Below are 70290 nucleotides of genomic sequence, written 5' to 3'. Positions count from 1 at the left end.
GAGTTCCAGAAAAACATCTACTTCTGCTTTATTGACTATGCCAAAGCTTTTGACTGTGTGGGTCACAGTAAACTGTGGAAAATTCTGAAAGAGATGGGAATACCAGACCACCTAACCTGCCTCTTGAGAAATCTGTATGCAGGCCAGGAAGCAACAGTTAGAACTGGACATGGAACAACAGACTGGTTCCAAATAGGAAAAGGAGTACGTCAAGGCTGTATATTGTCACCCTGCTTGTTTAACTTCTATGCAGAGTACATCATGAGAAACGCCGGACTGGAAGAAACACAAGCTGGAATCAAGATTGCCGGGAGAAATATCAATAACCTCAGATATGCAGATGACACCACCCTTATGGCAGAAAGTGAAGAGGAGCTAAAAAGCCTCTTGATGAAAGTAAAAGAGGAGAGTGAAAAAGCTGGCTTAAAGCTCAACATTCAGAAAACGAAGATCATGACATCCGGTCCCCATCACTCCATGGGAAATAGATGGAGAAACAGTGGAAACAGTGTCAGACTTTATTTTGGGGGGCTCCAAAATCACTGCAGATGGTGATTGCAGCCATGAAATTAAAAGACGCTTACTCCTTGGAAGAAAAGTTATGACCAACCTAGATAGCATATTCAAAAGCAGAGACATTACTTTGCCCACTAAGGTCCGTCTAGTCAAGGCTACCGTTTTTCCAGTGGTCATGTATGGATGTGAGAGTTGGACTGTGAAGAAGGCTGAGCGCTGAAGAATTGATGCTTTTGAACTGCGGTGTTGGACAAGACTCTTGAGAGTCCCTTGGACTGCAAGGAGATCCAACCAGTCCATTCTGAAGGAGATCAACCCTGGGATTTCTTTGGAAGGAATGATGCTAAAGCTGAAGCTCCAGTACTTTGGCCACCTCATGTGAAGAGTTGACTCATTGGAAAAGACTTTGATGCTGGGAGGGATTGGGGGCAGGAGGAGAAGGGGACGACCGAGGATGAGATGGCTGGATGGCATCACGGACTCGATGGACGCGAGTCTGAGTGAACTCCGGGAGTTGGTGATGGACAGGGAGGCCTGGCGTGCTGCGATTCATGGGGTCGCAAAGAGTCGGACACGACTGAGCGACTGAACTGACTGAAGAGAGAACTGGATCCAGAAATGCGAAGAGGCCTGCCTGGGGTGGGAAGGGGTGAGTGGGAGGATAGTATCTAAGCAGGATCTCCAGCGATGACTAAGGCGTGTAATAAGCAAGGCAGCTGACCACGCAAGAAATGAAGCCTCTGACAGCAGGACACTGGTGGGAAAATGGCTAGTGGCAGCCTCTCACAAGACAGGCCGACGACGACAAGTCCGTCACGGGGCGCCTCCTGTGTCTGGCCCAGGTAAGGGCCTCTCTGGTTGAACCGGATCCTGCGCCCCAGGCAAGCCTTCCCTCTCCCACAAACTTTCCACGCAGAGCTCGAGAGAGCGTTCATGAGCGAGTCTGCCACGAAGTCGACAGCAAACGTACGTGACGGGTTTCATAATCTTATGTGACTTTCCTAGAGAAACAGCAGCACCCCCGGAACCAATTGCTGTAGTTTCCGGGAACTCGAGCCTACCAACAGACCCACGGCATTTTCTGCACGCTGTTTCGGGGGGTCACGTACAGCAACGCTCCGTGCAGCTATAGCTAAGGCTAACGTTTCTGCTTTTCTACAGACAGACCAGGGGAAAGCGCGAACGCAGTCCCCCACTACCACAAATTATGCAGTCGAGTTTCCCACATTTGGGGAAATCGCAGGGGTCAGCACATCCGGAGTGCAATGGATAAGCCTCGCCCTGGGAAAACCACCTTCGTGATCATGGTATCTCCCCTGCCAGGTAAGTATGAGTTGCCTGCCGGCCGCCCCACCGCAACCTCATACGCCCTGCACTGTACACACACGCTCACTTTCCTCCCCGCATCCCCGAGCCTTCTTGGACCTTCCACACAGCGGATCCACGCACTTTCAAGCAAAAACTCCTCAGTTCTCTGCCACGCCACGGGAGACCATATCGTGTTTAAGCGCCAGATGACGGACCAGCAGCCCCTGCGCTCGGATATCTACATACGACACGCCCCATCCGTGACGTCACGGGAACCCGCGCTTCCCTCCAGCCCACGCCCCGCCCTAGTCCCCGCCTCCCTCCTCCCACGCCGTCCGGCCCAGCCAACCCGGCGGAGGGCGCCCTCTGGGGGACGTGACGTCCGCCTCCCGCTCCTGGGCGCGCGCGGCTGCCTGCCTCTTTTGTCCTGCCCAGCCGCGGTCTGGCGGTCGGCTGAAGCCTGTGCACCTTTTTTCAAATAACAGCGTTCAGTGGGGAGAACGGAACATTTAGCAGTCCAGGGGAAACCGGTTCCTTTCAAATCCAGTTGCCTTTGTGATGTAGTATTGTGTGTATGTCTAGTAAAACGCACTAAGCGTCGCGACTGGCCGTGAACTTCTGTTCTTCAGAATTCAATGTCACTGATTGAGAATTTCACTTATGTTTGGTTCAAACATTTTTTATTAGTATTCCTAAATACCTTAGTTTATTCAGTAATCGATGTCTCAGTATCTTATTTTCTTTTTTGAAACTGCCTAGTTAATTAACTTCCATCAGTTAAGTCTCAGCACAACTCTAGGACTTTACCAAATATCTGGAAAGATCATTTGAAGCAGACATCTCTAAACTATAATTTTTTTTAAGAGCTTACCCAAAGCTCTTGTCTCATTTACATTTACTTTAAGCTTTCATCATATCAAGTTATTTTCCTCGCAAAAGATATAACAGGGTCTTATTTATTAAACCTAGGTACAATAAAGTTCAAAATTGGGAAAGGAGTATGTCAAGGCTGCAAAATATTGTCTCCCTGCTTATTTAACTTATATGCAGAGTACATCATGCAAAGTGCCAGGCTGGATGCCTCCCAAGATGGAGTCAAGATTGCCCAGAGAAACATCAACAACCTCAGATATGCAGATGATACCACTCTGATGGCAGAAAGCAAAGAGGAACTAAAGAGCCTCTTGATGAAAGGGAAAGAGGAGAGTGAAAAAGTTGGCTTAAAGCTCAACATTCCCAAAACTAAGATCATGGCATCTGGTCCCATCACTTCATGGTAAATAGCTGGGGAAAAAGTGGAAACCATGGCAGATTTTATTTTCCTGTGCTCCGAAATCACTGCAGACGGTGACTGAGAGCCAGAAGAATCGACGGTTTCGATTTGTGGGTGCTGGGTAAGACCCTTGAGAGTCCTTTGGACAGCAAGGAAATCCAACCAGTCAATCCTAAAGGAAATCAACTCTGAGATTAACAAAACTATGCAGATGACAACACCCTTATGGCAGAAAGCGAAGAAGCGCTGAAGAGCCGCTTGATGAAAGTGAAAGAGGAGGGTGAAAAAGTTGGCTTAAAACTCAACATTCAGAAAACTAAGATCATGGCACCTGGTCCCATCACTTCATGGGAAATAGATGGGGAAACGGTGGAAACAGTGACAGACTTTATTTTTGGGGGAGGGGGGTTCCAAAATCCCTGCAGATGGTGACTGCAGCCATGACATTAAAAGATGCTTAGTCCTTGGAAGGAAAGTTATGACCAACCTAGATAGCATATTGAAAAGCAGAGATATTACTTTGCCAACAAAGGTCCGACTAGTCAAGGCTATGGTTTTTCCAGTGGTCATGTATGGATGTGAGAGTTGGACCATCAAGAAAGCTGAGCGCCAAAGAAACGATGCGTTTGAACTGTGGTGTTGGAGGAGACTCTTGAGAGTCCCTTGGACTGCAAGGAGATCCAACCAGTCCATCCTGAAGGAGACCAGCCCTGGGTGTTCTTTGGAAGGACTGATGCTGAGGCTGAAACTCCAATACGCTGGCCACCTCGTGCGAAGAGTTGACTCATTGGAAAAGACCTTGATGCTGGGAGGGATTGGGGGCAGGAGGAGAAGAGGACGACAGAGGATGAGATGGCTGGATGGCATCTCTGACTCAATGCACGTGAGTTTGGGTGAACTCTGGGAGTTGGCGATGGACAGGGAGGCCTGGCGTGCTGGGATTCATGGGGTCGAAAAGAGTCGGACATGACTGAATGACTGAACTGAACTGAATTGAATATTTGTTCACATTGCTCAGAGGACTAATATTCCACGTATTTTAATTCTTTTTGATCCATGGGACGGTCACCAAACCTAACTTATTTTTCCTTTTGTTCCCAACAGATGGGGCAGGGACGATAGGTTGAACTTTTTCTGGTGTCATCCAACAATATTCATCCCATATGTGGTAAAATTGTTCAAATTACCTGATGGGTTGGCCCTTCTTACTGGCCATTGAGTTCTCATTTTATTTTTTTTATCTAAAAGGTATAGGCTTTGGTTACTTTTGTAAGGCTTGCATTTACCTCAGATGTTACCCCATGCCCTTGATCAATTTGGTTAAAATCCAGGCTACACCAAGTAAGAAGCAACAGGTTGTGTGTTACCAAGGAAGCAAACGACTCTTTTTGCTATATCAAAAATGAGCAAAGGGAGCTAAAGTCCCTTCTGCATAGGGGAGACACCCACCAAGGAAGTCCGTCCATTACTGATAAAGGCATGGCCCCAGAAACCTAAGTAGAAGTATTATGGAAGTTTGTATATAAGTGGGCCCAGGACAGGAACACATTATCCTGAGTTTGCAGTCCAGGTAGGGTCATCGTGCCAATCAGGAACAGCAGAATTATTCACAGCAGCTCCACCCTGATTCTGTGGTTGCTCATGGAAAACGAAACGGGTCTTCAGTGGTTCCTTCGGGTCAGGAAGGAAGGTCCCTTTCCCTCTGCTGCTGTCTTGAGCCGGGTGTGGTGAATCTAGGGAGTAATACCCGCAACCTGAACTGCAGTGGGAGTGGATAGCACAATAGTGTATGGCCCTTTCCAGGTGGGGGATAATGTCTGCCGATTCCTATCCTTTACCCATACTAAGTCTCCTGGTGAGTATGGGTGTACAGTAGTACCTAAGGAAAAGGGAATTCTTTCTTTCTGAACATAAGGGGTGATGTCATGGATTACCTTCCCCAACTGTTCCAGTTGCCCCAATGTCAGGAAGCATTTAACAGGAGGCTTCCTGTGTGCTGTTTTGGATCTGTCAGGAATTCTCTGTTCCTTATTAGTTCTTGAATATTCAGGAATTAAGAGGAGAGGCAAGCCTCTCCCAGGACTGAGGAATCCAGGCATTTCCTTCATTAGTTTTTCTATAGGGTGATAAGTACCCTCTTCCTTCCTATGAACCATATGGTAAAAGTGATTATTTACAACCCTCTCTCTTTCATTTGGATGACCTCATCTTTTCTTGATAACTTGTAAGTTTTGATTTTATCTCTGCTGAAAATAGTGATCCTGTAAGACAGTATAAATACCTACACAATGTTGAATAAAACAACTTTGCTCCATCAGCGCTCTGGTCCCCGTGTCTTTCTTTCTCTCTCTCTCCCTCGCTCTTTTTTTCAGGCTGATCCCCTGGAGCGCAGAGGCTCTCTGAGTTCACTTTCCTGCCCGGGCTTCTAAGACCCTCTCGAGAAGGCACTCTGCACCTTCACCCAATCGAGAAGGCACCTGAGGCCTCCGTGAACAGAGCAAGCTCCGTGCCAGGGACTTTACTGGCTTTCTGCGTAAACCAAGGAATATCAGCCTCTTTCTCTCACCTTTACTTTCTTATTGGTCGACTTCGAACCACCAGGTTCTGGTCCATTAAAGGACCTCAACACCACAACACCTCCATCCCTCCTCTTTGTAATGAATTTCCCTTTGCTTCTCGAATAAGTAGGGGGGGGGGGCCCTCCCGAACATTATCTCATAAGGGGAATACCTGTGCAACCGGGGCAGCAGGGGCGGGGGCGGGTGTCATGCTGATGCTCTTTAACATTAATGGCAACAAGTCCATCCAGGGGGGGTGCCAGTTTCTTGCACCCATTTTGCCAAAGTCACCTTGATGGTCCGGTTCATTCTCTCAACCATTCTTGAGCTTTGTAGCCTTTATGCTGTATATAGTTTCCATTTAATATTTACTGCTTTGCAGACCAGTTGGAGTAATTCAGCCACAAATGCGGGCTCATTATCTGATTCTATACTCAGAGGAAATCCAAACCTAGAAATAATGCCTCTCAGCAAGAATCAGGCCACTTCGTTTGCTTTTTCAGTCTTGGTGGGGTAAGCTTCTACCCATCCCATAAAAGTACATACCATCATCAGCAAATATCTGTATCCTCGGCATGGATTTACCTCAGTGAAGTCTACTTCTAGGTGTTTAAATTAAACCCTTTAATTATAGGGTCCCCTATAATTGTATTCTGGGAGGCGCGGGACTCCTTGGGAGACGGGTTATTCTTGGCATATTGGTAGCTTGCATCTGCACACAAAGCTATTGGAGTTTGCCTTTGGTCATGGAAATATTAAGCCATCCTTACAACAAGCCCCAGTAAATTTCCCTTATTTACATGTAGGATGCGCAAGGTCTGTGAGATTAAAATAAAAGCTCTAACTAACTTCACGAAACAGGCCCTCCTGGACAACGCAAAGGCAATCCAAGCTTTACATGAAGAACCAATACAAATGAGAAAGACAGTGATTCAAAATCGGATGGCTTTAGACATACTTACAGCCGCCCACGGAGGGACACGTGCTATAATTAATTAAACTTGAATGTTGTTCCATATATCCCTGATTTATCTGACAATATATCAGCCATTCTAGACGACATGAAAAACCAGGTAAAAGCTACGTCTAATGATAATCTTCCTTTTTAGACATCGGTAATTTCTTGAATCAAAGTTGATTGGTGGAGAATCTTTTCGTAATTATTTTGTTAATCATTGTATTATTAATTTGGGGGTCTTGTATTCTCCAGTGTATAATTCGATGTGTAACCTCCAGACTGACAGTCCTGCCGCAGTTACATAGTCCCCGTGTGCAATACTTACCCATGATTGATGCCCACCATTAAAGATAAGATGAGCATCAAAAGGGAGGAATGTTCGGGCCAGTGTGAGGAAAGCAGGAGAGACTTACTTCATCTTGAAGCCTGTTATCCATCTTAAAGACTGGATGTGAACTGTGCCTGAACCCTGCCTGAAAGAGTGAGGAAACCGTTGCTAGTGAAAACCAGGTCTCCTGGAGACTTCCCTCCCTACAGATGACAAACGGAGACTGTAGTCGAGGTCAGGCTGCCCCTGTTCGATTAACCATGGAGATATCCGCCCCCCTCGATGTATAACCATTGTTCCCCCTGTTTAACCTTGTTTGTTCTCCTAACACCTACTTGTTGTAAAACTCAATCACACACAACAAAGAGGTGGCTAACATGTAACCAGTCATGTAGTGGGGGGTATAAAACTGGGCTTCTCAGAAACATCAGGGTCCTTGCTGGGAACTAATTGCCCTTGGACCCACTGGCGTAGTAAACTGTACTCCAATGTCTTGAGTGTCCCCTGAGGTGTGTTTTGCGACTCCGGATTCCACAACAGTGTTAAACAAGGGCTTAAAAGGAGAACAACAATAGCCGTTAAAGGGCCTAGATAGGGAAGGAACCAGGTTAACTTTGGAAGGGCTTCCTTAACTGTTGACCTGACAGGGGAGCAGAGGTTGCCCCTGCAAAGAAGCCATTATAATTGAGCCTATATTTTTGTTAATGTCAGCATTAAAGTTCGTTCTACTTGAGTGTGTATATCTTTGTAGGTTCAGTCACTCAGTCGTGTCCGACTCTTTGCAGCCCAATGGACTGTAGCACACCAGGCCTCCCTGTCCATCGCCAACTCCCAGAGTTCACCCAAACTCACGTGCATTGAGTCAGAGATGCCATCCAGCCATCTCATCCTCTGTCGTCCTCTTCTCCTCCTGCCCCCAATCCCTCCCAGCATCAAGGTCTTTTCCAATGAGTCAACTCTTCGCACGAGGTGGCCAGCGTATTGGAGTTTCAGCCTCAGCATCAGTCCTTCCAAAGAACACCCAGGGCTGGTCTCCTTCAGGATGGACTGGTTGGATCTCCTTGCAGTCCAAGGGACTCTCAAGAGTCTCCTCCAACACCACAGTTCAAACGCATCGTTTCTTTGGCGCTCAGCTTTCTTGATGGTCCAACTCTCACATCCATACATGACCACTGGAAAAACCATAGCCTTGACTAGTCGGACCTTTGTTGGCAAAGTAATATCTCTGCTTTTCAATATGCTATCTAGGTTGGTCATAACTTTCCTTCCAAGGACTAAGCATCTTTTAATGTCATGGCTGCAGTCACCATCTGCAGGGATTTTGGAACCCCCCTCCCCCAAAAATAAAGTCTGTCACTGTTTCCACCGTTTCCCCATCTATTTCCCATGAAGTGATGGGACCAGGTGCCATGATCTTAGTTTTCTGAATGTTGAGTTTTAAGCCAACTTTTTCACCCTCCTCTTTCACTTTCATCAAGCGGCTCTTCAGCGCTTCTTCGCTTTCTGCCATAAGGGTGTTGTCATCTGCATAGTTTTGTTAATCTCAGAGTTGATTTCCTTTAGGATTGACTGGTTGGATTTCCTTGCTGTCCAAAGGACTCTCAAGGGTCTTACCCAGCACCCACAAATCGAAACCGTCGATTCTTCTGGCTCTCAGTCACCGTCTGCAGTGATTTCGGAGCACAGGAAAATAAAATCTGCCATGGTTTCCACTTTTTCCCCAGCTATTTACCATGAAGTGATGGGACCAGATGCCATGATCTTAGTTTTGGGAATGTTGAGCTTTAAGCCAACTTTTTCACTCTCCTCTTTCCCTTTCATCAAGAGGCTCTTTAGTTCCTCTTTGCTTTCTGCCATCAGAGTGGTATCATCTGCATATCTGAGGTTGTTGATGTTTCTCTGGGCAATCTTGACTCCATCTTGGGAGGCATCCAGCCTGGCACTTTGCATGATGTACTCTGCATATAAGTTAAATAAGCAGGGAGACAATATTTTGCAGCCTTGACATACTCCTTTCCCAATTTTGAACTTTATTGTACCTAGGTTTAATAAATAAGACCCTGTTATATCTTTTGCGAGGAAAATAACTTGATATGATGAAAGCTTAAAGTAAATGTAAATGAGACAAGAGCTTTGGGTAAGCTCTTAAAAAAAATTATAGTTTAGAGATGTCTGCTTCAAATGATCTTTCCAGATATTTGGTAAAGTCCTAGAGTTGTGCTGAGACTTAACTGATGGAAGTTAATTAACTAGGCAGTTTCAAAAAAGAAAATAAGATACTGAGACATCGATTACTGAATAAACTAAGGTATTTAGGAATACTAATAAAAAATGTTTGAACCAAACATAAGTGAAATTCTCAATCAGTGACATTGAATTCTGAAGAACAGAAGTTCACGGCCAGTCGCGACGCTTAGTGCGTTTTACTAGACATACACACAATACTACATCACAAAGGCAACTGGATTTGAAAGGAACCGGTTTCCCCTGGACTGCTAAATGTTCCGTTCTCCCCACTGAACGCTGTTATTTGAAAAAAGGTGCACAGGCTTCAGCCGACCGCCAGACCGCGGCTGGGCAGGACAAAAGAGGCAGGCAGCCGCGCGCGCCCAGGAGCGGGAGGCGGACGTCACGTCCCCCAGAGGGCGCCCTCCGCCGGGTTGGCTGGGCCGGACGGCGTGGGAGGAGGGAGGCGGGGACTAGGGCGGGGCGTGGGCTGGAGGGAAGCGCGGGTTCCCGTGACGTCACGGATGGGGCGTGTCGTATGTAGATATCCGAGCGCAGGGGCTGCTGGTCCGTCATCTGGCGCTTAAACACGATATGGTCTCCCGTGGCGTGGCAGAGAACTGAGGAGTTTTTGCTTGAAAGTGCGTGGATCCGCTGTGTGGAAGGTCCAAGAAGGCTCGGGGATGCGGGGAGGAAAGTGAGCGTGTGTGTACAGTGCAGGGCGTATGAGGTTGCGGTGGGGCGGCCGGCAGGCAACTCATACTTACCTGGCAGGGGAGATACCATGATCACGAAGGTGGTTTTCCCAGGGCGAGGCTTATCCATTGCACTCCGGATGTGCTGACCCCTGCGATTTCCCCAAATGTGGGAAACTCGACTGCATAATTTGTGGTAGTGGGGGACTGCGTTCGCGCTTTCCCCTGGTCTGTCTGTAGAAAAGCAGAAACGTTAGCCTTAGCTATAGCTGCACGGAGCGTTGCTGTACGTGACCCCCCGAAACAGCGTGCAGAAAATGCCGTGGGTCTGTTGGTAGGCTCGAGTTCCCGGAAACTACAGCAATTGGTTCCGGGGGTGCTGCTGTTTCTCTAGGAAAGTCACATAAGATTATGAAACCCGTCACGTACGTTTGCTGTCGACTTCGTGGCAGACTCGCTCATGAACGCTCTCTCGAGCTCTGCGTGGAAAGTTTGTGGGAGAGGGAAGGCTTGCCTGGGGCGCAGGATCCGGTTCAACCAGAGAGGCCCTTACCTGGGCCAGACACAGGAGGCGCCCCGTGACGGACTTGTCGTCGTCGGCCTGTCTTGTGAGAGGCTGCCACTAGCCATTTTCCCACCAGTGTCCTGCTGTCAGAGGCTTCATTTCTTGCGTGGTCAGCTGCCTTGCTTATTACACGCCTTAGTCATCGCTGGAGATCCTGCTTAGATACTATCCTCCCACTCACCCCTTCCCACCCCAGGCAGGCCTCTTCGCATTTCTGGATCCAGTTCTCTCTTCAGTCAGTTCAGTCGCTCAGTCGTGTCCGACTCTTTGCGACCCCATGAATCGCAGCACGCCAGGCCTCCCTGTCCATCACCAACTCCCGGAGTTCACTCAGACTCGCGTCCATCGAGTCCGTGATGCCATCCAGCCATCTCATCCTCGGTCGTCCCCTTCTCCTCCTGCCCCCAATCCCTCCCAGCATCAAAGTCTTTTCCAATGAGTCAACTCTTCACATGAGGTGGCCAAAGTACTGGAGCTTCAGCTTTAGCATCATTCCTTCCAAAGAAATCCCAGGGTTGATCTCCTTCAGAATGGACTGGTTGGATCTCCTTGCAGTCCAAGGGACTCTCAAGAGTCTTGTCCAACACCGCAGTTCAAAAGCATCAATTCTTCAGCGCTCAGCCTTCTTCACAGTCCAACTCTCACATCCATACATGACCACTGGAAAAACGGTAGCCTTGACTAGACGGACCTTAGTGGGCAAAGTAATGTCTCTGCTTTTGAATATGCTATCTAGGTTGGTCATAACTTTTCTTCCAAGGAGTAAGCGTCTTTTAATTTCATGGCTGCAATCACCATCTGCAGTGATTTTGGAGCCCCCCAAAATAAAGTCTGACACTGTTTCCACTGTTTCTCCATCTATTTCCCATGGAGTGATGGGGACCGGATGTCATGATCTTCGTTTTCTGAATGTTGAGCTTTAAGCCAGCTTTTTCACTCTCCTCTTTTACTTTCATCAAGAGGCTTTTTAGCTCCTCTTCACTTTCTGCCATAAGGGTGGTGTCATCTGCATATCTGAGGTTATTGATATTTCTCCCGGCAATCTTGATTCCAGCTTGTGTTTCTTCCAGTCCGGCGTTTCTCATGATGTACTCTGCATAGAAGTTAAACAAGCAGGGTGACAATATACAGCCTTGACGTACTCCTTTTCCTATTTGGAACCAGTCTGTTGTTCCATGTCCAGTTCTAACTGTTGCTTCCTGGCCTGCATACAGATTTCTCAAGAGGCAGGTTAGGTGGTCTGGTATTCCCATCTCTTTCAGAATTTTCCACAGTTTACTGTGACCCACACAGTCAAAAGCTTTGGCATAGTCAATAAAGCAGAAGTAGATGTTTTTCTGGAACTCTCTTGCTTTTTCGATGATCCAGCGGATGTTGGCAATTTGATCTCTGGTTCCTCTGCCTTTCCTAAAACCAGCTTGAACATCAGGAAGTTCACGGTTCACGTATTACTGAAGCCTAGCTTGGAGAATTTTGAGCATTACTTTACTAGCGTGTGAGATGAGTGCAATTGTGCGGTAGTTTGAGCATTCTTTGGCGTTGCCTTTCTTTGGGATTGGAATGAAAACTGACCTTTTCCAGTCCTGTGGCCACTGCTGAGTTTTCCAAATTTGCTGGCATAAACTGCCTTTTCTCTCTAGGCCTTCTCCTGTTACCTTCCCAGTCAGAAAGCAGTACCTCTGTTTCAGCCTCGATTGTGCACCTGACACGCTTCAGTAGTTGGCAAACTAGGAAACCTCCTTAACATCCCTTCTCCTTAAATGGCAGTAGAAATCGTACCTAACGTTTTTTTGTTTTGTTTTGTTTTGTTTTTTTCTTTTCTTTCGGTCAAAAGTAGTTTTCCTTTTCTTCCTGTGTGAAAACATTGAGCTACAGATTAGAAGAAAACCCCAGGCCGAGTTGTCGGCCGTTTTGTGGGCTATTCGACAACCCCTTTCTCAGGATGTGTTGTGCTCACCTCTGATTCACAAAGTCCTCCTGGCAAATAGAAACCACTGGGCCAAACAGAAAAGGCAGGCCCATGGCGGGAAGGGCTGTCCTCCCCCTCGTGGCTGCCTCGGGGATGGCACTCGTAGATCCGCTCAGCCCCAAGAAGCCTCTGAGATCGGAGGAGGTGCTGGGAGTGGGCCTGGGAGTGGGGTGATGCTTAAGGGTAGGTCCAAAGAAAACTAACCGGAAAGCACACAGGATGCAGATGGAGGATCTAGGTCATTGAAAGCGAAAGTAGAACATCCTACTCTGTCTCCCCAACAGCGGGAGATTTCTTTGCTCAAATATGAAATATCTGCACCAAGACCAAGGTTAATTTTTAGTGGCTTACTGATGAGAAAACCGGTTTTAGGATTTTTTTTACCAGATTTCCTCACCCTCAAGGTTGTGCACGCTGTTAGGCTCTGGACCCCTGATGGAGGAGTTTCTGACCCAAAGAAGCCGATCAGTAAATAATACCGTGAGGAAGACCGGCTTGGATATTGGTTTCCAGGCCTGTCAGACACACCGGAGGTTATTAGGAAGACACTGGGAGTGGGTCTGCAGTTAGGAACGCAGCTTCTGGGGGGTGCGGGGTGGGGCCTCCTTTTCAGTCATGTTGCCACCACTGGCCTTCCGGTTTGACCTTGGGCCGACTCCCATTTGCTAGGCCAATTTTGCAAGTGTCATATGAAAATAATAGTCATAAAGTACTTCATAAAGTTGTTGTGTAGATCTAATGGGATAATCAAAAATACACCGGTGGCTTATATTACGTATGTCCTGATAGGAAACAATCAAAGATGAGCTTGTAACTCTTCAATAAATTGTCTTTGTGAATGCAACATCCATTCAAAGTGAATTCGTATTAAAGAATTTTAAAAATGTAAATGGAATTTGTAAAGCATAAGCCCACAAAAGGGACTTGCTTGTAGCAGCTTTGTTCGTAATAGTCCCCAAATTGAAAACATTTCAAATGTCCATCATGAGGTGAATAGATATATAGGATTGTGACATAGTCATTCAAAGGAATAGTACTCCTCACTAAAGTGGTACAAATACCTGATACATGGCAACAGTATGGATAACTCTCAAACGCATCATGCTGAGTGAGGGCAAAAGTACATACCCTGGGGTTCCATTTATGTGAATTTCGAGAACTGAAAAATCGATCCACAGAGACAGGCCCGAGATCACTGATGACCTGCGTCAGGGAGCGGCGGTAGGGGGACTGACTGCAAAGGGGCACAGAGGACCGGCTGGAGTTCCGGAGATATTCTTTTTCCTTGAACAGGATAGTGGTTCCATGGGTATGTTCGTTTGTCAAAAGCCATCAAACTTGAAATGGATGCGTTGTATTATTTTCAAATTATACCTTAAGACATTTGATTTTTAAAAGTAATGAGAAGAATCATTCCCAAATTTAATGTCTTAATTAAATTATTATTATAAGCCTTAGGGAATCCTTTCAGAAAAGCATCTCTCGTGTAAACAATTTAATTGAAAGTTCAACAATTTCTTTATTTTTCTTCCATTAAATTTATGCACTATTAAGTTGAATGCTTAAAAATAAAAATAGAATCTATAAGAGCTCTATTTTATAAAAGTATGGTGGTGGTTTAGTCACTAAGTCGTGTCCGACTCTTGTGACCCCACGGACTGTAGCCTGCCAGGCTCCTCTGTCCATGGGATTCTCCAGGCAAGAATACTGGAGAGGGTTGCCATTTCCTTCTCCAGGGGATCTTCCCGACCCAGGAATCAAACCCGGGTGTCCTGCATTGCAGGCAGATTCGTTACCAACTGAGCTATGATGTATTTTTTCCCTCTCTGTTGATATACCGAAATGACTCCGTCAATATGTAACTACCTTAACAGAAGTTAGTTTTGAATTTAAGATGTCTCAAAATTTTACATATTTGTATTTTCTGCAGCATTTGAATTTTATAAACTAAGCATATATATGTTTTGCGAAAACTTAGAAGAACAGTAGTTAATTCCGGGGGTTGGGACTACGGGTGGCAGCTTATTTTCTTACATACATATATTTAGACAGAGTGCCTGAAGAACTGTGGGCGGAGGTTCGTAGGAGGCAGTGATCAAAACCATTGCCAAGACAAAGAAATGCAGAAAGGCAAAATGGTTGTCTGAGGAGGCCTTACAAACAGCTGAGAAAAGAAAGGAAGCGAAAGGCAAAGGAGAAAAGGAAAGATATACCCATCTGAATGCAGAGTTCCAAAGAATAGCAAGGAGAGATAAGAAAGCCTTCCTCAGTGAACAATGCAAAGAAATAGAGGGAAAGAAACAATAGAATAGGAAAGACTAGAGATCTCTTCAAGAAAATTAGAGCTACCAAGGGAAACTTTCATGCGAGGACGGACACAATAAAGGACAGAAACGGTCCTGTATTCTGGCAAGAATACACGGAAGAACTATACAAAAGAGTTCTTCATGACCCAGATAACCACGACGGTGTGATCACTGACCTAGAGCCGGACATCCTGGAGTGTGAAGTCAAGTGGGCCTTAGGAAGCATCACTACGAACTAAGCTAGTGGAGGTGATGGAATTCCAGCTGAGCTATTTCAAATCCTAAAAAATGATGCTGTGAAAGTGCTACACTCATCCTGCCGGCAAATTTGGAACACTCAGCAGTGGCCAACAAAGTTCTGTCTAGTCAAAGCTATGGTTTTTCCAGTAGTCGTTTATGGGTGTGAGAGTTGGACCATCAAGAAAGCAGAGCGCCAAAGAATTGAAGCTTTTGAACTGTGGTGTTGGAGAAGACTCTTGAGAGTCCCTTGGACTGCAAGGAGACCCAACCAGTCAATCGTAAAGGAAATCAGCCCCAACTATTCTTTGGAAGGACTGGTGCTGAAGCTGAAGCTCCAATACTTTGGCCACCCGATGCAAAGAACTGACTCGCTGGAAAAGCCCCTGACGCTGGGAAAGATTGAAGGCGGGAGGAGAAGAGGACGGCAGAGGACGAGATGGTTGGATGGTTGGATCACCGACGGGATGGACTTGAGTTTGAGCAGGCTCCAGGAGTTGGTGATGGACACGGAAGCCTGGGGTGCTGCAGCCCATGGGGTCGCAAAGAGTTGGACACGACTGAGCGACCGAACTGAATGCCTGTTACGTGACTCCTCTTGGGTGTTTTTTCAAAAGAAATACACGGACTTAAATTTCTTGTCAAGCATTTTTACGGTTTGTGTTCCTCTTTGACTGGTAGGATATCCTGTGGAGCCAGGAAGGCTTCAGTTCAAATTCCTGCTTTCAAATCCCACTCACTGACTGACTAACTTGACAAGTTACTTAACCTTTCTATGTCTCAGGTTCCTCATATGTGAAATGAGGATGATGACATGATGCAAGCCTTTTGAAAGGATTAAGTGAGTAAACCCATTTAAGACTTGTAGACCATGCCTGGGCACTTTGCATGTCTTCATTGGGTGTAAGCTCTTGCATTTTGGGAGCAACACTGCATAAAGATTGGGTGTGATTTTATTTGTTACTGACACTTTTCAGTGACTATGAACCTTCCTAGAGAGACGAAAGCAGTGACCTCCTGGGCTGAGAGCGTCTGCCCGTCTACTAGCTCACGTGATCAGCCCATCAAAGGGGGAATAATGGGCCGATTGCTTGCTTCGAGAATGCCCGCCGCCCCCAAATTTATGGTTTTACAGTGGAAAACATTCCTACACATGACACAAGACCCAGAATTTTATGAGTGGTACATATAATTACACAAACATTTAATTTGGAAACACAAGCAGTGAGCTTTACTCATATAATGTGTACTTATATATTATATACAGGTACATATGCCCCAAAATTTGTTATGGGAAAAAGCAGACCCTGATCCCATCCCACATTTCTTTTCTTCAAAGAACAAACGCTTTAAGATCAGGAAACCGACTGGCTGTTTATCTCCTTATCTCTAAATAAATACTGATGCTCCGATTTTCCAGTTTCCCACCCCAGATGCTGCAGACCGGCCTGAAAAGGGGAAAGTGGAGTGTGTGTGGTTCCCTGCCTGACAGTCATCTCCAAGGCAGCCGCCAGGACTTCCACTCACTTGCAGGCCCACACAGCCCACCTCACGACTCCGCACGGAACCGCAAACGGAACTTTGCCAGAACAATTGCCAGGCCAGCAGCTTTGCGATTTGGGGTGAACTGGGTTCCCGGACACTTCAGTAAAGGGTGGCAGCTGCGCCAGCGTCAGGCGCTGTGAGTCGCCCCAACCCAGGGACCGCCCCGCCAGGGTACCCGCTCGCTCCTCTCCCTGCCAGTCCCTGTCTCCCTTCGGGTTCATCCTCTGTTCTCTCCTGCTCTTGACCTTCCGGCGATCTTTCCGCCGGCCTCACACCTTTCTTTGGAGGAGGAAATGGCAACCCACTCCAGTATTCTTGCCTGGAGAATCCCATGGACAGGGGAGCCTGGCGGGCTACAGTCCATGGGGTTGCAAAGAGTCGGACACGACTGAGCACAGAGCACGCGCGCACCCCTTTCTTTTTCCATCCTCCAAAGACAGCTGCGTCATTGAGTCCTTTGTAACCGCTGAAAAGTCCCAAATTACAAGCGTCGGAGAGATGCTCCTTAGGGAGCACCTAAACTAGCTATTCAGGTCCATCACGGGCCTCATCCGTGTTTTTCTCCCGAGCAGTAGAGGACACAAGTGGGGTGTCTTCTCGGTGGAGCAGAGTCCCGGCAGGACGAAGCGGGCCCGGCCGGGGGTGCGGACTCCGAGCGGCTCGTCTCCCCTTCGGCTCCGGAGCATCCTGGCCGGGCGGCCGTGGGTCAGGGACCTGGGGTCTCCTCAGACGCGGGAATCCGCGACCCGCGCTCCTCTTTCGGGCTGAGCTTGGGACCAAAGGACGGGATTTCAGTGAGTGAAGGTTCGAATCTTGGCGGAACAGCGGCTTTGCGTGCCCAGCGGAGACTTAGGAGCGAGAAACTCTGAATAAAATCAAAATAAACTGGGATAGGGTCAATAACAATTCAGAATAATAGAGAACCTGACTAAAACACGCTTCTTCCCATTCAGGTCTGGAACCCTGGACCGGAAAGCTGCCATCCTGGCTGGTCAGCGACGTCGCAGGCCCTCCCCGGCACCATTTACTCACAGGGACAAGGCGTGCGGTGCGAAGTCCCCTCGCGGGGCAGGACTCCGAGGGCTCAGCCTCTGCCTTTCATTCCGGAGGCCCAGGGGGCCCGACAAGGGGGCGGCACTGGCTGGGCCGCTGCGCCCCTGGCCGGGGCTTGGAGGGCAGAGATGGGCAGAGCCGCCCGGGTCCAGCGAGGACGCCCCAGGTCGGTCCCACACCTGTCCGCCGTGTCCGTGTGAACCACGCCGCTGACGGTCGCGGGAGACCTCCGGCGGGTCCTATTAGGGGAGTAAAAAGTGTTCTTCTTCTAACTAGACAGAAAGGTCCCACCGAGATTTGAACTCGGATCGCTGGATTCAGAGTCCAGAGTGCTCACCATTACACCATGGAACCCCCTTGGGAGCCACCTGGCTTCCATCGCCAGAGAACGGGATACGCTTCTTTAGCCTCCATACGTCCCACCCATAAGCTCAGGGCAGTTCTTCTAAGGCCCTGAGGAGACTCCAATACGGTTGACTCCCGTGGGTGCTCATCCCTCTCGCTTTCTCTCTGCTCCTCTCCTTTGATCGGCTCAGCTCACTCTCACCTCAGAAAATGAGGTGAAATCCACTTTGGGTTTTGTGCCAGGGAGGACCCCCTTAGCTCTCCATCACCAACCGCATAGTCTGCCTAGGTTAACCAGAGTGTCCCACCCTGAGGTAAAATTTCTGCAAATAAGAGTGTTATTTTCCTTTTCTTTGCCTTCACCCTTTTCCCATAGCCCAGAGGGGGCAGACGGTTGTCAGGGCAGGAGGTGGGGTTTCCTGGGTCCCTTAGTTTTCTCACAGCACTGGTTACACTCCTAAGCGGCCACCACCTGTTACGTGTAACATACAAAGTGTGTCAGCGGCGGAGTGGGAATGGAGGCAGGAGAACTCTTCTTCTTATATTTCTGATTTGGAGAGGGGTAAGTTATTCTCACAACAAGTGTCTATTTGTTAGATTTACCATGTAAGTAAGAATAACTATTTACATAGAACAGTCAGACAAACCAGCTATACTCACCTAAAAGTGAAGTCAATGTCGCTCAGTCGTGTCCAACTCTTTGCGACCCCACAGACTGTAGCCCGCCAGGCTCCACTGTCCAAGAGATTCTCCAGGCAAGAATACTGGAGTGGGTGGCCATTCCCTTCTCCAGGGGATCTTCTGAAATCAGAGATTTAACCCGGGTCTGTTGCGTTGCAGGCAGATTCTTTACCTGCTGGCCCCCCAGGAAAGCCCCATACTCACCTGGGGTGACTGAAGATCAACCGCATGTGGTGGAGGACACGAGACAGGGCTCTGACACTTAGGCAGTCACAGACTCTTTGGTCAGGTCGGTCAAGTCAGTTTCTCCCCCATTTCTTAACATATCAAACCCAGAAACTGCAGTTTAAAAAAAGACGTGCAAATATCAAGGTACCCAAGAGCACTGATTGCTGAATCATAGAGGATGCACATCCGAGTTGTCTTAAGTATAGACAGGATTTATGAACACAAAATACCACCAGACTAAATATTTACATGTAGAATAGATATAAATCCTATCATGGCTCAGAGTAATAATCTTTACTTCTGCATAGTATCCTAAAACTGTTTCTTCCCTAATCCGATACACAGAACAGAAAAAGACAGCACCTGTTTTTAGCCGGCCAAAAAACAGTCAGAAAGAAGCCCAGTGTTGCCTGGAGATGTATTTTGTCCCCAGAGACTGGACAGAGGTTGACTCAAGGAGGAAGGAGGCAAAGGGGAGGCGGGAGGCTCTTGTTATGAGGAGGAAGTTCACAGCTCCAGGGTGAGAAGATGAAACTTCTTGGAAACTCAAGATGTTGAGTGGTAAAGAACAGCACAAAGGGCTCCACCAGGAGAACTTGAAGAAGGGTCAAGGTTTATGGGTACAAGGACCTGAAACGGACTCTGACTGATACAGGAAGAAAAGAAATCCCTGGGTTTTCTCGTTACCACCACGTTGGCGCTGCTTAGAGCCCTGCAGCCATTAGCTCGGCTGTCTGTGCATGCGTCCTGGGGAACCATCGGGTTGGAAGGACTTTTCAAAATGTGGGAGGAAAGAGCCAAAAGCTGAAGATAGCCCGATATCACCAGTCTTCTTAGCTCTACCATCGCCAGATTTTAGTTTGGAAGAATTTGAGGTTATTGAGGGGCAGCGGCAGATGGCAGAAATCAGACTCGGTGGAAATCTAGGTTGGCTCCAGTTGAAACAGCTTGAACCGGGTCCCTGCGACTCACCTTCTGCACCAATTACGAGAGCGATGACATCGAAATGAGTGGGTAGAAATGAGAAGACCCAGAGTTCCCATCTTTCCTGCCCTGCTCCTCTCCATCTGCACTCTGCCTTGACCCCTCAAGGCATGCCAGGTACTTCCTCCAAGACCTATTTAGGGACAGGCCTTGGATATTCTGAAGCGCCTTTACATGGAGCACAAAGATGAAGAAGAAGAAGATGATGATGATGATGATGATGATGATGATGATGATGTGTCTTTTGCCAAATGGATGAGCAGCTTCTGGGGTCACGGCTGGATAGAGGAGGACGAGCGAGGACTCCGGGCCCACCGTGGATCACAAGACGCCAGTTACAGGAAAAGCTCCCTGCCCTGCCCACTTCCTGTGCTTCCCGGAATGATGTCATCTGCCAGCCATCCTAGAAGGTATTCTTATGAGGACCAGGGATTTCGATGTGCGGGATCACAGACAGTGCTCAGGGGATGGGTCATTCAAGGAGCCATTGGAATCAAAAGGAAGATCCCATTCCAAAATTCAGTCATTTTCAGACTCCTTTGAACAGCAACTTGCTTTAGAACCAAACGTTCCATCTCTTTGGGACCTGAGAGCAGAAAGGAGAGAAATGAGAGAGAACGCCAGTTTCCGGAAGTGAGGTCTTGCAAGAAAGTGGAGGAAAAAAGGAGCTCTAGGAAGGAAGAGCGTGGAGAAGCATACCTGCCCACCCTGTCTGAAAAAGCGCTCAAATAACCCTTTGCTTCCACACCACGGCTACCGATGCTGCTGTGTTTTTTGAGCCCCAATTCAACAGACCCAGGAACGTTACCTGTAAGAGAGTCTGCAGATGCTGAGTGACTCAGGTGGGTGGTTGATTCAGCTGCTCCCCAAGACAGCTTGCATCATACCCCACCTGCTTTTCAGAGGTGCTCTGCTCCTCTGCTCTGTTGCCTTTTTAGGGGAATAGAAAGAATAAAAGGTATTTTAATAGAATAAAGTTATTCTTGAAAATGTAAAGAGAGAGATTTAAAGAGCCACCCACACATCTTCACCAAGCCTTCTTCCACTAAGTAAAAGTCACTGGTGTGACTCAAAAAAAAAAAAAAAAAAAAAAAAAAAGAAAGAAAGAAAAGAAAGAAAAGAAATCCCTGGAAAGTATGTTGAGAGATCACAGAATGGCCAGGAAACCCGGAGAACCGGGCTCTCACAAGGGGCAAGGACAGAATCAGGTGAGGTTAGAACTGGGATGGGTGGAGATGTGTTTTCTTCCCATTTCCTCCAGCCTGCACATCAGTCCCTGACCTGCAAGCAGAGAACTGGCAATGAAGGGTGGCCGAGCTACAGCAGAGCAAACTGCAAGAGCAATCATGGGAAACTTTGTCTTGATTCTGTTTACACAAAATCTAGAAGCAGCAAGCTAATTCAAGGTGAAATAAATAAGGGTAAGGGTTTGTCAAAAGATTCTGAGGATAATGACAATATTTATGATTTCTCTGCTTTTGACATTAGATCCAGTGGTTTCTAAACACAGGCACACCTGACAACAACAGAATGAAGTAAAATGGTCTCATTGCTCCCATTTTGACAGCAGCAAGAAGGGAAGCACAAGAAGTTTTCTTTAATTTGTCTAAGGCCACATAAAGTGAAGTTGCTCAGCCCTGTGTGACTCTCTGGGACCCCATGGACTGTAGCCCACCAGGCTCCTCCATCCATGGAATTTTCCAGGCAAGAATACTGGAGTGGGTTGCCATTTCCTTCTCCAGGAGATCTTCCCGACACAGGGATCAAACCTGGGTCTCCCGCATTGCAGACGGATGCTCTACCGTCCAAACCAGCAGGGAAGCCCCTAAGGGCACATTAAGGACAGATCTATTTTTACAACCCAGAATTTGTGCACCTGAGCACAGCTTAGTTGGGTCTTTCTTCTCAAAAGTGAGTGTGTCAAGATTTCTCAGCTGTAGGGATGGGAAGAAGACCAAGAAGAGGCGAGAAGGCAAGAGAGGGAGGAGGGAAGGGTAGAAGCACAAATTCTTTTATTCTCTCCTTCCTCCCCTCTCCTTTTGCCTCCTTCATTCTTGGGTCTGCCAGCCCTCTCCCTCCTTCCCCACTCTACTACCGGACTGAAGCAATGTTCACCTCTAGGGATCCTGGCCCAAGTCTCCCGGGAGGTCTCAATGACCTCCCCACAAACCCGCCTTCCCCGCTTGGTTTTCGCCCTTTCCCGCTCCCAGGTGGACCCCACAGAACGCAGCCTACCCAGCTGGGCGCTCCACCCGGCAGGCAGTGCTCCGGAGACCTTTCCGTTGCCCACCCAATGGGGTGCTGCGAAATCCAAAAACCGGGATAAAGGCGTTTAAAACCTACTCAAACTCTTCCAGAAAATTGCAGAGGAAGGTAAACTTCCAAACTCATTCTATGAGGCCACCATCACCCTAATACCAAAACCTGACAAAGATGCCATAAAAAAAGAAAACTACAGGCCAATATCACCGATGAACATAGATACAAAAATCCTCAACAAAATTCTAGCAATCAATCAGAATCCAACAACACATTAAAAAGATCATACACCACAACCAAGTGGGCTTTATCCCAGGGATGCGAGGATTCTTCAATATCCGCAAACCAATCAATGTAATACACCACATTAACAAATTGAAAAATAAAAGCCATATGATTATCTCAATAGATGCAGAGAAAGCCTCTGACAAAATTCAACATCCATTTATGATAAAAACTCTCCAGAAAGCAGGAATAGAAGGAACATACCTCAACATAATACAAGCTACATATGACAAGCCCATTTTTGACAAACCCACGCCAAACCTTATCCTCAATGGTGAAAAATTGAAAGCATTTCCCCTAAAGTCAGGAACAAGACAAGGGTGCCCACTTTCACCATTACTATTCAACACAGTTTTGGAAGTTTTGGCCACAGCAATCAGAGCAGGAAAAGAAATAAAGGGAATCCAAACTGGAAAAGAAGAAGCAAAACTCTCACTGTTTGCAGATGACATGATCCTCTCCACAGAAAACCCTAAAGACTCCACCAGAAAATTACTAGAGCTAATCAATGGATATAGTAATGTTGCAGCATATAAAATCAACACACAGAAATCCCTTGCATTCCTATGCACTAATAATGAGAAAATAGAAAGAGAAATTAAGGAAACAATTCCATTCACCATTGCAATGAAAAGAATAAGATACTTAGGAATATATCTACCTAAAGAAACTAAAGACCTATATACAGAAAACTGTAAAACACTGGTGAAAGAAATCAAAGAGGACACTAATAGACGGAGAAATATACCATGTTCATGGATTGGAAGAATCAATATAGTGAAAATGAGTATACTACCAAAAGCAATTTATAGATTCAATGCAATCCCTATCAAGCTACCAACGGTACTTTTCCACAGAGCTAGAACAAATAATTTCACAGTTTGTATGGAAATACAAAAAACCTCGAATAGCCAAAGCAATCTTGGGAAAGAAGAACGGAACTGGAGGAATCAACCTGCCTGACTTCAGGCTCCACTACAAAGCCACAGTCATCAAGACAGGATGGTACTGGCACAAAGACAGAAATATAGATCAATGGAACAAAATAGAAAGCCCAGAGATAAATCCACGCACCTATGGACACCTTCTCTTTGACAAAGGAGGCAAGAATATACAACGGATTAAAGACAATTTCTTTAACAAAGTGGTGCTGGGAAAACTGGTCAACCACTTGTAAAAGAATGAAACTAGAACACTTTCCGACACCATACACAAAAGTAAACTCAAAATGGATTAAAGATCTAAACGTAAGACCAGAAACTATAAAACTCCTAGAGGAGAACGTAGGCAAAACACTCTCCGACATAAATCACAGCAGGATCCTCTATGACCCACCTCCCAGAATATTGGAAATAAAAGCAAAAATAAACAAATGGGACCTAATTAAACTTAAAAGCTTCTGCACAACAAAGGAAACTCTAAGCAAGGTGAAAAGACAGCCTTCAGAATGGGAGAAAATAATAGCAAATGAAGCAACTGACAAACAACTAACCTCAAAAATATACAAGCAACTCCTGCAGCTCAATTCCCGAAAAATAAACGACCCAATCAAAAAAAAATGGGCCAAAGAACTAAACAGACATTTCTCCCAAGAAGACATACACGTGAAAAGATGCTCACCATCACTCATTATCAGAGAAATGCAAATCAAAACCACAATGAGGTACCATTTCACGCCAGTCAGAATGGCTGCGATCCAAAAGTCTACAAGCAATAAATGCTGGAGAGGGTGTGGAGAAAAGGGAACCCTCTTACACTGTTGGTGGGGATGCAAACTAGTACAGGCACTATGGAGAACAGTGTGGAGATTCCTTTAAAAACTGGAAATAGAACTGCCTTATGACCCAGCAATGCCACTGCTGGGCATACACACCGAGGAAACCAGAAGTGAAAGAGACACGTGTACCCCAGTGTTCATCGCAGCACTGTTTATAATAGCCAGGACATGGCAGCAACCTAGATGTCCATCAGCAGATGAATGGATAAGAAAGCTGTGGTATATATACACAATGGAGTATTACTCAGCCATTAAAAAGAATACATTTGAATCAGTTCTAATGAGGTGGATGAAACTGGAGCCGATTATACAGAGTGAAGTAAGCCAGAAAGAAAAACACCAATACAGTATACTAACACATATATATGGATTTTAGAAAGATGGTAACGATAACCCTGTATGCGAGATAGCAAAAGAGACACAGATGTATAGAACAGTCTTTTGGACTCTGTGGGAGAGGGAGAGGGAGAGGGTGGGATGGTTTGGGAGAATGGCATTGAAACATGTATACTATCATATATGAAACGAATCGCCAGTCCAGGTTCAATGCATGATACTGGATGCTTGGGGCTGGCCCGCTGAGAGGACCCAGAGGGATGGTATGGGGAGGGAGGTGGGAGGGGGGTTCAAGACGGGGAACACGTGTATACCTGTGGCGGATTCATGTTGATGTATGGCAAAACCAATACAATATTGTAAAGCAATTAACCTCCAATTAAAATAAATAAATTTATATTTAAAAAATTAAAAAAAAAAATAAAACAGGACTGTTCACTTCGAAAGCTATTCCGTATTTCCATTCTCGGGGTCTTCATGGGAGGAAGGGCTAAAGACGACAATGTATTCATCCAAGTCCTGGAGCGTCCCAGCGAGTGCCAGGCTCTGTCCTGGGCGTGCTGACACAGGGCGACCATCCCCGCGACCAATGTGCTTAGTCGCTAAGTCCTGTCCGACTCTTTGCGACCCCATGGACTTAGCCCGCCAGGTTTCTCGGCCCATGGGGATTCTCCAGGCAAGAATACTGGAGTGGGTTGCATGCCCTCCTCCAGGGGATCTTCCCAAACCACGGATTGACCCCGGGTGTCCTGCACTGCAGGCGGATTCTTACGGTCTGAGCCCCCGGGGAAGCCCACTCTGGTGGAAACCGCCTGGTGGACGCAGGAAGCCGAAGCCCAACCTCGGCCCCGGAGGCCTTTGCCAGGGTGGGCAAACGCATTTGTTGGGTGTAGGCGAGGAAACGGGAAGAGCCATCATGGGCGCCCACCGGGTGTTCAGCTGTCCTTGGATCTATGTCGGTTCAAGCCCGGAAGGTTCGAGGCCTGGATGGCGGTTTCTCCCGGGGCGCTGGCATCTGTGGCGGGTAGGGGGCAGGAAAATGGCACCGTTTCTCTGGGGGACAGAGCACTCACCCTGGGAATGCGTTAAGTAGGTCTTTTCCAGAGAGAGTCCAAAAGAATCCTGCACCGCTGTCTCTGTGGCGCAATCGGTTAGCGCGTTCGGCTGTTAACCGAAAGGTTGGTGGTTCGAGCCCACCCAGGGACGGTGGGGGTGCCATTTTAGGCAACACCAAAGAGGACTCCCTTTTGCCAGGAGGACACCGGAGAAGTGATGCGCCCAACGGACTTTCAGAGAAAGAGCACAGGAGTCAGGTGCAAAGGAACAGCGGCGAGGGCGCGTCCCGGGTGGATTGGAAGCGTCGGTCATTCCTGAGAGCCCGGAGCGCTGATCGCCGGCGCCGAGAAGAGGACCACCGAGGCGCGGGTCCACAGCCCGGGAGGGGCGGCTTCCACACCGCTGGGTTTCGGGGTCACCTGGGCCTCGGGCGCACCCACCGTCCCCGCCTCCTGCGGCTGCCGGGAGCCGGGGAGTCGGCGGGGGCGACCCCTGAACTCAGGGTGCGCAGCTGAGGATCTGAGGATTCTGCGTTGGGTGCGGGGCCCCGAAGGCCACCTGTGGGGGCCCGAGGGGCCTCACTTCAGGGCAGAGGGGGAACCCTAAAGCAGGGCCCTCGGGAGCCGCCGTCTCCGTGCCTGAGAGAGCCTGGGGCTCCAAGGTTCCTCTTTGAGTCTTAAGGGTTGGTGGTGTGGTTCGCGGTGGCGGGACCTCGGGATTTCATGGATACAGTGTTCAGGGATAGGGGTTGTCCCGTTTCCGTAGTGTAGTGGTTATCACGTTCGCCTCACACGCGAAAGGTCCCCGGTTCGAAACCGGGCGGAAACAGGCTTCCTCTTTCTTTTTCTCCCCCGGAGATGTGCCTTCTCATTGGCAAAACCAACAGGCGCGAAAGGCACGGGGTGCGGCAGGGGACGCAGCTGGAGGAAGAGGTGGTGACCACCTGCAAGTCTCTTTATTCAGCGCTAGGACACCTGGAGGTGGACGGATCCGCTCATCACCCGCCACTCATCACCGAGCCTGACGACAGAGAAAACCGAGGTTCACAAAGAGAGCAAGACCTGGGCTCGGCAGCACGCAGCGCTACCGCTAGACCAGGAGGGACCCAGTCCGCTACGTTGTGTCCTTGCCCCAGAGCAAAAGCGACGCCCAGGAAAGGAGAGGTGAAGGCCGATGAGCCGCGAGGGCAGGGCTGGGAGCCTTGCACAGCTGCACACAGCCCTGGGCCGCTGCGACGTTGCCTTTCCAGCTTGCTGACTTTCCGAAGGGTCATCTTCCACTCACCTTTCACCTGCAGAGGCTAAACAAGCCTATTTGCCTGCAGCTCCCTGGTGGTCTAGTGGCTAGGATTCGGCGCTTTCACCGCCGCGGCCCGGGTTCGATTCCCGGTCAGGGAAAACTTTCTTTCTTCCAGCGTCTGCACGTACACGAGTCTCTCTCTCCCCGCCCAGATCGGGACTGTATTTTGCTTAAAGGTCCAGTGCAGAACATTTCTGCACAGAGTTTCTAAATGCCGCTGAGTGCGGGCCTCAGGGTCCTGGACCTCAGGCTGGCTGTTGGAGCTGAGATGCCATGGACAGCCTGGGCTGGCAGCTCTGGCCTCCACTCTTTTCTCCTGGCATGGTAGACCCAGACTCTTACTTAACAGAATTTCCATTCAAAGAGAACGTGAGGCTTCCGTTCCAAAAATTCATTAAAATCCCAAACCAAAAGCTTTTGTAAGATACCAAAAGTTTGCAAGAATACGAACATCCTATATTCTGTACCTAAGTGCCCAGTTAACGTCACCTTCTTTCTTTGGATAAGAGTTATGACATCACTTGATAGTAACGTGCGGATATCTCGGGATTGTTCCTTTCTTTTGGCGTCCCTCTCAAAGCTAACTTCTGTGGGACCTGTCTTCCAAGGCCAGCGAACAGCTTTGCCGTCCGGAAGAGGGCCCTCTTGGCCCTTCAGGCACCTGGAATCCGCTCTCTGTAGGATGTAGAGAAGCTATATGTGTGTTAGTTGCTCAGTCCTTTTGGACTTTTTGCCATCCCTTGGGCCGATTACTCCAGGCAAGAATACTGGAGTAGGTTGCCATTTCCTTCTCCAGGGGACTCTCCCAGCCCAGGTCTCCTGTATGGAACCAGCGAGGACCAAAAGAAACACAACCACAATGCACTGGCCGGGAATCGAACCCGGGTCTCCCGCATGGGAGGCGAGAATTCTACCACTGAACCACCAATGCCACTGCAGGGGGGGTGTTTGCAAGGGTAACCTAGATGGAGGTTTATTCAGGTCTTTCTCAAGTGCAGGCCAGTCAGACCCTGTCCTTGTAGGACGGTCTAGGCTTTCATCCTCCGCCCTCCGCGGCGCCGTCTGCCCTCTGCCCTCTGGCCTCCTGCGGGTTGCTTTGGCGGGCACTCAGGTGTGCTTTGGATCCGTCGGAGTGGTGGAACCGCTGGTGCTCGTGCTCACTGGCTGAGTCTTGTCCAACTCTTTGCAACCCCTCGGACTCTAGCCCACCAGGCTCCTCTGTCCATGGGGTTTCCACGCTCCTTTGCTAGAAACCCATCGAGGCAGTGCAGCTGCCCCCTTGGCTCCTGCCTGGCTCCCCGTGCCCTGCAGGGAGCATAACGTGTTCTGTCAGGACACAAGAGGGGAAGAATCCTTCCGTGTGGTTGGAGGATGGAGAACCAGATGGGAAATGCTGCAAAGAGAAGGGAATATTCTCAAAAGCTTCCCAGAACTACTGTGTGGGTGCTGTCGATTGGGTGGCTGCCCTAGGACAATAATGCTTAGTCTTGTGTTCTGGCCTTGACCCAGTCCCAGGTCCAGTCTGAATTCCAGCACAGAGGCACCCTGCTTTCCCACACGTATGTCATTCAGCCTCTCTCCAAAGCGGAGTTCTGAACCACCTTTTCTATCTCAGTGAATAGCAAACTCGTGGGTCTTTTTTTTTTTTTCCCCTTTACCTTTTTTTTGCTGAAATGTAACTCAGGAATATAAAAAAGGTTTAGCTTTAGAGAAATTAGTGCTCTCCATGCTACAAACAAGAATAAAATTCAAGTTGATAATAAGGATGAATCTCGAATCCTTTTAACACGCTAGAGAATTCTAATAGTTGATGTATAATTACATAGAAAATGTTTGTCCTGTCATGCTCCCAGTGATGACTCCTCGTATGCACCACACTGCTTTAATAATTTTAGTCTAAAAACTCCTTCATGGTGACTTTCAGATTTATTATTATTCATAAAGTTTAAAATTATGTGTCCCAGTAAATTAAATATACCATATAATATCTTTTAAATCAGGATTAAGTCTTTTGAGTCTCGAAATCATAGTGACTTAATTATTCCCCTTTCAATTTGGGGTCAATGTTTTTAGCTGTCATCTAATATGTGCTTCTAAGTAGCATTTATCTGCCACGATTCAGCTCAATTTACGATTTTAAGATCTATCATTAAGTTCTTTGACTGATATTAAATCGGTTGAATTAACGTATAATCTTTTCCTGGAGAATTTATATTTATTTAAGGTAGAAATAACAAAACACTTTTTAAATATAATGCTGCCCATATTTTTATAGATTATATATAGAGGGGCTATAGGTTAACAGCTTAAGAGAACGTGTGGGTACCTTTACGAGATATTCCTGAATGTAGCCATAATGTCTCTTGAGTCCATGCAACACATGGACTCTCTAAGCTGAGAAGTAAGGACCTGTTGTTTGCTTGAAGTACTCATTTATTTTTAAAAAATTCCTGATTCTTAGTTACCTGCCTTCTAGATCTCAAGTCACCATTTTTCCATGTGCTATGTAATTCTTTTTATACTCACTGCTGGGGTCCTTAGGCACTGGCAGGCAGATGAACCTGAGAACACGACAGGTTGTTCTCCTGCTGTGATTTTTATTTGTATCTGTGTGTGTATGTGTGAGTGAGATTCTTATTTCTGATGCCTCCTGGTGTGAATGCACCAAGGAGTGGGACCTTGACTTTGCTCCTGATACAGCAGTTTTCCTGGAGAAGGGCCTGGTACCTGGTGAGCACCTAGTAAGTGCTTGCTGACTGAAGGACTCCTAATGCACATTTGCGGAAAACTGATGAGGAGGATAGAAAGTGGGTAAGATCCACAGCAGCCTAGAGTATAAGGGACAGAGAGAGACAGAAGGGCACACACTCCAAGAGGGTGAGAGAGGGGCAGAGAGAAATGTCCTAGAACCCAGCGACATCCTCGACTGAGTATGGACAATCCAAAGAGCTCTTGTTTCCTCCTGAGCTTCAACTGAGGAATCGGTGGAAGGGGAACCAAGAACTCTAAGGATCCAGGTTTGTACAAGATGCATTACCGGTGCAGGATTCTGTAGCTTGCAACAATTTGTCTCAAATGAGATAATTTTTCTGGATGTAGCCATGTCCTGTCGCGATATCATACAGAGAGGGTCTCGGGCTTGCAAATGTACCCGTATGTTGGAGGGAGACCCCACATTAGATTGTGTGCATCCAACCAAAGCCAAAATGCAAATCATAAACGGAAGGGAAGCGGGTAAATATCTGGGACCAGTGGGCTTTTTTTTTTTTTTTTTTTTTCTTTTTTAACTCCTGTAATCCATAAGCTGCTCTGCAAGAGGCTCTCCAGAGTCATTCTGGCTGGTCTTGTCTGGACTCAATGACTTGGTCACCACTGAAAACAGTTACAATTATTAGAATACTTTCCAATCAGCTTGGAAGCTTAGCTGCTGAATATGTGTAATCTCTGGGAAATGTACACATTGTCTTTTCGTTGTACCTGCCGCTAAGTTGAGTCAGTAGGGCACAAATCCCTTTGTTAGAGTAACAGACAGGTGTATTGACAATTTCTTGTGATGGCAAGACCGTGAAGGAAAAGACTCTTTCCTTGAGTCGGCAAAATACATTGGAATATAAATTAGCACATCTCTTTAGGGAAAACGAAGAACATAAAGAGATGCCTTCAGTTTCTAGCAAAGGTGCACTGACAGAAATCAGATTAACCCTCCTTCCTAAATCTCACTCTCCCCCTTTGTCCCACTCTCAAAGGAACAAAAAGCCAAAAAAAAAAAAAAAAACAAACCATGAAATACTAGCTTCTAAGACACTGGAAATCAGGCAGCAAAAGACAGCAAGCCCTGAGAGGTGACAAACAAACAAGATGAGTCTTGCCATGGGCCCAGCTTCCTGCTTTCAGTGAGTTCCCAGGCTCGGCACCAAAGAGGAGGATTTGAGGTCAATCCACTGGACTCAAGAAGCTGAGTGTTGGTGGAGAGCAAGGCAGCTGGAGTTCACAGGACAAAGATCCAGTGATTCTTATTTGCAAAGCAGAAGTAGAGACACAGATGTAGAAAAAAAAGGTATGGATATCAAGGGGGGAACTGGGAAGTTAAGGATTTGCCTGTATACGCTATTGATGCTATGTATACAGTAAATAACAAATGGGAACCTACTCTATGGTATAGGGAAATACTGGACGCTCTGTGGTTACCTGAATGAGAAGGAAATCCAAAAAAAAGAGGGGATATATGTATAGCTGATTCACTTTGCTATTATCACAACATCGTAAAAATAGCTATACTTCAATAAAAGTTAATAATAAAAGAAAGAAACATGAAGAAAGGTCCAGTGATGAGAGAGAGTGGGAGAGAGAGAGAATGCTGGGATATGAAAGGGTCTCCCTCAAGTACTCAGCAGGGTAATGATCGGGATATCCTTATGAAGAAAGTGCCTGAGGCCAAGGAAAGAACCTTTTAAAAAGATCCTGGTGCAATGCCTGGTGCTCACACGGGACAAGCAATTGTATTCCATCCCCTCAGACAGACTGGACTGCTCCTCACTCATGGGCCATTGGGAAGAACATTCAGAAAACTCTTGTTACAGTATTGGGAATAAGCAGCTCTAGACTGACCTACCTAAAAAATCATGAAAGGAAGATCCAAAGGGATCAAACCATTTACAAGTCACTCAAATGTACCCCAGATAAAACTCAAGAAGATTCGTAGGAATACCAAAATAGCCAGTGCCCCAAATGGGAAACGCTGACAATGCCTGGCCTCCAATCAAAGGATGCCAGTCATGCAAAGAGGCAGGAAAACGACAGGTAAGGAGGAGACGAATGAATGAATGAGTCAATGAAATTGAACCAGAAGGGACACAATGTAAAAATCCACAGAGAAGACTTTAACAGTTATCATGATGGCATACATATGTCCAAAATGCTAATTAGAAACATAGAACATACAAAAATGGCAAAAAAAAAAAAATATCCAACTTTAGAGCTGAAAACTATAACATCCAATGCAATAAATTCACCAGATTGAAGAGCAGATTAGACATGGCAGAAAACAACAAAAACAAGATTATGGAACACAAAGCAATGAAAAACTGCTCACAATATCCAAATGGAAACTCACTGTCAAAATAAAATGCTTTTAATGAACATAGTGTCATTGAATAGTCATTGTTTTTCAGTTGCTAACCTGTGTTTGACTCTTTGTGACTCCATTGACTGCAGCACTCCAGGCCTCCCAGTCCCTCAGTATCTCTCAGGGTTTGCCCAAGTTTGTGTTCATTGAATCGGTGATGCCATCCAACCATCTCATCCTCTGTTGCCCTTTTCTCCTTCTGCCTTCAAACTTTCCCAGCATCAGGGACTTCTCCAAGGAGTCTGCCCTTCTCATCAGGTGGCCAAAGTATTGGAGTTTCAGCATCATCCTTCCAATGAGTTTTCAGGGTTGATTTCCTTTAGGATTGACTGGTCTGATCTCCTCAGCATCCAAGGGACGTTCAAGAGTCTTCTCTAGCACCGCAGGTCAAAAGCATCAGTTCTTCAACATTCTGCCTTGTTTATCATCCAACTCTCGCATTGGTACATGACTACAAGAAAGATCACAGCTTTGACTCTATGGACCTTTGTGGGCAAAGTGATGTCTTTGCTTTTTAATACCCTGTCTAGGTTTGTCATAGCTTTCCTTCCAAGAAGCAAGTGTCTTCTAATTTCATGGCTGCAGTCACCATCCACAGTGATTTTAGAGCCCAAGCACAGAAAATTTGTCACTGCTCCCACATTTCCCCCTTCTATTTGCCATGAAGTGATGGGGCTGGGCGCCATGATCTTAGTTTTTTTAATATTGAGTTTTAAGCTGGCTTTTTCACTCTCCTCTTTCACTCTCATCAAGAGGCTCTTGAGTTCCTCTTTGCTTTCAGCCACTAGAGCGGTGTCATCTGCATACCTGAGGCTGCTGATATTTCTCCCAGCAACCTTGATTCCAGCTTGTAACTCATCCAGCCTGGCATTTCCCCTGATGTGCTCTGCATACAAGTTAAATAAACAGGGAGACAGTAAACAGCCTAGTTGTACTCCTTTCCCAATTTTGAGCCAGTCAGTTGATCCGTATAAGGTTCTAACTGTTGCTTGTTGACCTGCATACAGGTTTCTCAGGAGACAGGTAAGATGGTCTGGTATTCTCATCTCTTTCAGAGTGTTCCACAGTTTGTTATGATCCACACAGTCAAAGGCTTTAGTGAAGTGAAAGAAACAGAAGTAGATGTTTTTTTCTGGAATTCCCTTGCTTTGTCTATGATCCAGCAACTGTTTGCAATTCGATCTCTGCTTCCTCTGCCTTTTCTAAACCCAGCTTGTGCATCTGGAATTTCTCAATTCAAGCTGAATGCTGAAGCCTAGCTTGAAGGATTTTGAGCATAACCTTACTAGCATGGGAAGTGAGCACAATTGTCCAGTACTTTGAACGTTCTTTAGCACTGCCCATTGAATGGTAGCACACCATTGAAAGACCTGATACATGGGTGACTGATGCTCCTGAAAATACCCAGGTATGGGAAACAGTCTTTGGAGGAACAATGTCAGATAATTCCAATCATGGTAAAGATTATAAACCCACCGATCCAAGGAGCCAAATGAACAAAATGAATGAGCACAACAGCACGGAAAAAACACATCTGGTCGCATCGTAATTAAAGTGCTCAAAGCCATTGAAAAAGCATACAGTCCCCGAGGGACCAGAGGAAAAAGACCGGATACATATAGAAACAAAAGTACACATGTCAGGTTTCATCAGAAGCATAGAGGTGAGGGACTTCCCAGGTGGTCCAGTGGTTAAGACTTGGCCTTCTTGGTGTGAGTTGGATCCCTGGTTGCAGAGCTAAGACCCAACAGGCCTCATGGCAAAAAAAAAAAAAAAAAAAAAAAAACAAGAAACAGAAGCCATATTGTAACAAATTTAATAAAGACTAAAAAGAGAGAGAGGAGGAGAGAGAAGCATGGAAGTTATAAGACAGTGGAGCAGCCTCTTCAAAGGACAGAAGCCGAAAAAGTCAAGGTGGAATTCTATTCACTACCCGCCTTTAAAGTCCTTCAATATGAAGGTGAATAATGACCATTACAGACATACAAATGCTGAAAGACTTCATCATCAGCAGACCTACTATACAAGGAATGCTAAAGGAATCCTCCAGGAAGAGCAGCACCACGTGGAAATATGGATGTACGCACAGGGAGGAAGAAAAAGAGAAATGGAATCTGTATGGGGAAAATAAAAGATTTTTAATATAAATCTCTATAGAAATATGTAACTGATTAAAAAACAGAACAGTGGATTTGTTACATGCTCAGTAAAGGAGAAGCGTAAAGAAATATGGTTACTGGTTTCACTGCTTCAGGAAATTCTGGATTCCCAGTGACCTAGCCAACCTCCTGTGCATCAAAGACTCCGGACAGGAGGGTAGCAGTAGAGGAGCCCTTTTGCCTTTCCCGGAAAGGTTGCGCAGCGTAGAAAGAACCACACAGCTTTTCAGTGTTTCAAGGAAGGCTTTTCTAAGGTGTGTTTAGAACAACCAAGCTTTCCGTGAACAGCCAAAGGCACTAATAGATAGCGCCACAGAGACACGCTCGAGCAAGATACTTCTCATCCCCATCGATGGATAATTACCCGCTTCCACGACCGGTGGAACCACGCACATTTCCGAGGGCAGAAACGCGCCAGAGACGCCCCGGGCCGGAGCCGAGGGGGCCAGAGGGGAAGTTGGACACCGGGTGGGTTCCGTACTGGTTCTTTCGGTTCTTTGCTCCGCCTTCACCGGACCGTCTGCACCGCTGGTGTTGCCCTCCCTCGGCTCGGCCGCGGTCGGTGGGGCGGGAGCCGGAACCAGCTAATGGGGAAGGTGGATCCAAAGGGACGAGTGCGAAGAGCTGGAAAAGAAGCCGGCGAGGTAGGGACGAGGACAGCCAGACTTCCCAGAAGGAACGTGCCGCATCCGGGGAGATGAGAATTGGTGTCTTGTTTGATTTTGTTTCCTTTTGTCATAATATATCAGAATTGAGAGAAAGAGCGGGGGAACCGATGATCGAGCATGAAAGAGAGAAAACGAATACCTGCAGTTTCCAAGAACAAAGCAGCGCAACGATCGGAATCATTTTACGTCAAAGGACAGACATTAAAGACCGTTCTCATCGCTTGGTATGTGGCGCGCCGTGATCGTATAGTGGTTAGTACTCTGCGTTGTGGCCGCAGCAACCTCGGTTCGAATCCGAGTCACGGCATGACCTCCGTGTTACACGTGGCGTCTGACTTCTTTTTCTTCAACACGGTAATAGTCTACGCTGGGTTCTCCAACATGTGACCGCCCATTCTATCCAGGAAGAAAATTATTAAGGTGTATTCACAGGATAAGATGCACAGATCATTAATGAACAGCTATTTGATGTGAAATAATCACCAAGATCAAGACGTACCAAAAACATTTTTTTAAGACGTACAAAATGTTTTATCGACCAGGTATGGAAGATACACTTTGATACATGGATGAAGCCCTTTGACACGTTTTCCAGGTAATGCCTATCCATCCCCTGCTACTTTGAACTCTTGAGTTTGTCCTTTGCTCAGTTCGCCTGAATGAATATAGACATTTTACTATATACGGATTATCAAGCAGAAATTCTGAAGTCAGTTTCACCCTAGCAGGGAAATCACAGAGGTCAGAACGCCGGGAAGACAACGGACAAGACGTTCCATTGGAGAAAGCACCTTCAAGATCACCGTATCTCTGCTGCCAGCTAACTATAAGCATGGACCCCTCGGGCCACCATCTTTCACTCAGGGTCCCCCTCCTCCCCTCTCCCACCCTTACCAAATCACTCCCTGCCAAGTAATTCTAGCAAAGATCTCCCAATCCTCCCGCCCCTCCCCACACAGGCAGAGCACACACTCTCACCCACCGGACTCACCGCCTTTCATCAGCTCTTCCGGAACCACATACACGCACAGCCACTGTTGCTGCCTCAGCTACCGCCGCCTCTGCAGGCTTCGTCCACACCCTTGGTCCCCATCCACCAGCCCCCCTCCCTTGCTCACCTCTTGCCCTACAGTGGACATAACATTTGTCCTAACAGGTCTTCGGAGCGAGCTTCCAAGGGAAATGGGTGCCCGCCCACTACCTGGTAGAGACAAACGGGGATTCCAAACAGCAGCAGCTGGAGAGTCAGGGCATTTCCCTGGATCACCATCCTATTGATATTCTGATGCTGATTTTTACATGAACCATCTGCTTATGCTGCTGATAACAGTTTTCCCTTTATGGTAGTGAGATGAATGGGCTGTTCAGAGTACTCAGGGAAACGAATGTGAATGAATAGGTTGAAAGAGAATATTTTAACACATGTTCTGCACTTGCTCAACTGAAAGTGGGTGGAGACGGTAAAAGCCTGGGAGGCTGGGCATATCCACTATTGCTGGGCCAGTCATCGGATCTAAACCTGTCGACACTGGGAATACCCTGAGCCTGGGTCTCTGTCTCTGAGAGACACTTAGGAAAATCCATCTACACCTCAGCGACGGACCACAGCACCTGGTTCCCTTTTCCTGTGAAGCCTAAGCCAGGGATCACAAAGGTAATATTTTAATGACCAAAGGCTATAAGAAAATACTCGACATATTTACTCATTCGGGAAATAAACGTCATACTTATAAGGAGATATCATTACACAGCCTCCAGCATGACTGCTTTTTAAAAAATTCGTACACTAAATGCCGACAAACGTGGAGCAATTGCACCTGTAGTAGTCAGTTCAAAATCATTCTAGAAGACTGTTGGCAGTTTCTAATAAAGTTAATCTTGTACCTACGTCGTGACCCAGCAATTGTAGTACTTCTATGAATGCACAATATACAAACAATTGGTATGGAATATTCACCAAGAACACCAGTTAACACACAAAAAAACCTAACAAAATTACTCCAATAATACCGAAAGTAATGAAATAGGCATAACACTATGAATATGTTTGTTTAATGAACAAAATGTTGCATGAAAGCAGAGTCAGTTCCAAAAATGTAGCTTCCTTCATTTGAATTTCAAGAGCAGGCAGCAGTGCACTATTGCGGTGGACTCAGAAAGGTAATAAAATAAGCGATCTAGTGCGGGAATTGCCTAGAAAGTGGCTCAGGTGACATTTCAAGGGTGGGGGAAATTTTCTACACCTTGATCTGGGTGCCGATTACGTGTGCAAAAATGCAACAAACTGTGCCTATAGTTCAATGACTTACTGTTTCTGTAAAAATCAGTGGATGGTGGATGGAAAGGAGCTGGTCTAGACCATGATGACTAGTTTGCATTTTATTGTAAACCTCTTAAATATGTCTTCTCCTTTAGTGTAAGAAAAACCTCACTGATATTAGAAATATCTTTACCAGAAAACAACAACAACAATGACCGTGTTATTTCGTTCGTGTAAACTATAGACAAGGCTCCATGAAGGGCAATCTTTAAACTTTGGGGATGTGTCCTGCTCAACAGTGAGACAAGCAGCTGTTCTAGGTTTTGCTTTGATTGGCAGGTTTGTGCGCTGTGGGATTTACTCCTCCTCTTGCTGCATTTTGCTCCCGGGCCAGTGGCAAATTCTGCTCTCCCACCACTGCTAGGGGGCATAGCTGGTGCTGGAATTAAAAGTAAATGGATAGAATATTACTCAACCAAAAAAATAAATAAATAAAAAAGAACGAAGTGATGCCAATTACAGCAACATGAATGGACCAAGAGATTGTCATCCTAGTGAAGTAAGCCAGGCAGAGAAAGACAAACATCATATGACATTGCTTATATGAGAAATCTAAACAACAAAACTAAAACTGATACAAACGAACATATGTACAAAACAGAAATAAACCCACTGACATAGAAAACAACATTATGGTTACTAAAGGGGAAAGGGGGAGGGATAAATTAGAAGTGTGGGATTAACATATACACACTACTACTGTGCAGAAAGCAGATAACCAACAAGCACCTAGGGTATAGCCAGGGACCTATACTCAACATTTTGTAATAATCTGAAAGGAAAAATAATCTGAACCAAAACTAGATGTATATGTGTGTATAACTGAACCACTTTGTCGTACACCTGAAACAAACACAACATTGAAAATCAACTATACGTCAAACTAAATAAAAGAAAAAAGGCAAATGGCAAGACAGGCTATAGACACTACCTTGCCTTAGCCTGGATCTGAACCAAGGTTGCTGCTGCCACAATGCAGCACTTACACTCTACAGTTCCAATGCACAACGTGGCATAAGGTAACTGTCCCACAGAAATATACTCACACGGTTTTTGCTGTTTTATTTGTGGGCACCAACAGAAGTTTGAGCTTTTCTCTCTTTCATGCTCTTCTCTGATTCTCCCTCCGAGTTTTGCCAAGAGAACGCGCCGGTCATAAACACTCTCTTCAAACAACACAAGAGACGATGCTATACATGGACATCACTAGATGGTCAATACCAAAATCACACTGGTTCTATTCTTTGCAGCCCGAAGATGGAGAAGCTCTATTGCCAAAGTCAGACTTAAATTGAAGAAAGTAGGGAAAACCACTAGGCCATTCAGGTATGACCTCAATCAAATCCCTTACGACTGATTATACAGTGGAAGTGACAGATTCAAGGGATTAGATCTGATAGACAGAGTGCCTGGAGAACTATTGATGGAGGTTTGCAACATTGTACAGGAGGCCTTGATCAAAACCATCCCCAAGAAAAAGAAAAGAAAAATGCTCATAATGGTTGTCTGAAGAGGCCTTATAAATAGCTGAGAAAAGAAGAGAAGCAAAAGGCCGAGAAAAGGAAAGATACACCCAAATGAATGCAGAGTTCCAGAGAATAGCAAGGAGAGATAAGAAAGCCTTCCCAAGTGAACAGTGCAAAGAAATAGAGCAAAACAATTAAAATGGGAAAGACTAGAGATCTCTTCAAGAAAATCAGAGATACCAAGGGAACATTTCATGCAAAGATGGGCACAATAAAGGACAGAAACAGAAGCAAGAGATATTAAGAAGAAGTGGCAAGAATACACAGAAGAACTATCCAAAAAAGATCTTCATGACACAGATCACCAGGATGGGGTGATCACTCAGCTAGAGCCAGACTCTTAGAGTGCGAAGTCAACATAGGGACTTGCGAAGCATCACTGCAAACAAGCTAGTGGAGGTGGTAGAATTCCAGCTGAGCTACTTCAAATCCTAAAAGATGATGCTGTTTAATTGCTGCCCTCGTTTGCCAGCAAATTTGGAAAACTCAGCAGTGGCCACAGGACTGGAAAAGGTCAGTTTTCATTCCAATCCCAAAGAAAGGCAGTGCCAAAGAACGTTCAAACCACTGCACAGTTGCACTAATTTCTCATGCTAGCAGTGTAATGCTCAAAATTCTCCAAGCTAGGCTTCAACAGCATGTGAACTGAGAACTTCCAGATGTTCAAGCTGGATTTAGAAAAGGCAGAGGAACCAGACTGCAAATTGCCAACATCTTTTGGATCATAGAAAAACCAAGACAATTCCAGAAAAACATCTATTTCTGCTTCATTGACCAACACTAAAGGCTTTGACTGTGTGGATCACAACAAACTGTGGAAAATTCTTCAAGAGATGGGAATACCAGACCTCCTTAACTGTCTCCAGAGAAACCTGTATGGAGCTCAAGAAGCAACAGTTAGAACCAGACATGGATCAATGGACTGGTTCGAAATTGGAAAGGAGTACGTCAAGGCTGTATATTGTCACCCTGCTTATTTAACTTGTATGCAGAATACATCATGCGAAATGCCAGGCTGGATGAAGCACAAGCTGGAATCAAGACTGCAGGGAGAAATATCAAGAACCTCAGACATGCAGATGACACCACCCTTTGGCAAAAAGCAAAGAGGAACTAAAGAGCCTCTTGATGAAGGTGAAAGAGGAGAATGAAAAAGCTGGCTTAACACTCAGCATTCAAAAAACTAAGAGCATGACATCCGGTCCCATCACTTCATGGCAAATAGATGGGGAAGCAATGGAAACAGTGACAGACTTTATTTCCAGGGCTCCAAAATCACTGCAGATGGTGACTGCAGCCATGAAATTAAAAAACACTTGCTCCCTGGAAGAAAAGCTATGACCAACCTAGACAGCATATTAAAAAGCAGAGACATTACTTTGCCAACAAAGGTCCATATAGTCAACGCTACGGTTTTTCCAGTAGTCCTGTGTGGATGTGAGAGCTGGACCACAAAGAAGGTTGAGCATGGAAGAATGGATGCGTTTGAACTGTGGTGTTGGAGAAGACTCTTGAGAGTCCCTTGGACTTCAAGGAGATCAAACCAGTCAATCCTAAAGGAAATCAGTCCTGAATATTCACTGGAAGGACTGATGCTGAAGCTGAAGCTCCAGTACTTTGGCCACCTGATGAGAAGAGCTGACTCATTGGAAAAGACCTTTGCTGGTGAGAAAGATTGAAGGCAGGAGGAGAAGAAGGTGACAGAGGATGAGATGGTTGGATGCCATCACCGACTCAATGGGCATGAGTTTGAGCTAGCTCCGGCAGTTGGTGATGGACAGGGAAGCCTTCCGTGCTGCAGTCCATGGGGTCGCAAAACGTCCGAGAGGACCGAGAGACTGAACAGCACAACACATTTTTCTGCTACTTAACAAAATTATCTTTTATCCCTCACGATCTGTCTGAGCCTCTTCACAGGCTTCCCAGGGGAGGTCTCATTGTCTCATCCACGCTTTTGCCTGCTCTCGCTCCTTTTCACGTTTCCTCGTTGGACGTGATCTCTCCAGCTGCAGCCACACGCACCTCATCTACTAAACCGGTGTCCAGAAGCGCAAATGGTCGGATGAAGGCGGAGCAAACCAGGAGCCATCAGCTTCCTTCGGGCGCCCCTTGGATCAAGCTGGGGGCGTCTCCTGGCCGCTGGCGTCTGCGGCGGAGTTGAAGCAACACGCGGCGGGGACACTTCGGGGGCCTTCTGCCCTCGGAATCGCACGGCTTCCCCGCGGGAGTGAACACCCTGAGTGGACTCCATCTCTCAGGTTGTCCGAGGCTCGGAGGGGAAAACGCTACTCTGAGAGACACAGGTGGCTCCGGCTAGCTCGTAAGCATGCTTGCTTTCTGTCGGAGTGAGAAGTAAGCTCTCCTCGTGTCTCTGTGGCGCAATCTGTTACGGAGTTCGGCTGTTAACCGAAAAGTTCCTGGCTCGAGCCCACTCAGGGAGGGGTCTCACTCTTAGAATGTAAATGATGTACGATTGCTTCTAATCTGTGCCTCCTCTCCTGAGCTCCAGTACACACACAGGAGGACCTACGTCCGGGATCTCGGGGGAAAGCAGGTCACCATCTACCCTGTAAACTCATTTTACTAATGAAGTTTCTTCCACTGTTTGTAGTAGTCTCTATTTAACCGTTTCCATATACTTTTCCAATTAATTTGGCTCTATTCTTTTCCTCCGTTTTCCATCCACTGGATCATAGAAGAAGCCAGAGAATTCCAGAAAGCCATCTGTTTCTGATTCATGAACTACTCTAAAGCCTTTGACTGTGTGGATCACAACAAACTGTGGAAAATTCTTCAAGAGATGGGAAAAACAGACCACCTTCCCTGCTTCCTGAAAAACCTGTATGCAGGTCAAGGAGAGATGAAACCAGTCAGTCCTAAAGGAAATCAACCCTGAATATTCCTTAGGAGGACTGATGGTGAAGCTGAAGCGCCAAGTCTCACTCCCTGCGGCAGGCCTCCATTTATGTTTAAAATGTGAATCTAAAAGTTTGCAGTAAAGTGACGTTGTTTCCGCCCGGTTTCGAACCGGGGACCTTTCGCGTGTTAGGCGAACGTGATAACCACTACACTACGGAAACCACATGGCAGCCAGTGCCTAGTGACATGCTCAAGAAATGCATGTTTGGACACCGCTGGCCTTCAAATTTTCAAAGGAAGCCCAAGTGATCCCTCGAGTAAGGATCTGGGGTTCCTGAAAGGCCCTGACTGAGAGTTCCTCACCTCTCCCAGAGCGAGGTCCCTGTGGGCCCCCAGGCAGTTAGACCTCAGGATCCCCCAGAATCTGCTCTCCACTCCCCCCACTCTTCTCCCAAGCCCAAATTTCAGGCTCCTCTGTGAACTGCAACTGGTCAGGTACTCCTTCCATTAGCGAGGTCCAGATGCTTTCAGGACCTTGATAGTTGAAAAGCAAGCATCAGAGTGATGCAAACCGTTGGCATTTGTCTTCCAAAAAAAGGAGTTGGAATGGAGACCCCCAGGTGAGACCTGGGATCCCAAATATCTCTAAGGACCACAGAGGTGGGAAATGGGACAGCATCAATGGATTACGCTTTCTGGGAAGGCCCCAGGGTTCCAAAAGAAACTCTGGGTCTTTGCCCTTCCACCCCTGTGGCAAGGGTGTTTTCCCACCTTACCTGATGCTCTGTTGGCTCAGACCAAACACACTTCTCTTTGACACCAGTCTTTCACATCACACTTCCAACTTGTCAGAAAATCCTATTTTTCTTTGGTTAGTTATGCATTTTGATGCACATAATCTTTTTCTTGGTCTGATTTCCTCCCTCAACTTTCCTCCTAAAGGTCGGGAGATGGATTCAACTCGAGAGTTTCCCTCCTTTGAAACTTTAGGGTTTGAGTCTTTTAACGTCGAGTACGTGGGGCTGGGCCGAGGTTGAGAACTCTCTTGGCCCAGCCGGTCGAGACTGGCCTCTCCTCGCCTGTCCTCCAGGGTCGGGGGCAGGGCCGGGCCACCTCAGCATGGCCCCTGCCGCGGGGTCTAGAGCCCTCACGCAGGCGTGGCACCGCGGGAGATGCTTCAGCCGATAGCGTGGATTCAGCACGCCGGGAGCCGGCGAGGCGCAGGTGAGCGGCGCACCTGGGTGCACGCAGCGACTTTTGGTTCTCAGAGAGCCGGTGCCCTCCCGGCCCCCTGGTTCTGATCCCGCGGGCAGTAACCTCCGGGCCAGAAGAGACCGGTAGGGAAAGGGCAGCATCTCCTTCAAGCCCTGTCCAGTCAGCACCCAACAATGGTCTTGAAGAGACACAGTGAGAAGTGGTAATAGATTAGGGGAAAAGAAGAAATCCTTGGTGATTTCCTCATCGAAACACCTCATGAGGATGAAGTGGGAGCCTGCAGGGACCCAGTTCTCCTGGTGCTGGTGAAGGCCAGTCTAGTTCCCACCAGCTGCTGGAGCCAAAGCAGACAACCTTGGGCAGGTGACCAGTGAGTAAGCAGTCCTTCCTCCTCCCCAGCTGTATTGCACTTGAACTTGCGGCACTGGAACGTATCCCCCTTGGCTTTGGATGGATTCCGAAGAAGTAACACAGGTTTCTTTCTTGTTTTCAAAAATTGTTTCCTCCAACTTTTTTGAGACATAATTGACATAACGCTGTGTGAGTTGAGCACGTTGATCGGATAGTTATATATAGCAAAATGATTCCCACCAGAGCGTTTACTAGCACCTCCATCCCATCACATAATTCTCATTTCTTTTTTGTGATGAGAACATTTATGATCTAGCCTCTTGCAGTTTTCAAGTATACATGCAATGAAGTGCTTCGATGAAGTTTACACCCAGGTAACTGACATCTTAAGATGTGATAAGAAATCCCTGGCAATCTAGTGGTTAGAACTTGGTGCTTTCACAGCTGTGGGCCAGGGTTTGTAGAACTAAGATCCCACAGTCTGTGTTCAGTCATGCATGCTCAGTCATATCCAACTCTGTGGGACACCATGGGCTGTAGCCCACCAGGCTCCTCTCTTTATGGGATTTTCCAGGCAAGAATACTGCAGTGGGTTGCCATTTCCTGCTCCAACAACAGATAGGTTTCTTCTTAATGCGCTCACTAAGGTCGGTAGTGGCGGGCCGCTAGATGGCACAGCGTGCTTTGTTTGCTGATATGGCAGACAACATTTATCATGCACATTCCTCCCCTCTCCCTTCTGATCTCATCTGTTTGGCTGCACCCATTGGATTCCATGGGCAAGAAAGACCTGGAAATGCTGGTTTCCAGGGTCAGCCTCAAGCACACAGATCGGGGGCGAAAGGTAGACAGGAAACCAGGAACCAGGAACAGCAGAGACCATTTAGCCCAAACGTAATGAGCCCAACACTCAGGGGGCCTCCTATTAATCCTGGTGCCACCACTTAACTTCCTTTTGACCTTGGGTCAACTCCAATTTGCTAGGCCAATTTTGCAAGTGTCATATGAAAGAAATAATAAGTACTTCATGAAGCTATTGTGTAGATTAAATGAGATAATCAAATAACACAGCTGGCACAGAAGGTGGGCAATATTAAGTATCTTCTAGGAGGAAACAATCAAAGATAAGCTGGCACTTCAGTCTTTTGTAACATTTGAATACATTTTTAAACATTTCAATAAATTTTGTCATGATGAATGTAACATCCATTCACAAAATAAATGTATATTAAAGAATAGAAAATTTAAAATGGAATTTATAAAACATATGCCCACAAAAGGGACTTGCTCGTAGTAGCTTTGTTCATAATAGTCCCCAAATTGAAAACCATTCACATGTCCAGCACAAAGTGAATAGATATGATTGTGACATGGTCACTCCAAGAAATACTACTCTTCAATAAAATGAAACAAATTTCTGATACATGGCAACAATAAGGATTAAAACTTCACCCTGAGTGATGAAACGAGTACATACTCTGCGGGGCCACCTATGGGAATTACTAGATGAGGCAAACTAATCCCTAGTGACAAGAACTAGATCACTGAGCCCCTGGGACAGGGAGTGGCAGGGGGTTGACGGCAAAGGGGCTCAAGGGGATATTTTGGAGTGCTGGAGATGTTCTTGAACTGGGTAGTGGTTCCATAGGTACATCCACTTGTCAAAAGTCATCAAACTTGAAATGGATAGATTGTATCATTTTAAAATTAATTCTTAAGAAATTTGATGTTTTAAAAAATAACGAGAGGAATCGTTCCAAATCTTAATACCTTAATTCAATGACATTCATTATTATTATTATTAGCACTAGAGGGTTCTTTAGAAATGTATGTCTCTTAAGGTAAACAATTTGATTGAAAGTTCAATAGTTTCTTCATTTTTCCATTTTTTCATTAAATTTATACACTAGTAAATTGAAATACTTTAAAGTCAGAATAGATTCTATAAGAGCTCAATCATATAAAAGCATATATATGTATATATATATATATATATATATATACTTTTCTTGGTTGCTGCTGCTGCTGTTGAGTCACTTCAGTCGTGTCCAACTCTGTGCAACCCCATGGACTGCAGCCTACCAGGCTCCTCTGTCCATGGGATTTTCCAGGCAAGAGTACTGGAGTGGGGTGCCATTGCCTTCTCTGTCTCTCAGTTGATATACCTAAATGACTCCATTATCATTTACTTACATTAACAGAAGTTACTTTTGAATTTAAGATGTTTCAAAATTTTACATATTTGTATTTTCTGCATCATTTCAATTTTGTAAAATAGCACATAGAGTTTAGGGGCTTCCCAAGTGATACTAATGGTAAAGAACCCACCTGCCAATGCAAGAGACACAAGAGATATGGGGTCTATCCCTGGTTCAGGAACATTCCCTGGAGGAGGGTATGGCCATCCACTCCATATTCTTACCTGGAATCCTCTCATGGTCAGAGGAGCCTGGCAGGCTACAGTCATTGGGTCCCAAAGAGTCAGACAGGACTGAAACGATTTAGCATGAACCCATGCGCGTTTGCTACTTAGAATAATGTAAAAATAGATCTGAAGGAAAATGTGCAAAGATGTTAACAGCAGTCCATTCTAGGAGGTGGAACTACGGATGACTGCTTATTTACTTCTTTAGATATATTTAAGGTTTTTAAATTTTAAAAAAAATGAATGACCTGGAAGTGAAAGAACAGAAGAGCTGTGAAAGAGGTATTGGAGAGGTGAGAGGAAAGGATAAAGGGGACGAAAAATCTAGTTCTTGCAGAAGGTGTGTATAAGTTGGGGATTCAAGGGGAGCAGCTCTTGGAATAAGAAAGGTGTTTGCCTGGCAAGTGGGTCATGAGGATACTGCAGTTTTATTTGTGTTACATGACTCCTCCTTGGTGTTTTGTCAAAGAAACATGCAGGCTTAAATCTCTTGCCAAACATTTTTACCATTTCTGTTCCCCTTTGACTAGCACCATAACCTGTGGAGCCAGGCAGGCTCCAGTTCAAATTGCTGCTTTCAGATCCCACTCACTGACTGAGTGACTAGACAAGTTATTTAACCTTCCATGTCTCAGATTTCTCATATGTGAAATGAGGATGATGATATGCTAGAAGCATGTTGAAAGGATAAAGTGAGTACATCCATGTAAAACTTGTAGACGGTGCCTCAGCACATGGCACTTTGCATGTCACCATTGAGTGTAAGCTCTTACATTTTGGCACTGCACTGCATGAAGTCTGGGTGTGGTTTTCTTTTAAGTTACTGATATCTTTCAGTGGCAGTGGAACTTTCAAGAGAGAGTGAAGGAATCCTGTCTGACCAACAGTAACCTCCTGGGCTAGTGGGATCTGCCAGTTTACTAGTTCATCTGATCAGCTCATCAAAAGGGGAACAGTAGTCCAATTCCTTGCTTTAAAAATCCCCCAATTAAAAAAAAAAATAAGGGTTTACAGTGGAAAACATTTCTATACGTGATACAAGACCCAGAATTTTACAACCAGCAAAGGAAACTGCCAGAACAAATGCAAGGCCAGCAGCTTTGCGATTTGGGGTGAACGGGATTCCCGGACACCTCAGGAAAGCGTGGGAGCTGCGCCAGAGTCAGGCGCTGTGATCTCCCCAACCCAGCGACGGCCTCCGCCGCGATAGCAGCCCGCTCCTCTCTCGTGAAGTCCCTTTCTCCCTCTGGCTCATTCTCCGTTCTCTCCTGCCCTTGGCCTTCCTCGGATCTATTCGCCCTCTTCACATCTTTCATTTCCCGTCCTCAAAAGACAGCTAAAGCCTTACATTGTGTGGATCACAACAAACTGATCTCTTTCCAGCTGCAGCCACACGCACCCCATCTACTAAACCGATGTCCAGAAGCGCAAATGGTCGGACGAAGGCGGATCAAACCGGGAGCCATCAGCTTCTTTCTGGGGCCCCTCGGCTCAAGCTCGCGGCTTCTCTTGGGCGCTGACATCTGCGGCGGCGAGGACGCTCAGGAGACCTTCTGCCCTCGGAACCTCCCGGCTTCCCGACGGGAACGAACAGGCTGAGTGGACTCCATCTCTCAGGTTGTCCGAGGCTCGGAAGTGGAAACGCCATTCTGCGAAACACAGGCGGCTCCGCCCAGTTCCGTAAGTATGCTTGCTTTCTGTGCGAGTGAGGGTTAAACTCTCCTCCCAACTGACTTTGGGGAGCAATGGGTTAGCTCATTCGTCTGTTAACCGAAAAGTTCGTGGCTTGAGCCCACCCAGGGACGTGTCTCACTCTTTTAGAACGTAAATGATGTATGATTGTTTCTGGTCTATGCATTCTCTCCCATGCTCCACTACTACCCTACTCCTCTGTGTCTTGTGTACACACACACACACACACACACACACACACACACACACACACAGACAAGGACTTACGTCCAGGTAGTCTCTGATCCTCAGAGAGGATCTCTGGAGGAAAGCAGGTCGACTGGGAATCCTTGAATGCATGAAAGAGTAGGCTCATCATCATCACCCTGTAAACGCCTTTTACCAAAGAAATTTCCTCCACTGTTTGTAGCACTCTCTATTTAACCTTTTCCATATATTTCTCCAATTAATTTGGTTCTATCCATTTCCTCCTTTTTTCCCTGCATTTTTCCTCCATTGCATCATAGAAAAAGCAAGAGAATTCCAGAAAGACATCTATTTCTGCTTCATTGACTCCTTAAAGCCTTTGACTGTGTGGATCACAACAAAATATGGAAAATTCTTCAAGAGGTGGGAATAGCAGACCATCTTACCTGCCTCCAGAAAAACCTGTATGCAGGTCAAGGAGAGATGAAACCAGTCAGTCCTAAAGGAAATCAACCCTGAATATTCTTTGGGAGGACTGATGCTGAAGCTGAAGCTGCAAGCCTCATTCCACGCAGCAGACCTCTGTTTTGTATTTAAAATATGAATCTAAAACTTTGGAGGAAAGTGAAGTTGTTTCCGCCCGGTTTCGAACCGGGGACCTTTCGCGTGTTAGGCGAACGTGATAACCACTACACTACGGAAACCACACGACCACGTGTATCTAGTGACATATTCAAGAATTACATGTTTGAACACACCTGACCTTCAAATTTTCAAAGGAAGAGGACTCTGAAAACACAGGTAATCCGTCAGGCAAGGATCCGCAGTTCCTGAAAGGGCCTGATTTAGGGTTCCTCGCCTCTCCCGGGGCGAGGTCCCAGTGTGCCAGCTTGGCGCCCAAGAGCAGAGGTTGCCTCCCCTGACTCCCCAGTTCTCAGAAGCCTCAGGAGCGGGGGGGAGGAAGATGCGTCTGAGCCCCAGGTGGCCCCACGTCCGTCAAGGTGGACACAGCCCTTCCAGAGGCAGATCCAGTGCCTTGGAGTCCCTTTCATGGCGCCAGCGGGGACCTGGCTCGATGCTTCCAATCCCACTCGGGAAACAAAGGACCCGCCCTCCCCTCTGCCCCGTCTGACCCGTGCGCTCCTCTCTTGCAGGCCTTTCACAGCAGCGCTTCTCCGGCGCCGCCTAGCACCGGGGTTCCTCAGATTCCTGCCTCTGTGGCTGATGCTAGTCCTCTAGTTTCAGTCCAGACTTGCATCACGCTTTCACGTTTAGCGGGAACCGCCGCAAAGACTGAGGCTCGGGTCATTTGTTGAATTCCTTTGCCTACCAGGCCCAGCATAAAGCCGCAGAGGAGCCAGGCGCGGTCCACGCAGATCTGACCGTCTTCATTCCAAACTTGAGATTCTTCTTGAAGGACCGCTTAGTTTTACATTTTACAATGTCTGAAACGCCTCTTGTTTTCCTTTTATAATTTTGCTGTTCAACAGGTCGTGGAGCGTGAATTTAAGAGAGGTAAAGGCGTTTTGTTTTGTTTTGTTTTGTTTTTCAGAAAGCCGGTGTCTTGAAGGGTCTTCGTATTTACCTCACAGCAGGCAGAGTTTCTTTTCGCTGAAAGGTTTCAATGCAAGGTTGTCTGTGTGTCTGTCTGTCTCTGGTTTCCTTTAGCAGTAGAGCTTCTCAATTTGGGGAATGCATGTGCCCTTTCCTCCAGCAGTGGCTTTCCTCCCTTTCTCAGTGAGGTTCACGGGCTCAGACCCCGAGGCAGGCGCGGGCCGCATGGGCACCGGCCCCCAGGCAGCAGGGCTCCTCCTGGTTCCGCCTGGACTCCGAGTGCGGTCGAGAGTGTGAGCGCGACAGCACCCTCAAGCGCGCTAGAGGCCTGAGTTCCCAAAGAGGCGGACTTGAAAAGGGCTTTAGATCAGGGCGTTTCTCGAGATTTCGCCTTGCTTTGCTCCCCTGCAGGTCCTAGTTTTCACCTCCCACGTCCAGACAGAGGAGCGGATTCATCGTTTTCTGTCGCGTCCGGCATGCTGACGTCCCACGTGGACGGGACGAGGGTGAGGTGGTCCTCTCCCCGTCAGGGTGGACGCACAGCGGACGCCCGAGGGACCACAGACACACGGCTCCCTGCAGCAGAAATGGTAGGCACAGGGCTTCGGAGCCGGCGAGTGGAGCGCGCCGAGGGGACGGATCCATCCCCTGCCCCCGAAGGTGTGACAAAGTGCAACGACGCCCGCCCAACCCCTGGATCAGAGGTTCAGCCTCATCCAAGAACTGGACAAGGTAGGCTCCGCAGGTCGTGAGGGAAGACCTGGAATCCAGGTGTGGTGAGAGGTCAAGCTCTCTTTCTGAACCTGTTAACTTGCGAAGCAGGGGCCACTTGGTTCTCAGCTGGTGATGGCCGGGTCCATCTACTCCCTGATCTTGACCTGATTCGGGGCCTCCCCTGATAGCGGCTCGAGGACCGGCTGCTTTTCCTCCTGGATCAGCTCAATCCGCAGAGCCTGACCCTCTTCATCATGTCTTTGGCTGGAAACCGTGGTATAGAGTTGAATTCGTTCCCTTTTGTTCTCTGACTCACATCAGATTGTCCCGCGGGTGTGCTGGGGTGAGGGAAAGCGAAGTGTCTTCACAAGGGACGAACTTCTTGGTTTTCAGAGAATAATAGGTGTCACAGGTAGAGACGATGTAGGGCCCAGGTGAAAAGGTGAGGGGATATCAGGTGGTAAAAGTATCCTGCAGTCAGCTTTTTCCTGTGCCCTCCTTGGATTCACTGACTGTGGCTTGTTCTGCAAGGTGACTCAGAGCAGAGAAAGATGGGCTGGTTGTAGGCCCTATGGAGCTTTCCGGTTGTAAGGAACTGTTCCCCAGTTTCTTCAGTTCAGTAGCGATCCAAGGACAGCAACACATCAGGCTTCCCTGTCTCTCACCAAACCCTGGAGTTTGTTCAAATGCATGTGTATTGAGTCGGTGATGCCATCCAACCATCTCATCCTCAGCCACCCACTCCTCCTCTTGCCTTCAGTCTTTCCCAGCATCAGAGACTTTTACACTGAGTCAGCTCTTCCCACCAGGTGGCCAAAATATTGGAGCTTCAACTTCAGCATTAGTCCTTCTGATGAGTATTCAGGACTGATTTCCTTTAGGATGCACTGGTTGGATCTCCTTGCAGTCCAAGGGGCTCTCAAGAGGCTTCTCCAACACCAGTTTAAAAGCATCAATTCTTTGGTACTCAGTTTCCTTTATAGTCCAACTCTCACATCCATACACGACTACTGGAAGAACCATAGCTTTGATTAGACTGACCTGTGTTGGCAAAGGAATATCTCTGCTTTTTAATATGCTGTCTAGGTTGGTCATAGCTTTTCTTCCAAGGAGCAAGCGTCTTTTAATTTCATGGCGGTGGTCCCCATGTACAGTGATTTTGGAGCCCAAGAAAATAAAGTCTCTCACTGTTTCCATTGTTTCCCCATCTATTTGCCATGAAGTGATGGGATCGGATGCCATGATCTTAGTTTTTTGGATGCTGAATATTAAGCCAGCTTTTTCACTCTCCTCTTTCACTTTCATCAAGAGGCTCTTTACTTCCTCTTCGCTTTCTGCCATAAACCTGGTGTCGTCTGCATATAGAAGGGTATTGATATTTCTTGCAGAAATGTAGATTCCAGCTTGTGCTTCATCCAGGCAGGCATTTCACATGATGTACTTTGCATAGAAGTTAAATAAGCAGGGTGACAGCACACAGTCTTGACATACTCCTTTCCCAATTTGGAACCAGTCCGTTCTTTCATGTCTGATTCTAACTGTTGCTTCTTGACCTGCATACAGATTTCTCAGGAGGCAGGTAAGGTGGTCTGGTATTCCCATCTCTTGAAGAATTTTCCACAGTTTGTTGTGATCCACACAGTCAAAGTCTTTGGCGTCCTCAAGAAAGCAGAAGTAGATATTTTTCTGGAACCCTCTTGCTTTTACTATGAATCAACGGATGTCAGCAATTTGATCTCTGGTTCCTCTGCCTTTTCTGAATCCAGCTTGCACATATGGACGTTCTCAGTTTACATACTGTGAAAGCCTCACAGTGAGAATTTTGACCATTCCTTTGCTAACATGTGAGATGAGCGCAATTGTGTAGTAGTTGGAACATTCTTTGGCACTGCCTTTGTTTGGGACTGGAATGAAAAACGACCTTTTCCAGTCCTGTGGCCGCTGCTGAGTTTTCCAAATTTACGGGCATACTGAGTGCAGCATTTTAACAGCCAAGCCTCCCTGTCCATCACAAGAGTTTTTTGAATGTTCTTCCCAATGGCCCATGAGTTATAAGTAGCCCAGTCTGTGTGGGGAGATCACTTACATACAATTGCTTGTCCTGTGTGGTGAGCACCAGGCATTGTTCCAGGATCTTTTAAAAATGTTCTTTCCTTGGCCTCAGGCACTTTCTTCATAAGGATACCCAGATCATTACTCTGCTGAGTACTTGAGGGAGACCCTTTCATATCCCAGCATTCTCTCTCTCCCACTGTCTCATCACTGGACCTTTCTTCATGTTTCTTTTTTTATTATTAACTTTTATTTGAGTATAGCTGCTTTACAATGTGTTAATTACGATGTTGTGTTAATAGCACAGTGAATCGGCTATACATATACATATATCCCCTCTTTTTAGGATTTCCTTCTCATTTAGGTAACCACAGAGCATCCAGTAATTCCCTATGCCATACAATAGGTTCTCATTTGCTATTTATTGTACCAGTTCAGCTCAGTTCAGTCACTCAGTCATGTTTGACTCTTTGCGACCCCATGAACCGTAACACGCCAGTCCTCCCTGTCTATCACCAACTCCCGGAGTCCACCCAAACCTATGTCCACTGAGTCGGTGATGCCATCCAACCATCTCATCCTCTGTCATCCCCTTCTTCTCCTGCCCTCAATCTTTCCCAGCATCAGGGTCTTTTCAAATGAGTCAGCTCTTCGCATGAGGTGGCCAAAATATTGGAGATTCAGTTTCAACATCAGTCCTTCCCATGAACACCCAGGACTGATCTCCTTTAGGATGGGCTGGTTGGATCTCCTAGCTGTCGAGGGGACTCTCAAGAGTCTTCTCCAACACCATAGTTCAAAAGCATCAATTCTTCTGTGCTCAACTTTCTTTATATCCAACTCTCACACCCATACACAACCACTGGAAAAACCATAGCCTTGACTAGACGGACCTTTGTTGACAAAGTAATATCTCTGCTTTTTAATATGCTGTCTAGGTTGGTGATAACTTTCCTTCCAAGGAGTAAGCATCTTTTAATATCATGGCTGCAGTCACCATCTGCAGTGATTTTGGAGCTCAGAAAAAGGAAGTCTGCCATGGTTTCTACTATTTCCCCATCTATTTGACATGAAGTAATGGGACTGGATGCCCTGATCTTAGATTTCTGAATGTTGAGCTTTAAAACAACATTTTCACTCTCCTCTTTCACTTTCATCAAGAGGCTCTTTAGTTCTTCCTCACTTTCTGCCATAAGGGTGCTGTCATACACAGCATCAATAGTGTATATAGGTAAATCCTAATTTCCCAATTCCCCGAACTCCCCTTTCAGCTTTGATAGCCATACCTTTGCTCTTTACATCTGCTTTGCAAATAAGAATCGCTGGATCTTTGTCCTGTGAGCTCTAGCTGTCTTACTCTCCACCAATATTCAGCTTCATCTCCAGAGTCAAATGAAAAATTGACCTGAAATCCTCCTCTTGGTGCCCAGCGTGGGAACTCACTGAAAGCAGGAAGGTGGGCCCAGACAAGACTCCTCTTGTTTGTTTGTCACCTCTCAAGGCTTGCTATCCTTTGCTGCCTGATTTCCAGTGTCTTAGAAATCAGTATTTCACGGTTTTTTGTCTTTTTTATTCCTTTGGGAGTGGGACAAAGGTGGAGAGTGAGATTTGGAAGGAGGGTTAATCTGATTTCTGTCACTGCACCTTTGCTAGAAACTGAAGGCATCTCTTTATGTTCTTCGTTTTCCCTAAAGAGATGTGCTAATTTATATTCCAATGTATTTTGCCGACTCAAGGAAAGAGTCTTTTTCTTCACGGTCTTGCCATCACAAGAAATTGTCAATACACCTGTCTGTTACTCTAACAAAGGGATTTGTGCCCTACTGACTCAACTTAGCGGCAGGTACAATGAAAAGACAATGTGTACATTTCCCAGAGATTGCACATATTCAGCAGCTAAGCTTCCAAGCTGATTGGAAAGTATTCTAATAATTGTAACTGTTTTCAGTGGTGACCAAGTCATTGAGTCCAGACAAGACCAGCCAGAATGACTTGGGGAGCCTCTTGCAGAGCAGCTTATGGATTACAGGAGTTAAAAAAAAAACCAAAACCAAAACCAAAACAAAACAACCCCACTGGTCCCAGACATTTACCCTCTTCCCTTCATGAGTTGTATTTTGGCTTTGGTTGGATGCACACAATCTAATGAGGGGTCTCCCTCCGGTATACGGGCGCATTTGCAAGCCCGAGACTCTGTATGATATCTCAACAGTACAGGGCTACATCTGCAAAAATTATCTCATTTGAGACAAATTGTTGCAAGCTACAGAAACCTGGATGCTTAGAGTTCTTGGTTCCCCTTCCACTGATTCCTCAGTTGAAGTTGGTGACGAAAGAAGAGCTCTTCAGAATTTCCGTACTCAGTCGAGATGTCTCTAGGTTCTAGGACATTTCTCTCTGCCCTTCTCTCTCCCTTTTGGAGTTTGTACCTTTCTGTCCCTTATACTCTAGACCTCTGTGGATCTTACCCACATTCTGTCCTCTTCATCAGTTTTCTGGAACTGTGCATTAGGAGTCCTTCAGTCAGCAAGCACTTACTAGGTGCTCACCAGGTACCAGGCCCTTCTCCTGGAAAACTGCTGTATCAGGAGCAAAGTCAAGGTCCCACTCCTTGGTCCATTCACACCAGGAGGCATCAAAAATAAGATACACACACACACACACACACACACACACACACACACACACATAAGAATCACAGCAGGAGGACAACCAGCCATGTTCTTCTCAGGTTCATCTGCCAGCAAGCACCTAAGGACCCCAGCAGTGACTAAAAAAAGAATTACATACCACATGGGAAAATGGGTGACTTGAGATCTAGAGGGAGGTAACTAAGAATCAGGAATTTTTTTTTTTAAATAAAGGAGTATTTCAGGTAAGCAATAGGTCTTAACTTAGAGAGTCCATGTGTTGTACTCTTCTTCAAGTGATGTAAGGGTACATTCAGGAATATCTCCTAAAGGTACCAACACGTTCTCTTTAGCTGGTAGTCTAGAGCTATCCTATTATAACCTATAAAAATATGGGCATTATTATTTCTACTTAATTAGAAATTCTCCAGGCAAAGATTATACATTAATTGAACCAATTTAATATCAAAGAACTTAAAGTTAATGATATATCTTCAAATCGAGATTGGAGCTGAGTCGTGTCTGATAAATGCTGCTTAGAATCACACATTAGCTGATACCTAAAAACGTTGACCCCAAATTGAAAGGGGAATAATTAAGTCACTATGATTTTGAGACTCAAAAGACTTAATCCTGATTTAAAAGATATTATATGGTATATTTAATTTACTGCGACACATAATTTTAAATTTTATAAATAATAAATCTGAAAGTAACAATGAGGTGGTTTTTAGACCAAAATTATTAAAGTAGTGTGGTGCATACCAAGAGTCATCTCTGGGAGCATGACAGGACAAACATTTTCTATGTAATTATACATCAAGTATTAGAATTCTCTAGCATGTTAAAAGTATTCGAGAGTCATCCTTATTGTCAACTTGAATTTTATTCTTGTTTGTAGCATGGAGAGCACTAATTTCTCTAAAGCTAAACCTTTTTTATATTCCTGAGTTACATTTCAGCAAAACAAAGTTAAAGGAAAAAAAAAAAAAGACCCACGTGGTTGCTATTCACTGAGATAGAAAAGGTGGTTCAGAACTCTGCTTTGGAGAGAGGCTGAATGACATACGTGTGGGAAAGCAGGGTGCCTCTGTGCTTGAATTCAGACTGGACCTGGGACTGGGTCAAGGCCAGAACACAAGACTAAGCATTATTGTCCTAGGGCAGCCACCCAATCGACAGCACCCACACAGCAGTTCTGGGAAGCTTTTGAGAATATTCCCCTCTCTTTGCAGAATTTCCCATCTGGTTCTCCATCCTCCAACCACACGGAAGGATTCTTCCCCTCTGTGTCCTGACAGAACACGTTATGCTCCCTGCAGGGCACGGGGAGCCAGGCAGGAGCCAAGGGGACAGCTGCACTGCCTCGATGGGTTTCTAGCAAAGGAGCGTGGAAATCCCATGGACAGAGGAGCCTGGTGGGCTAGAGTCCGAGGGGTCGCAAAGAGTTGGACAAGACTGAGCCGGTGAGCACGAGCACCAGGCGGTTCCACCACTCCGACGGATCCAAAGCACAACTGAGTGCCCACCAAAGCAACCCGCAGGAGGCCAGAGGGCAGAGGGCAGACGGCGCCGCGGAGGGCGGAGGATGAAAGTCTAGACAGTCGTACAAGCACAGGGCCTGACTGGCCTGCCCTTGAGAAAGACCTGAATAAACCTCCATCTAGGTTGCCCTTGCAAACACTCTCTTTTCAGTGGCATTGGTGGTTCAGTGGTAGAATTCTCGCCTCCCACGCGGGAGACCCGGGTTCGATTCCCGGCCAATGCACTGCGGTTGTCTTTCTTTTGGTCCTCGCTGGTTCCATACAGGAGACCTGGGCTGGGAGATTCCCCTGGAGAAGGAAATGGCAACCTACTCCAGTATTCTTGCCTGGAGTAATCGGCCCAAGGGATGGCAAAAAGTCCAAAAGGACTGAGCAACTAACACACATATAGCTTCTCTACGTCCTACAGAGAGCGGATTCCAGGTGCCTGAAGGGCCAAGAGGGCCCTCTTCCGGAGGGTAAAGCTGTTCGCTGGCCTTGGAAGACAGGTCTCCAGCTAACAGAAGTTAGCTTTGAGAGGGATGCCAAAAGAAAGGAACAATGCCGAGATATCCGAACGTTACTATCAAGTGATGTCATAACTCTTATCCAAAGAAAGAATGTGATGTTAACTGGGCACTTAGGTACAGAATATAGGATGTTTGTATTCTTGCAAACTTTTGGTATCTTACGAAAGCTTTTTGGTTTCGGATTTTAATGAATTTTTGGAACGGAAGCCTCATGTTCTCTTTGAATGGAAATTCTGTTAAGTAAGACTCTGGGTTTACCATGCCAGGAGAAAAGAGTGGAGGCCAGAGCAGGCCAGCCCAGGCTGTCCATGGCATCTCAGCTCCAACAGCCAGCCTGAGGTCCAGGACCCTGAGGCCCGGACTCAGCGGCATTTAGAAACTCTGTGCAGAAATGTTCTGCACTGGACCTTTAAGCAAAATACAGTTCCGATCTGGGCGGGGAGAGAGAGACTCGTGTGCTTGCAGAGGCTGGAAGAAAGAAAGTTTTCCCTGACCGGGAATCGAACCCGGGCCGCGGCGGTGAAAGCGCCGAATCCTAGCCACTAGACCACCAGGGAGCTGCAGGCAAATAGGCTTGTTTAGCCTCTGCAGGTGAAAGGCGAGTGGAAGATGACCCTTCGGAAAGTCAGCAAGCTGGAAAGGCAACGTCGCAGCGGCCCAGGGCTGTGTGCAGCTGTGCAAGGCTCCCAGCCCTGCCCTCGCGGCTCATCGGCCTTCACCTCTCCTTTCCTGGGTATCGCTTTTGCTCTGGGGCAAGGACACAACGTAGCGGACTGGGTCCCTCCTGGTCTAGCGGTAGCGCTGCGTGCTGCCGAGCCCAGGTCTTGCTCTCTTTGTGAACCTCGGTTTTCTCTGTCGTCAGGCTCGGTGATGAGTGGCGGGTGATGAGCGGATCCGTCCACCTCCAGATCTCCTAGCGCTGAATAAAGAGACTTGCAGGTGGTCACCACCTCTTCCTCCAGCTGCGTCCCCTGCCGCACCCCGTGCCTTTCGCGCCTGTTGGTTTTGCCAATGAGAAGGCACATCTCCGGGGGAGAAAAAGAAAGAGGAAGCCTGTTTCCGCCCGGTTTCGAACCGGGGACCTTTCGCGTGTGAGGCGAACGTGATAACCACTACACTACGGAAACGGGACAACCCCTATCCCTGAACACTGTATCCATGAAATCCCGAGGTCCCGCCACCGCGAACCACACCACCAACCCTTAAGACTCAAAGAGGAACCTTGGAGCCCCAGGCTCTCTCAGGCACGGAGACGGCGGCTCCCGAGGGCCCTGCTTTAGGGTTCCCCCTCTGCCCTGAAGTGAGGCCCCTCGGGCCCCCACAGGTGGCCTTCGGGGCCCCGCACCCAACGCAGAATCCTCAGATCCTCAGCTGCGCACCCTGAGTTCAGGGGTCGCCCCCGCCGACTCCCCGGCTCCCGGCAGCCGCAGGAGGCGGGGACGGTGGGTGCGCCCGAGGCCCAGGTGACCCCGAAACCCAGCGGTGTGGAAGCCGCCCCTCCCGGGCTGCGGACCCGCGCCTCGGTGGTCCTCTTCTCGGCGCCCGCGATCAGCGCTCCGGGCTCTCAGGAATGACCGACGCTTCCAATCCACCCGGGACGCGCCCTCGCCGCTGTTCCTTTGCACCTGACTCCTGTGCTCTTTCTCTGAAAGTCCGTTGGGGGCATCACTTCTCCGGTGTCCTCCTGGCAAAAGGGAGTCCTCTTTGGTGTTGCCTAAAATGGCACCCCCACCGTCCCTGGGTGGGCTCGAACCACCAACCTTTCGGTTAACAGCCGAACGCGCTAACCGATTGCGCCACAGAGACAGCATTATAGGGTTCATTGGGACTCTCTGTGGAGTAGACACTCATTCCCGGGGTGAGCGCTCTGTCCGCCAGAAAACGGTGCCACTTCCCTGCCCCTACCCGCCACAGATGTCAGCGTACCAGAGAAACCGCCATCTAGACCTCGAACCTTCCAGGCCTGAACCAAAATAGATCCAAGGACAGCTGAACACCGGCTTGCTCCCACGATGGCTCTTCCCGTTTCCTCGCCTACACCCAACGAATGAGTTTGCCCACCCTGGCAAAGGCCTCCGGGGCAGAGGTTGGGCTTCGGTTTCCTGTGTCCACCAGGCGGTTTCCACCAGAGTGGGCTTCCCTTGGGGTTCAGATGGTAAGAATCCGTCTACAATGCAGGACACCCTGGTTCAATCCTTGATTTTGGAAGATCCCCGGGAGAAGGGAGTAGTCACCCACTGCAGTATTCTTACCTGGAGAATTTGGACAGTGGAGCCTGGCAGCCTACAGTCCCTAGGGACACAATGAGTTGAACACGACTGAGAGACATTGACTTCTCTTTAAGTGAGTATAGCTCGTTTGTCTGAGTGTTTTCTTTAAATGGTTATTTTTACTCACGTTGTAAATTTAACAAATATACACTTGTTGTGAGAATAACTTCAGTTCAGTTCAGTTCAGTTCAGTTCAGTCGCTCAGTCGTGTCCGACTCTTTGTGACCCCATGAATCACAGCAGGCCAGGCCTCCCTGTCCATCACCATCTCCCAGAGTTCACTGAGACTCACGTCCATCGAGCCCGTGATGCCATCCAGCCATCTCATCCTCTGTCGTCCCCTTCTCCTCCTGCCCCCAATCCCTCCCAGCATCAGAGTCAACTCTTAACATGAGGTGGCCAAAGTACTGGAGCTTCAGCTTTAGCATCATTCCTTCCAAAGAAATCCCAGGGCTGATCTTATTCAGAATGGACTGGTTGGATCTCCTTACAGTCCAAGGGACTCTCAAGAGTCTTCTCCAACACCACAGTTCAAAAGCATCAATTCTTCAGTGCTCAGCCTTCTTCACAGTCCAACTCTCACATCCATACATGACCACAGGAGAAACCATAGCCTTGACTAGACGGACCTTAGTTGGCAAAGTAATGTCTCTGCTTTAGAATATACTATCTAGGTTGGTCATAACTTTTCTTCCAAGGAGTAAGCATCTTTTAACTTCATGGCTGCAGTCTCCATCTGCAGTGATTTTGGAGCCCCCCCACCCCCCGCAAAATATCTGACAGTTTCCACCTTTTCCCTATCTATTTCCGATGAAGTGATGGGACCAGATGCCATGATCTTCATTTTCTGAATGTTGAGCTTTAAGCCAACCTTTTTTTTCTCCTCTTTCACTTTCATCAAGAGGCTTTTTAGCTCCTCTTCACGTTCTGCCATAAGGGTGGTGTCATCTGCATATCTGAAGTTATTGATATTTCTCCCAGCAATCTTGATTCCAGCTTGTGTTTCTTCCAGTCCAGCGTTTTTCATGATGTACTCTGCATAGAAGTTAAATAAGCAGGGTGACAATATACAGCCTTGACGTACTCCTTTTCCTATTTGGAACCAGTCTGTTGTTCCATGTCCAGTTCTAACTGTTGCTTCCTGACCTGCATACAGATTTCTCAAGAGGCAGGTTAGGTGGTCTGATATTCCCATCTCTTTCAGAATTTTCCACAGTTTATTGTGATCATACGGTCAAAGGCTTTGCCATAGTCAATAAAGCAGAAATAGATGTTTTCCTGGAACTCTCTTGCTTTTTCCATGGTCCAGCGGATGTTGACAATTTGATCTCTGGTTCCTTACCCCTCTCCAAATCAGAAATATATGAAGAATAAACGAAGAGTTCTCCTGCCTCCATTCCCACTCCACCACTGACAAACTTTATATGTTACAGGTAAGAGATGGTGGCGGCTTAGGAGTGTGATCAGCGCTGTGAGAAAACTAAGGGACCCAGGAAGCCCCGCCTCCTGCCCTGACAACCATCTGCCCCCTCTGAGCTACGGCAAAAGGGTGAAGGCGAAGAAAAAGAAAATAACACTCTTATTTGCAGAAATTTTACCTCCAGATGGGACACTCTGGTTAACCTAAACAGAATATGCGGTTGGTGGTAGGGACCTAGGGGGTCCTCCCTGGCACAAAACCTAAAGTGGATTTCACTTCATTTTCTGAGGTGAGAGTGAGCTGAGTCGATCAAAGGAGAGGAGCAGAGAGAAAGCGAGAGGGATGAGCACCCACAGGAGTCAACCATATTGGAGTCTCCTCAGGGCCTTAGAAGAACTGCCCTGAGCTTATGGGTGGGACGTATGGAGGCTAAAGAAGCATATCCCGTTCTCTGGCGATGGCGGCCAGGTGGCTCCTGAGGGGTTCCATGGTGTAATGGTGAGCACTCTGGACTCTGAATCCAGCGATCCGAGTTCAAATCTCGGTGGGACCTTTCTGCCTAGTTAGAAGAAGAACACTTTTTACTCCCCTAATAGGACCCGCCCGAGGTCTCCCGCGACCCTAAGGGGCGTGGTTCACAGGGACACAGCGGACAGGTGTGGGACCGACCTGGGGCGTCCTCGCTGGACCCGGGCAGCTCTGCCCATCTCTGCCCTCCAAGCCCCAGCCAGGGGCGCAGCGGCCCAGCCACTACCGCCCCCTTCTTGGATCCCCTGGGTCTCTGGAGTAAAAGGCAGAGGCTGAGTTCACGGAGTCCTTCCCCGCGAGGGGGTTCCCACTGCAGGTCTTGTAACTGCACGGTTGTCCTTGAGAGTAAATGGTTGTGGGGATGAGCTGCCATGTCAGATATTCACATATTAGATGATATCGAAAAACATTTACCCCCATGTTGAAAGGGGAATATAAGTAACTATGATTTCTATAACTAAAAGACTTAATCTTCATCGGAAGAATATATCACATATTTAAATTTCTGTGGCTCATAATTTTGAATTTTATAAATGGAAATATTTTTTGGAATTAGAGTTTGCTTATGGGAAACAAAGCAATACAGGACATTTAGGCAGTTCTTTCATTAGGATTTTGAATAGAAAATAAATGCAAGACTTCTACAATCTAGAATAGTATGGCACCAATATTTTCCACATTTTTAGAAAATCTGAAAGTCAACATGACGTAGTCTTTAGACCAAAATTATTAAAGCTGGGTAAGGCATACCAGGAGTCATCTCTGAGAATGTGACAGGACCAATATTTTCTATACAATTATACATCAATTATTAGAATTATCTAGAGTGTTAAAAGTATTCAAGATTCATCCTTACTATCAATTTGAAATTTTTTCTTGTATGTAGCCTGGAGAGCACTCATTTATCTAAAGCTAAACGTTTTTTATATTCCTGAGTTACATTTCAGGAAAACAGAAAGTTCAAGGGGAAAAAAAAAAAACCCACATGGGTTGTATTCACTGAGATAGAAAAGGTGGTTCACTACCGCACTTTGGAGAGAGGGAGAGTGGAATATGTGTGGTAAAGCTGGATGCCTCTGTGCTTGAATTTGGACTGGACCTGGGACTGGGTCAAGGCCAGAAGAACACAAGACTAAGCATTATTATCTTGGGGCTTAGACCCACCTGACAGTGTTGTAGCCATGCGTTCCGGGATACAAACTCACTCAGATGGACAATGCAGATAGCGGAGTGCAGTTTATTACACCGGCGGGCCCAAGGCAGAGTCTCCTCCTAGCCAAGGACCCCGACCAGCATTTGTGAAAATCTTTTATACCCCATGTGTACGTGTCTGAACCCACCACTCCAAATTCCTTGAGACTTACATAAACCAAGGAAAATATAATCCGAATAACCCCATCATTCACGTGCTATGTGCTCATGTGCTCAAACAGTCAAACAATTAGCCAATAATCAATAAACCCGAGGTTACACTCTGATTGATACAGAAAAATTTATGGCCTGTCTGGAGGAAGGGGTGATTAGTGTATGTTTTCTCTTAGGCGGTGAGTAACCTAGATCCGATCTTCAAGGTTCCCCTGTCTGGAGGGGGTCTTATCCTTCTGTTGTTGTTTTCATAGGCACTAAACACAGAGTTCAGAGTCCATTGGAAAGGTGGCCAAGCATGATCAGCATGAACAGGCCTAAGAGGGAGTCCAGGCCCTATGAATTCCTTCTTCAAGAGCACCCACACAACAGTCCTAGAAAGCTCTTGAGGATACTCCCTCTCCCTTGGACACGTTCCCATCTGGTTCTCTATTCCACCAGCCACAGGGAAGGACTTTTCACTTCTGTGTCCTTGCAGAACACTTCATGATCCCTGCAGGACACAGGGAGCCAGGCAAGAGTGGAGGGGGCAGCTGCACTGACCCGATGGGTTTCCAGCAAAGTAGCAGGAAAATCCCATAGAAAGAGGAGCCTGACTGGCTACAGTTCATGGAGTTGAAAAGAGTCAGACATGACTGAGCCAGTGGGGGTGAGTACAAGGTGGTTCCACCAATCAGATGATCAAAACACCACTGACTGCCCACCAAAGCAACCTGCAAGAGGCCAGAGGGCAGCCAGTGCTGCGGAGGGCAGAGGATGAAAGCCTAGACCATCCTCCAAGCACAGGGCATGACAGGCCTGCCTGCACTTGGAAATCAGCTGAATAAAACACCATCTAGGATATTCTTTTAAAAAGTCTCTCAGAAGGGGCGTTGGTGGTTCAGTGGTAGAATTCTCGCCTATCACGTGGGAGACCCAGTTTGATTTCTGGTCAATGCATTGTGGTCATGTTTGTTTTGGGCTTCCTTGGTGGCTCAGATGGTAAAGAATCTGCCTGCAATACAGGAGACCTGGGTTGGGAAGATCCCCTGGAGAAAGAAATGACAACCCACTCCAATAGTTTTGCCTGGAGAAACCTATGGACAGAGGAGCATGGTGAGCTGCAGTCCAAAGGGATCTCAAAAAGTCCGACACGACTGAGCAACTAACACACATACCCTCTCTACATGCGAAAGAGACCAAATTCCAGGTTCCTGAAGGGCCAAGAGGGCCCTCTTCTGGACGGCCAAGCTGTTCCTGTCCTTGGAAGACAGGTTCCACAGAAGATAGCTTTGAGAGGGACACCAAAGTAAAGGAACGATCCTGAGATGTCGGCATGTTATTATCAAGTGATGTCATAACTCTTACATAAGGAAAGGATATGATGTTAACTGGTTTGGTCCCTTCTCTTTGAATGGAAACTCTGTTAAGTAAGACTCTGGGTTTACCATGCCAGGAGGAAAAGTGGAGGCCAGAGCTGGCCAGCCCAGGCTGTTCACGGCATCTCAGCTCCAACAGCCAGCCTGAGGTCAAGGAACCTGAGGCCTGAACTCAGCGGCATTTAGAAACTCTGTGCAGAAATGTTCTGCCCTGCACCTTTAAGCAAAATACAGTTCCGATCTGGGCGGGAAGAGAGTGACTGGTGTGCGTGCAGACGCTGGCAGAAAGACAGTTTTCCCTGATCCGGAATCGAACTCTGGCCGCCGCGGTGAGAGCGCCGAATCCTTGCCACTCACTAGACCACCAAGGAACTGTAGAGAAGAGGTTATTTCGCTTCTTCAGGAGAAAGATGAGTGTAAGAATCGTCAGAAAGCAGTGTAATCGTCAGAATACCTCAGCGGCCTACTGCTGAGCCTGCTGCCTAACCCGTGGCTTTCGCCTTTGCCGATGCAAATGCAAATCTCCGCGGTTGGGTGGTGGGGGTAGGGGAGAGCAACCTGTTTCCGTCCGGTTTCGGACCAGGGACCTTTCGCGTGTGAGGCGAACGTGATAACCACTACACTACGGAAACGGGTCAACCTCCGTTACTTAACACTATCCATGAAATCCCGGATGCTGCCACCAGCATCCAGACCACCAAATTGTAACACTCAAACAGGAACCTTGAAGCCCTGCTTTAGGGTTCCTCATCTCCCCTCAGGAGAGGACCCTCGGGCCCCCATAGGCTGCATTCGGGGTCCCGCACCCAACGTAGAGGCCTCAAACCCTTAACTCCGCACCCGAGCTCAGGGGTCGCCCCAGCCGATTGCCGAGCTCCCGGAAGCCGCAGGAGGCGGGGACGGTGGGTGCGTCCTAGGCCAGGAGACTCCGCTGCCCAGCGGTGTGGAGGCCGCCCCTCCCGCGCCGCGGGCCCGCGCCTCGGTGGCCCTCGTCATGGCGCAGGCGGTCAGCACTCTGGGGTCTCAGGAACGGTCGACGCTTCCAATCCCCCGGGACCCGCCCTCTCCGCTGCTCCTTTGTCCCTGACTCCTGTGCTCTTTCTCTGCATGCCGGCTCGCCGCAGCACTTTCTGGTGTTCTCCTGGCGAAAGGGAGTCTCTTTGGTGGTCTCTACAATGCCACCCCACTGTCCCTGGGTGGTCTCAAGCCACCAACCTTTACGGTTAACAGCCGAACGCGCCGCTAACCGATTGCGCTACGGAGACAGCAGTACCGGCCATTCCTGAAGTCTTGGAGTGGACACTTCTTCCTAGGATAAGACCCCTGCCCCTAGGGAAACGGTGCCATTTCCGTGCCTTCTACCGACCACAGATGCCAGAGCCCCCAGAGATACCAGGGGCCAGGGCTCCAATCCTGCGGGCTTGAACCGAAATAGATCCATGGACAGCTGAACACAGGTGGGCTCCCGTGATGGCTCTTCCCACTTCCTCGCCTACTCCCAACGAGTGAGAGTTTGCCCACCCTGGCATAGGCCTCCGGGGCTGTGCTTAGGTCTCCCGTGTCCACCAGGGGATTTCCACCAGAGTGGACTTCCCTGGGGCTCAGACGGTAAGAATTCGCCTGCAGTGCAGCACACCTGCGTTTAATCCCTGGTTTGGGACTGTCCCCTGGAGGAGGGCGTGCAACCCACTCCAGTATTCTTGCCTGAAGAATCCCCATGGACGAGGAGCCTGGCGGGCTAAGCCCATGGCATGGCAGAGTCGGACAGGACTTAGCGACTAAGCACTGAGGTCGCGGGGATGGTCGTTCTGTGTCCGCAGGCCGGCGACAGAGTCAGGCACTCACTGGGATGCTCTAGGACTTGGATGAATACATTGTCGTCTTTAGCCCTCGTCCCATGAAGACGGTTGAGAATGGAAATACAGAAAAGTTTTCGAAGTGAACGGTTCTTTTTAAAAAGCCTTTATCCCAGTTTTTGGTATCTGCAGCATCCAGTGGGGTGAGCAATGGAAAGGCCCCTGAGCAGCCCCAGCTGAGTGGAGCTCCCGCATTCCAGCCTGGGTAGCCTGCGTTCTGTGAGGTCCACCTGGAAGCGGGAAAGGGTGAAAACCAAGCTGGGAAGGCTGGTTTGGGAGGAAGGCATTGAGACCTCCCAGGAGGCTTGGGCAGGAATCCTTAGAGCTGAACATGGCTTCAGTCTGGTAGCAGAGTGGGAAAGGAGGGAAAGGGCTGGTGCAGGCAAGAATCAAGGAGGCCTAAGGAGAGGGGAGGAAGGAGAGAATAAAAGAATTTGTGCTTCTACCCTTCCCCCCTCCCTCTCTTGCCTTCTCTCTTCTTGGTCTTCTTCCCATCCCTACAACTGAGAAATCTTGATACACCCACTTCTGAGAAGAGAGACCCAACTATCTGTGCTCGGGTGCACAAATTCTGGGTTGTAAAAATAGTTCTGTCCTTATGTGGCCTTAGACAAAGAAAATTTCTTGTGCCTCCCTTCTTTCTGTTTTAAAATGGGAGGAATGAAAGCATTTGTTGTCAGATGTGCCTGGGTTTAGAAACTACTGGATGAATCATGTTATCAGCTGTTAAATCATATTGTGTCACTATTCTCAGAATCTTTTGACAAACTCTACCCTTATATATTTTACCTTAAATTAACTTGATACTTCTAGAAATTTCTGTAAACGGAATCAAGACAAAGGCTCCCGTGATTGCTCTTGCAGTTGGCTCCGTGAGTGTTCTTGAAGTTTGCTCAGATGTAGCTGGACCACCCTTCATTGCCAGTTCTCTGCTTGCAGATCAGGACTTATATGCAGGCTGGAGGAAATGGGAAGAACAAACATCTTTACCCATCCCAGTTCTAACCTCACCTGATTCTGTCCTTGGCCCTTGTGAGAGCCTGGTTCTCCAGGTTTCCTGGCCATTCTGTGATCTCTCAACATCCTTTCTATGGATTTATTTTCTTCCTATATGAGTCAGAGTCCATTTCAGGTACTTGTGCCCATAAACCTTGAGCTTTCTTCAATTTTCCTGGAGGAGTACTTTGTCTTATTACCACTCAACATCTTGATTTTCAAAAAGAAGTTTCATCTTTTCAGTCTGGAGCTATGAACTTCTTCCTCATAATAAGAGCTTCCCCTTTACCTACTTCCTCCTTGAGTCAATCTCTCTGTCCAGTCTTGGAACAAAATACATCTCCAGGCAATACTAGCCATCTTTCTGTTTTTTGGCCAGCCAAAAACTAGTGCTACTTTTTTCTGTTCTGCTTATTGGACTAGGGAGGAAACAGTTTTAGGATACAATGAAGAACTAAAGATTATTCTGAGCCCTGATAGGATTTATACCTATTATACATGCAAATACTTAATGTGGTGGTATTCTGGGTACATAAATACTGTCTATACTGTAAGACAACTTGGATGTGCATCCTCTATGATTCAGCAATCAGTGCTCTTGAGTACCTTGATATTTGTATGCCTTTTTTTAAACTGAAATTTCTGGGTTTGATATGTTAAGAAATGGGAGAAACTGACTTCACTGACCTGACCAAAGTGTCTCTGAGTGCCTAAGTGTTTGTTAGAGCCCTGTCTCATGTCCTCCATGACATGCGGTTGATCTTCAGTCACCCCAGGTGAATTTGGGTCTTCCCTAGTTGCTCAGCAGGTAAAGAATCTGCCTGCAATGCAAGAGACCCAGGTTAAATCCCTGGGTTGGGAAGATCCCCTGGAGAAGGGAATGGCCACCCCCTCCAGTATTCTTGCCTGGAGAATCTCTTGGACAGAGGAAACTGGCATGCTCCAGTCCATGGGGTCACAAAGTAAGACAAGACTGAGCGAGGTTCATTTCACTTCTAGGTGAGTGTAGCTGATTTCTCTGAGTGTTTGATATAAATGGTTATTTTTACTTATATTGCAAATCTAACAAATATACACTTGATGTGAGAAAAACTTACCCCTCCCAAATCAGAAATGTATGAAGAAAAGGAGAGTTCTCTTGCCTCCATTCCCACTTCACTGCTGACACACCTTACATGTTACAGATAAGAGGTGATGGCAGCAGCTTTGGAGTGTAATCTGTACTATGGGAAAACTAAGGGACCCAGAAAATCCCACCTCCTGCCCTGACAACCATCTGCCCTCTTGGAGCAATGAGAAAAGGGTGAAGGCAAGGAAAAGGCAAATAACACTCTTATTTGCAGAAATTTTACCTCAGTATGGAACACTCTGCTTAACCAAGGCAGAATATGTGGTTCATGATGGAGAGCTAGGGGGCTCTTCCCTGGCACAAAACCAGAAGTGGATTTTACCTCATTTTCTGAAGTGAGAGTGAACTGAGCCTATCAAAGGAGAGGAGCAGAAAGAAAGCAAAAGGGATGTGCACCTAGGCAGGTCAACTGTGTTCAAGTCTTGGGGGTAGGAAGGGGACATACAGAGGCTGAAGAAGCAGATACCCTTTCCCTGGCAGTGGAGAGAAGGTAGCTGCCAAAGAGGTTCCATGGTGTAATGGAACCTCTGGATCCTACGATCTGAGTTCAGATCTCGTGGGACTTTTCTGTTTAATTAGAAAGGTTGTCCCTGTGAGTAAATGGTGACATGGAGGGGCTGCGATGTCGCTAACCAGCCGGGAATCCCGACAGCTTTCGGGTCGAGGCTTCCAGACCTGAATGGGAAGAACTGTCTTATTCAAGTTCTCTATTCTTTCGAATTTTTATCGGCCCTGTCCCAGTTTATTATGATTTTATTCAGAGTTTCTCACTCTTAAGTCTCCGTTGGACACCCAAAGTCACTGTTCAGTCAAGATTCGAAACTTCACTCATTGAAATCCCGTCCTTTGGTCCCAAGCTCAGCCCAAAACAGGAGCGCGGGTCGCGGATTCCCGCGTCTGAGGAGACCCCAGGTCCCTGACCCACGGCCGCCTGGCCAGGCTGCTCTGGGCTGAAGGAGTCTGCTAGGACTCCGGAGCCGGGGGCTGGGTTCCTTTCGTCCTGCCGTGACTCTGCTCCACGGAGAAGATGTCTCTCGACATGAGCGGATGGAAACACTTGTGTCCTCTACTGCTCAGGAGAAAAGCACGGATGAGGCCCGTGATGGACTGGACTAACTAGTTAAAATTTTCCCTTCGCGGTGCTAAGAAGCATCACTCTCATAATTTGGAACTTTCAGCGGTTACAAAGGACTCAATGACGCAGCTGTCTTTGTAGGACAGGAAAAGAAAGGTGTGAGGCTGGTGAATAGATCGGAGGAAGGGCAAAGATCAGGAGGGAACACGGGATGAGCCAGAAGGGAGAAAGGGATTGGAAGGGAGAGGAGTGGGCGGTCGCTGGGTTGGGGCGACCACAGCGCCTCACTCTGGAGTAGCTCCCACCCTTTACTGAAGTGTCCCAGGACCCGATTCACCGGAAATCGCAAAGCTGCTGGCATGGCATTTGTTCTGGCAAAGTTCCCTTTGCGGTACCGTGTGGAGCGGTGAGGTGGGCTGTGTGGGTCTGCAGGTGAGTGGAAGTCCTGGCTGTTGCCTTGGAGATGATTGGCTGGCAGGGAAACACACACATTCCACTTTCCCCTTTGCAGGCCGGTCTGCAGCGTCTGGGGTGGGAAACTGGAAAATTGGAAGGTCAATATTTATTTAGAGATAAGGAGATATATACCCAAACAGTCAGTGAAAGGGGTTATCCCTGGATAAAACGAACATGAGAAGGGATCAGGAGACTACTGTTTTGGGGCATGTGTAACTTTGTATTCAGTTCAGTTCAGTCGCTCAGTCGTGTCCGACTATTTGCAACCCCGTGAATCGCAGCATGCCAGGCCTCCCTATCCATCACCATCTCCCGGAGTTCACTCAGACTCACATCCATCGAGTCCGTGATGCCATCCAGCCATCTCATCCTCTGTCGTCCCCTTCTCCTCCTGCCCCCAATCCCTCCCAGCATCAGAGTCTTTTCCAATGAGTCAACTCTTTGCATGAGGTGGCCAAAGTACTAGAGTTTCAGCTTTAGCATCATTCCTTCCAAAGAAATCCCAGGGCTGATCTACTTCAGAATGGACTGGTTGGATCTCCTTGCAGTCCAAGAGACTCTCAAGAGTCTTCTCCAACACCACACTTCAAAAGCATCAATTCCTCTATGCTCAGCCTTCTTCACAGTCCAACTCTCACATCCATACATGACCACAGAAAAACCATAGCCTTGACTAGACGGACCTTAGTCAGCAAAGTAATGTCTCTGCTTTTGAATATACTATCTAGGCTGGTCATAACTTTTCTTCCAAGGAGTAAGCGTCTTTTAATTTCATGGCTACAGTCACCATCTGCACTGATTTTGGAGCCCAAAAAAATAAAGTCTGATACTGTTTCCACTGTTTCCCCATCTATTTCCCATGAAGTGATGGGACCGGATGCCATGATCTTCATTTTCTGAATGTTGAGCTTTAAGCCAACTGTTTCGCTCTCCTCTTTCACTTTCATCAAGAGGCTTTCTAGCTCCTCTTCATTTTCTGCCATAAGGGTGGTGTCATCTGCATATCTGAGGTTATTGATATTTCTCCCAGAAATCTTGATTCCAGCTTGTGTTTCTTCCAGTCCAGCATTTCTCATGATGTACTCTGCATATAATTAAATAAGCAGGGTGACAATATACAGCCTTGACGTACTCCTTTTCCTATTTGGAACCAGTCTGTTGTTCTATGTCCTGTTCTAACTGTTGCTTCCTGACCTGCATACAGATTTCTCAAGAGGCAGGTTAGGTGGTCTGGTATTCCCATCTCTTTCAGAATTTTCCACAGTTTATTGTGATCCACACAGTCAAAAGCTTTGGCATAATCAATAAAGCAGAAATAGATGTTTTTCTGGAACTCTCTTGGTTTTTCCATGATCCAGCGGATGTTGGCAATTTGATCTCTGGTTCCTCTGCCTTTTCTAAAACCAGCTTGAACATCTGGAAGTTCACAGTTCACGTATTGCTGAAGCCTGGCTTAGAGAATTTTGAGCATTAAACTTTGTATTACATATATGATATTTTCTAAAGTTCATTGCTTGTATT

At 47.1% G+C, this 70290-nt stretch overlaps 16 non-coding genes across 16 annotated transcripts; 7 read left to right on the top strand and 9 right to left on the bottom strand.

The window, feature by feature from the left end:
* Nucleotides 1-1683: 1683 nt before the first annotated feature.
* LOC128045896 (U1 spliceosomal RNA) lies at nucleotides 1684-1847 on the bottom strand. Its single transcript, XR_008199223.1, has one exon. It is a non-coding gene; the product is annotated as a U1 spliceosomal RNA (small nuclear RNA).
* Nucleotides 1848-9926: 8079 nt separating this feature from the next.
* LOC128045895 (U1 spliceosomal RNA) lies at nucleotides 9927-10090 on the top strand. Its single transcript, XR_008199222.1, has one exon. It is a non-coding gene; the product is annotated as a U1 spliceosomal RNA (small nuclear RNA).
* Nucleotides 10091-17819: 7729 nt separating this feature from the next.
* TRNAQ-CUG (transfer RNA glutamine (anticodon CUG)) lies at nucleotides 17820-17891 on the bottom strand. Its single transcript has one exon. It is a non-coding gene; the product is annotated as a tRNA-Gln (tRNA).
* Nucleotides 17892-25564: 7673 nt separating this feature from the next.
* Nucleotides 25565-25638, top strand: TRNAN-GUU (transfer RNA asparagine (anticodon GUU)). Its single transcript has one exon. It is a non-coding gene; the product is annotated as a tRNA-Asn (tRNA).
* Nucleotides 25639-26243: 605 nt separating this feature from the next.
* On the top strand, nucleotides 26244-26316 carry TRNAV-CAC (transfer RNA valine (anticodon CAC)). The gene has a single exon. It is a non-coding gene; the product is annotated as a tRNA-Val (tRNA).
* A 497-nt stretch (nucleotides 26317-26813) lies between these two features.
* Nucleotides 26814-26885, top strand: TRNAE-UUC (transfer RNA glutamic acid (anticodon UUC)). The gene has a single exon. It is a non-coding gene; the product is annotated as a tRNA-Glu (tRNA).
* Nucleotides 26886-27647: 762 nt separating this feature from the next.
* Nucleotides 27648-27718, bottom strand: TRNAG-CCC (transfer RNA glycine (anticodon CCC)). The gene has a single exon. It is a non-coding gene; the product is annotated as a tRNA-Gly (tRNA).
* A 7256-nt stretch (nucleotides 27719-34974) lies between these two features.
* On the top strand, nucleotides 34975-35046 carry TRNAH-GUG (transfer RNA histidin (anticodon GUG)). The gene has a single exon. It is a non-coding gene; the product is annotated as a tRNA-His (tRNA).
* A 6546-nt stretch (nucleotides 35047-41592) lies between these two features.
* Nucleotides 41593-41665, bottom strand: TRNAV-AAC (transfer RNA valine (anticodon AAC)). Its single transcript has one exon. It is a non-coding gene; the product is annotated as a tRNA-Val (tRNA).
* Nucleotides 41666-47944: 6279 nt separating this feature from the next.
* Nucleotides 47945-48017, bottom strand: TRNAV-AAC (transfer RNA valine (anticodon AAC)). Its single transcript has one exon. It is a non-coding gene; the product is annotated as a tRNA-Val (tRNA).
* Nucleotides 48018-55960: 7943 nt separating this feature from the next.
* On the top strand, nucleotides 55961-56031 carry TRNAG-CCC (transfer RNA glycine (anticodon CCC)). Its single transcript has one exon. It is a non-coding gene; the product is annotated as a tRNA-Gly (tRNA).
* Nucleotides 56032-56801: 770 nt separating this feature from the next.
* On the bottom strand, nucleotides 56802-56873 carry TRNAE-UUC (transfer RNA glutamic acid (anticodon UUC)). Its single transcript has one exon. It is a non-coding gene; the product is annotated as a tRNA-Glu (tRNA).
* Nucleotides 56874-57370: 497 nt separating this feature from the next.
* TRNAV-CAC (transfer RNA valine (anticodon CAC)) lies at nucleotides 57371-57443 on the bottom strand. Its single transcript has one exon. It is a non-coding gene; the product is annotated as a tRNA-Val (tRNA).
* A 605-nt stretch (nucleotides 57444-58048) lies between these two features.
* Nucleotides 58049-58122, bottom strand: TRNAN-GUU (transfer RNA asparagine (anticodon GUU)). Its single transcript has one exon. It is a non-coding gene; the product is annotated as a tRNA-Asn (tRNA).
* A 2365-nt stretch (nucleotides 58123-60487) lies between these two features.
* On the top strand, nucleotides 60488-60559 carry TRNAQ-CUG (transfer RNA glutamine (anticodon CUG)). The gene has a single exon. It is a non-coding gene; the product is annotated as a tRNA-Gln (tRNA).
* A 3257-nt stretch (nucleotides 60560-63816) lies between these two features.
* TRNAV-CAC (transfer RNA valine (anticodon CAC)) lies at nucleotides 63817-63889 on the bottom strand. Its single transcript has one exon. It is a non-coding gene; the product is annotated as a tRNA-Val (tRNA).
* Nucleotides 63890-70290: the final 6401 nt, after the last annotated feature.

Source organism: Budorcas taxicolor, chromosome 3 (assembly GCF_023091745.1).
Source record: "Budorcas taxicolor isolate Tak-1 chromosome 3, Takin1.1, whole genome shotgun sequence".
Lineage (NCBI taxonomy): Eukaryota > Metazoa > Chordata > Mammalia > Artiodactyla > Bovidae > Budorcas > Budorcas taxicolor.
The sequence above is the reverse complement of the archived record's forward strand: the minus strand, read 5'-3'. Positions and strand labels throughout refer to the sequence as shown.